Below are 54,132 nucleotides of genomic sequence, written 5' to 3'. Positions count from 1 at the left end.
GTAAATAAGGACGTTGAGTTTCCAGGATTTGATGACATATAATTAGCCATTGATCATCATAACAAGAGGATTAGCATCCCACGACATTGTTAATGGTGTAATATATCTCACAATTAACAGTCACTTAACATGTAATCAAAACTATATGAGAAGAAGGAACGTACTTGAGAAGTTTGTGTTGCCCCAAAATCACTCAAATTACTTAATTTTAGAATTGGCACACAATTTTAGAAATGGCATGGTTGCCAGACCTAGACAAAGATCCTTGGTCACCACATCGACACCCAAATTACTTAATCTTAGAATTGGCACACATGTATAGGAATACTGAGCAACATTGAGAAAAGCTGAATATCAAATTTCAGATCCTTCAGTAGAGCAAGTTCTTTTTCGGGTTTCTATTTGGGTCGGTAGATCTTCCATTGGAATGGATATGCCCTTACCAGTAAGAAAACAAAAATAAGTCTGGCAATAGTTACCAGAAAATATCAGTTGCATTGTGTCATAACAGTGCCGTTCTACTACTGCTCTATTATGAGAAACAAGAAGTCACGATCATTAAGAATACATGCTGGATTAGACACAGTGATAATGGATAAGGCTTTTTGAATTATGCGTAGTGAAGAATGGACCCTCTCCAACTTACAAAATGTTGTCTATATATTAGTTTCTTTTCAGAAATATTCAAACAACTTCACCAACTTTATGGCAGCAGACAACAGAAAATTACTCACCAATAATGTAGGTATTAGAATAACAATCAAGTCCCCACAAGAGGAGATCTATATTCTATAGTAACTTCTCATTCATTGGCAGTTGCATCCTCGGATGGAGCACTTCCTCCATCTGCATAAGAAGAAAGAGATGGTTGAGTTTCCTTGGCTCCTTTGGAGAAAATCAGACAGAGAAAAGCGATTCTCTAACACTACTGGTAATAGCTTTGGGTTACAGAATGATGATCATTATCTCCAGAAAAAGAATTAAGGTGGACCACAGATGAGGCCATAGTTGGAGGGTGATGTCTAAAGCTTTAAAGATTTTGAAAGGAAATATTTCCACGTGATGACTGCTCACAAGAGGAATAAACTTATTGGAATGTTAATGATTGATAAACTCACAGATTAGAAAAAATTTCTTCTGTAGGTACACATGCACTATTATCCAAATCCCTACCTAGGAACTAGGGATTGCTTTAGCAAATATTGGAACCAACTAAACCAATAGGTTAAACAATTGTTGATAATGCCTCTAATGGAATGAAATCAAGTTGCACACGGCAATAATTATAGTTGAAAAGTTGCATATGAGACTTGAGCAGAAAACACCTATTGTCGGTTTAAAGAACTTAAAGTTCAAAATAACATTCTAGACATCTCTGCCTGGTGAGGTCCTTTTATATATTTCCTAGTTTATCACGGGGAGGGGGAGCAAGTCCAAGAAACAATCACACAACACAATTTCTCCTTTGTATAGTTGATCCATTTCACAACACAACACATTCATATACATCTATGGTGGCAATCCAACCCCTCCCTCAGAATTTTTGGTTTCATTTGTCCTTGTTTTTTTTTTCCATTGAACCTACATGTTGCAAAAGAGCACTAACAGTGGTTGCAACCTGCAAGCCATTGACAATTTATCATTTGTTCACCTATATCCCATTGCGAGCTCAAGAAAAACCTAAAACCAACTTCAATTGAACATTCACAGACCAATTATCTCAAAGTTATATTAATTTTCTCATGCTTCATAAATTTAATGGATCTTTAGACAGAACGAACTTAATTCTAATAATTTCCTTCTTTTAAACAGGCCACAAGATTCCAAAATAAATGAATACCTAACTTCTTCAGCTTTTGAAGTAGTTCTATCCTCACCAATTTTCTAAGTTAATAACCCTAACCGATTCACTACTCAATACTGTCCATCATCAAGAGCTGATAACACACAAGTAGTTGGTTACTTTTGGATGCAGATCCCCAAATTGGCAAAAATAATCTGGGAAAATGTCTGGCTTCTATCATCACTCGTTTTTTCAGGTTTACAATAATTTCTTCAGAGAATGCCAAGATAAGGCAAAAGAAATCACTCGATTCAAGACATGTTTTCAGCTAATTTGATCATTCCAGATGCAATGGTATGGTCCAATCGTTGAGATTTGAGACCAAAAATGACAATGATGAATTATTAAAGAGAGATTGCCCGATCAAGAGGCATCTGAAGGTCTTGATGGTGGTCAATGGAGATGAAGAAGAAGAAGGTGCACATGTTAACCCAATTACATGTGCCAAACTGCGGGCCGCGATAGGAGCCCTAGTTTAGACTGTCGCATAACGACAAACGGAGACACCTTAGAGAAGGTGTGAGGGCCATGAAAGGAGCCTATTTCAGAACGTTCCAGAAAGCGTGTGCTGAAGAAGCAAGATGACAATTGCCCACATAAATGGCAAAGGGGATGATTGTTGGAATATTGCCAATTATGTTGACATTGTCAAAGAAGGAGGCTTGTTGGTGGCAACCACTAACCTTGACTTTGGCAGCCACCTTTGTTGAAGAAGAGATGAGTTTGGCAGCCACCATTGATGATAAAGGAGCAAGAGGAGCTGCCATTGATGCCTATAAATAGGCACTAAGAAAGAGAGCAAAATGTGAGAGTAGTAAGACATGTAGAGAGAAGAAGAGAGAAAGAAAGAGAAGGGCTGCCACCAACAGCCTTGCTACCTTATGCAGCTGCTGCCCTATGTAGCAAAGAGAGATGGGAGTTGAGTGAATGTGATTCTCCTCCATGTGTTGTATTCTTTCTCTATCTCTAATAATATTAATATCTTCCGTGGATGTAGGTAATTTGTCGAACCACGTTAAATATTGTGTCTCAGTGTGCTTACCCCTCCTATGAGCAATTATTAGTACATCACCGGTCGTCGGATTCCGCCCAACACTATCATCACTCGTTTTTTCAGGTTTACAATAATTTCTTCAGAGAATGCCAAGATAAGGCAAAAGAAATCTAGCACAAGGGGAGTACAAAATAGAGCACTAAAGGAGGACAGACTGAATAGGAGAGAAAAAACAGTTCCTAAGAACTTAAATATCTAAAGTAGTGGTCAACAAAAACAAAGAGAAATTAATCTTCTTATAAGGAATAAACGAAAAATGTACTTCTAAGCAACCCAAACTTAATTTTTCTAACAGGTCTGGTACCTCAAGAGGCCAGGAAGGTGTTATTAGCTATTTAGCTCTACCATTTCATCAACTCGTACCCCTCATCATTGTAAGATAGTTTCCAGATTCATTTAACTCTAATTGTAGCTTATCTAGAAAACCCTTAGAGAAAACTCCCAACGACATCCGCCAGCTCTCAACCTTCATTAGTAATGCAGTCTAATTTATTTAATATCAAGCATTCACAAGTTTTCCTCTTTAACAAGGAAGGAGACACATAATGGGTCGACGATATCATTCACATATGTACGTACCTGTAATTTAGGCCGTAGGGCTTCTAGTGGTCCCTTTGGGCTTCTCAACACCTTGCTGTTATGATCATCAAATGATATTAGGTAAGCATCTCAATGCAACCAATTTTAAGTAAAATAACAGAAAAAACACGTGAAAAACAGAACCTTTCCTAGCGCCCAATCAGCAGAATCAAAGAATGCACGCTCATGGTCCTAAAATCCAAATCATAACTTAGAAAAAAAAAATAAAGCGATAATTTAATATTAACAGTAAGGATAATATAAGAAAAAAAAGATTAATTTTTTATGATACCTGGAACGTGACGTTTTTTTTTTTTTTTATAAAGCTTGTAAAGCGCATAACAATCCTGCACATTTGTGCATCCCTCAAGTTCTTTTTCATTCAAAGTATACTCCTGCATCTTCCAACCAGTTCGCTGTCCTCTTGGTGCACGGCCTCTACAGAAAACCAACGTCTTTTTAACTCCAACTTCTCGAGAATTGCACACAATATTGCTAACTCTCCCTGCAGGTTTCCAATACCCCTGTTTGGTTGCCCTTTTTAACCTTGCTCCAGTGGGATATCTCCTATCCCTTGGACCGAAGAAGTACCATCGCCGACTCTCCAATGCGGATAGCTCAGGTAACTCCTCAGGATCCCACTTGTAAACATCAACATCGGGAATAGTATCAAACTTAAAACTATTCTCACATATCTTCCTCTTCAAGAAGTATAGCACAAGCTCATCAGACAGGTGTAACCTAATTTCAATGGCCAAACCTTGTCAGCAACACCAAAAGAATGTTCACCAGACATTAATATGAATTCAAGACCTAGAATACTTCCAACATGATGCATTTTATTAAGTAGTGATTTCAGAAGAGCAAATCCAAATAATATGTACTTTCTTTAACTAGTGACATGTAGTAGTAGATCTAATCTTTTTTCAATATTTTATTTCTTTTCCTAACAGGAGAAATTATTTTTCTAACTTCGTTAACATTCAGTTCTTAAATTTCAGTATTCCCAGTTTCATTTACTTGAAGTGGTTGATAAGTCAACGTATAAAATAAAATTAATTATTACCTTTTCAATGATCCCGATACAGATGAAATCTCAACTTCACTGAGAATATTCATCCATCTTTGTACCTTCTCCTCGTTTTCTCTGAAATTTTCTTCATTCTTATCAAAGACAATTGTGTAACTCTCTGTTTGATCATCTATCTTTGATTGTTCGACATTATAAGAAACTGGAAACACAGTGTCCGCTCTCATCTCATCAATGAATCCGAAAATCTTGACAAGTTCTTCAAAGCACCAAGGTAAAGAAGCACAATCTCTTGCAAATATAATAATTGACAGCCCTGATTCTTCAATGGCCTCAAAGAGTCTGGATCTAATTGCCATTACTTTCTCTAGTTCCTTGTCATCTGGGACAATGACTCTCAGGGCTAGAGCTGTATTTAAATGGGTGAAATCATGTGTAGCGTCTGTGCCTCTGAAACTAAGGAAAAAATCTTCCATCCATTGACGGTAAGATGAAGAAACCGATAAAGAAGCTTTATATAAAGAAGATGCTTCTTTGCTTACAACAATAAAATGGGCAGAAGATTGAAATGATGGATAATATAACAAACAGACACCACAAGTCTTCACCTTTACTCCTGGCTGGAAAGAATGAAATGACAACTCAATGTTGCTAAAGGATTCATGCTTCCATTCTTTAAACTCTTTAAGGTAATCAAAAGATAGATAGAATAGCCAAATATGATCTGACAGAACTTGGATAGAGTTACAACTAATACACATCGGTGAAGGATAATTCTCTCTTCCATTGGCTTTGAAATGACAAAAAAGAGAAGGACTTTCACCATTTGCACTGAATGCAACACATGCAACAAACCCCATGCTCCAACTAGGCACTTGCACACTAATTAAAGATCCCTTACTTTGATGGTTAAACCAGCCTGGAATTTTATTTCCTGGAACAGCGATACCAAATCCAGGTCTTGGATTAGACAAACCCTGTACCATGAAAAACCAAAATGTTAGATGGAGAGGAGAGGGAGAGAGATACAGAGAGGTTGAGGTATGATTAAGAGAAGACCTGGAGGTATCTTTCAAGCATGGTCAACCCCAAGCTGTCTTGGCCGTTATGCTTGTACAATTCCCAGCAGTCAAGACATATGAACTCTGATCTTTTGGAACTGCTTAGCTTTATCGGATCTGGAATTTCTTTTAGGCGTATACAACCATTCAAATTTACTGTTTGAACTTTTGATGGAACCTCAGGCAATGATTCAAGCATCCTACAATCCTCCAAGACAAGTGTTTCAAGTCCAGAAAGCTGATTTATGCTCCTAGGAAGGCTAACAAAGTTATTCCGGCTCAGATCTAAAGACCTCAATGAAGATAAGCAACCAATATCTTCAGGAATTGTCCCTTCTCTTAGATTGCATGCGCATAAATCCAGTACTTTTAAAGAACACAAACCCGACAAAGAAGGCAACCTTTGATCCGTGAGACTCACAGCTATTCTTTTGCATCCATCAAAAGATAATACCTTAAGATTCTTTAAAAGAAAAATGGATTTTGGCGGTTGTCTTATTGAAGTTCCACTTACATCAAACTCCTCCAAACTTTCAACTTTCCTAAATTCTCTGGTATATTTTCAAGTTCAGAGCAGTCAAACAAATCAAGTTTTTTAAGGGATTTTCAAGCAACCTATGCTACTCGGAATGATTTTAAGGTTCTTACAGGTTTTCATGCTCAATACTTCTAAGCCAATCAAATGATGAATTGATGAAGATAGTTGTTCAATACCTGTCCCATCCAAACGAAGCACCATCAAATAGTTCATGTTTCCTACTATATCTGGAAACTTCTCAAGTTTTAAGCATCCATCAAGAATGCAAACTTTGAGTGATTCCATTTCAAGGTTGCATGGGAGAATCCTAATACTTTCGCAATCCATAAGATTCACATATTGAAGCTTCTTGTGATGAGCAAGTGATGGATGGACCTCAGACAAACTTTGACAACCTTCAAGAATCAGACTCTCGAGATTTGGAATTCCAGTAAGATCTGGAGTCTTGATCAGGTTTAGTGAGTTGCTGAGATTGATGATTTTCAAATTAACTGCACTCTGCAATCAGGCAGAGGAGAAGAAATATGGATACTACTATCATACATATATAGGAAAACAATAAAAAGAAATATAAAGGCTCTTAAATTAGTTGATCTCACCTTAGACTCATACCATAATTGCTCAATTCTACTGTTAGCCATGTGAAGTTCAACTAACTCATCCACCTGTAAACCAGCTGGCAATGATTTTGAAGGGTAAGAATGCCATTCGAGAAATCGTAACTTATTGGAAAGATCTTCAGGTCCTTCAGAAAGCTGCACGTTGTTGATTTTGAGCAATCTTAGTTTGCTCATTTTAGAGAAGGCTTCCATGTTCCATCGTGCCTCTCTTATTCCAGGCATGTCCAAGAAAATGGCTTCTATTTTTTCTTTTCCCTGTCAACCAAAAAGGAATACAAGTAAAAAACAAATACAAAGTAAAGATGGAGCATAAATTAAAATAAAATTTATGAAATCTTATGGATAATGTTCTCTATCAACTACTCACTGTGTTGTCCATCAATGCAAGGCAGACATCCTCATATGTCCACAATCTACTACGCCTTCCAGGCTCTTCAAGGGATTCACAACGAACAATTTCCTTACCCGTTATCTGTAATAAATTATGCATCCAGACTTGATCCCGAGAGACACTTATGAGAGATCTCTCAATAAGAACTGGTATTCCGATACCTGCATGGAATCCACGGCTTTCAAGTATCCTTGTTATTCGATCAATTTTAAACCCCTTCAGGAAACATGCAATGTCTAAAAATATTTTCTTATCTGATTCATGGAGGCCATCAAAACTAATGCGAAGCACATCAATGATTTTTCCATCAGGAATCTCATTCATTCTATTAATTGCACCTCTCCATTCAGGAATACTTCTTGCATACAAAAACGAACCTATAACTTCAAGAGCCAGTGGAAGGCCATTAGCATAACCCACAACTTGCTTTGATAATTCCACGAAATCTTCAGCAGGCTGGTCATTTTTGAAAGCTTTCTGGCTAAATAACATAAGAGCATCATCATCATTCAATTTTTCAGCCTCATAAATTTTAGTATCATCATTTCTAGTTAACACATTTGTATCTCTGCTTGTTATGATAATTTTGCTCCCTGGACCAAACCATCCAGGCTCCTCAGCCAAGAATTCTAGTTGTTCTTTGTCATCTACATCATCAAGGATAAGAAGAATCTTTTTAAGTCGTAATCTCCGCTTTATCATCTCAATCCCTCTATAAGAATCCCATATATTAGCACGTTCCATTAAGATTTCAGAAAGAAGTTGTTCTTGCAAACGACGTCGGCCATCTTTCTCAGCAAAAACTTCTCTGACATTTGCTAAGAAGCAGCTGCCTTCAAATTGCCAACGAATCCTGTCATATAGTACCCTTGCAAGAGTCGTCTTACCTATGCCACCCATTCCACAAATCCCTATGAAGATTGCTTCGCCAGTTTCTTCACCTATATAACCATTTAATACCTCTAGACAAGAATCTATTCCAACTAATTTTTTGCTAATTGTTGGCAGAGTGACGCTTAATTTGTAGAATATATATTCAACAATTATTTTAATTGATTCCGACTCATTCCTGCATATGATGGTGGAAAACATTAATCATGTTGTGTGCGAATCAAATCAGATAATGATAATGAAAAAAAAAATATTAGCTCGAAAATGTATGGCTGTTAGCTGAAAATTAATACATCAATCTTTGAGAAAGATAGGGCTCTGACAATAGTAGCTTCAAGAACATAGACGAAAAGGAAAGAATAAACTGAAAACGGAATCTAGAATCACACAGTTACTAAAGAAGCATGCTTTCATGAACAAAAGCTAGGAAATAAAATATCCATTAAGTTTGGTTTTAACAGACCAAAATGTAAATAGAGTTCTATCATATATATAATTTTTTTACCACTAAGTTATTTTTATAATTATTTTTAACAAAAATTTCAACTATCTTGCATAGTAAACTTTTTAAAAAACAACTTAATTTTTGAGTTTTTTCCCTTACTAGCATAGCTCAATTTTTTTTTTTTTTTTTCGGATTAACATAGTTGAAGTGGTTGCATAAATCTAATCCATGCACCTTGAGATTCACATATATGAAATATAAAATTGAGGGACAAAATGAATATATGGAGAAAAAAAAAAGAAAGACTTTTTTTTTTTAACATGTGAGACTTGCATGTCTCAAGTTGAGACAATGATACCTATGCAATTGAGAGATATATAGAGCCTAATTTCAATCAATCAAATATTAAAATCTAAAAATAAAAAAAAAATTATGCAATTAAAAAAAGCAACTAGATTTAACAAAGAATAAAAAATAAAAGACCTGAGACAACCCTGATTAATTTAAAATTATTAAAAAATTCTATAGAAAGTAAATAAAAAAAAAATTAATAGAGCTCAATCTCTAATTAAATTAAATGCTGAAAGATGAAACTAAAAAAAAAAAAAAACATGAGCTTAAAAAAAAATTTAACTCAAACGAATCTCCTAAACCTAGGTTAATGCCCAAATTCTCAACTCGTTAAATCCTAAATTTAGACTCAACCAAGAAGCTCATATCAATATTAAAGTATGAAATCAAAAATATATATATATCAATTTTAAAAAACTTCTAAAGGTAAAAAAACATGACAACAAAAAATGGAGGATAAAATACAAAAAAAATAAATAAAAATAATCTTAAATAAAATAAATAGTAATCAAAAGAATGAGATTCAAATCAAATATATTAAAAAATTAAAAGAGTATGAAATTGAAAACAATTTTTAATTCTATAAAATAATTCAAATGAAAAAATATCAAATGAAAAAACATATACCAAACTAAAAAACAATGAAGGGTTGATGTAAAATTTTAAAAGGTTGGGTGTGGAATTCGAGAGAGAGAAAAGAAAAAAGTTATTTGGTGCCAAACCAAAGGCCTGATCGGACTAACCAACCAAAGTTAGCTTCAGTCATTATATATTGAACAGAAGCAAAGGCCTCAGTAACGGTTGGACGATAGTAAAAAGTCATAGCAAATCCCGTAGCTACTTGTACTAAAAAACAAGTAAGCGTAATTCCTCCTAAACAATAAAATATGTTGACATGAGGAGGAACGTATTTACTAGTTATATCATCTGCAATCGTCTGAATCTCAAGACGGTCACCTCTGATATGCCACCTGGAGAGGCAAGGCATGCCGTGGCGAAATAGAAAATAACAATGAAGGTTTTTTTTAGGAGTTGTAAGCCATTGCACATGCCGCTTAAATAAGGCAGGACGGCTTCCTCGCTTACGTGTTTTACAGATGCTCCAGCCATTTTTGTTTCTTATATATATATATATATATATATATATATATATATATATATATATATATATATATAAACACACACACACATACTAAATTGTCTATAAGACCACATTATTATTACAAAAAAGAAAAAAAAATGAATAATAAAAGTATGAATAAGCCCTTGAAGGCAATGTAAGGAATTTTTTTAATTTAAAGGCTATGGTCATTTTTATTGTTCTGTGAAAAGTAAATTTTTTTTTAAAAAGCTCATATACCAATTTTTTTTTCTTTTAAAAGCTACTATATAATTACACCGTACACATTTTTAAAAAAAATATCAAATTGCTCCTATCAATTCTATAATGACCATAAAAAGACTCTATTATTCCTAATAGCTAGTTTTTTTTTTTGAATGAAAAAATAATAAATTTATTATCCATGGTAAATCAAGATATTTTTACTGTACTTTTCCCATGAACTTTAAATTTTTGTTAATACAATTGATATAGATATCCACTATTATTCTAAAATAGAATCAGAAAAAGTATTCTGATCATACTAAAAATATCTTTGTAATATTTATATTTTTATAAAGATGACCCAATAAATTCAATTAAATAATAGAAATTTCTCTGACCGAATAAGCTAATTTTACATTAATTTTCTCTTTCTTAACAGAAGGACAACTGTCAAATTTTAATTCCAAATTAAAAAGAAAAACATAAAAATTAAAATATTCACAAAAAAATTAAAAACATTATAAATAAATTTCTCTTTTATTTATAAATAGTTGGAATTTTTTTAATTCATGATGGAAAATCTTTTTATTTTATTTTGAAAAGCTAAAACCAATATATTAAAAAACTTTAGTCAATTTTTCATTTCTTATGATGAATTTGTTGTCATTTCTTCACAATTTTATTTTTTAAGCCAACTTTTTATTTGTTCATGCTAGATTTGTTTTTCAACTTTTTTTTTTTACATTTTCATTTTTTCTATCTAATATTTTTTTTCAAAATATAAAGAAAAACCCAAGAAAAGAAAGAAATTTTATGTAAAGATTAGAAATGCTTGATCACATAAGATCAATATTTCATAAAAATTGAATAAAACAATCATGCATATGAAAAAATATACATTTTACTACCAAGTGTTTCATCAACAAATCCATAATTTTACCATTCATTGAATTTTATTTCCCATCTTTTGATTAACAAAACTCAAAGAACACTAAAGCATTTGCTAATTAATTGATTTGCGATAAAAATATATATATTAAATTGAAAAATAATTTTTCTAGTGTGAACAAAACATTAAAAAAAAATAAGAAAAAAAAACGATTTTCATCGGTAAATAAATAAAAATTAGCAAGAAATTAAAGAATTTTTTAAATTTGTATTCAAATTTTATTTTAAAAAAATCGTTACCATTGAAATTTGGAAGGCGCTCCTCTTTTATTTTAAGGTCGTTAAATAGCTATTTTAATGGATCAAAAATATATACTAATAAGTATTTATTCAATAATTAATTTTGATATACTTGTTTTATTGTGATTATTTTGATATTTAATCACACAGTTCAATTGAAAAAATTTAAAAAAAAAAAAAAAAAAAACTATGTTCATCATTGAAACAATACGAGGCGGATTTGAGAATAAGAACATGTAGATATATGATTTTACCTATTCCGTACGTCCCAGCCTGATAGATTGGCCACCGTAGAGAGACAATCTTTCCAGTTCTGGACCTTCTCCAAGTTTTCCTTGAAATTTTGTTCATGCTCACCGAAGGCTTTCTCATATTGCCCTTTCTGCTCGGCTACCTCTGATGGATCTACATCATAAAAAACTGGCAGAACAGTGTGCCCCATCTCTTTCATGCACTGAACAATCTTGACAAGTTCACCCAAGCACCATGGTGAAGAAGCGTAATCTCTTGAAAATATAATGACAGAAAACCTTGATTCTTCGATGGCCTTCCAGAGAGCAGGTTCGATGGTCTTTCCTCTCTCGAGCTCCCTATCATCCATGTATACATCGATGCCTCTCTGTTTCAGATTAGAACATAGATGACTAGTAAAGTTGTTCCGGGTGTCTTTGCCTCTAAAACTAAGGAACACATCATACATATATAGTGGAGGAGAAGAAGATGAAGATGAGGTTATTCCTTGCACGATGGTGGAAGCCATGAAAATCCCTATAGCGATAAACTAGTACCGATTCCTTCTGGCCTCAACTAGCTCGCTTGGTTCAGCAATTGCTTTCCACGCTATTTTGTGTAAGGCGCCCTGCTCCTGTGCTCAAACATGAAACAGAAGGTAAGATCAAGAAATTTGGCAATTAAATCTACCAATTAGCAATTTCAAGCAGGAACATGTACAGTTCTACTTAGAAATCAGAAAACACCAAATTTCTACCAAGTATTACACGAATCCAGACGAAACCAACCGAGTGGTAAGTGTTGACTAAAGAGGCACAAGATCTAGTCAAGCCCAATATTTCTTTCTACTTATGGTATCTTAGTAACCAACTTCCAAAGCCCTTTTCTTTCTTTTCTTTTTTCCAATGACTTCGAATTTCCTCCGGTTTCTTTAGATCAAGAACTCTTACTGGTAAGTTTCCTGGATTTCTTACGGATCCCTTGCTCACACTGTAATTAAGAAGATGGACTTCCAGCGGAGAAAAAGTCAAAAGAAATGAAAGGGATATCGAACGCCCATGGGGCAGCAGAGGCACCTTCCTGTCAAGAGCAGGGGTTGTGCCGCACACATCACAATTGAGTTGTGTGGTTCATATTTTTTTAATGAATTTTCAAGTCAAGCTTGTGTAAAATTATATTTTAGATTCAATAAAAAGTAAATAAGGACATTTTAGATACAATAAAAAGATTTTATAATATTTATATTTATAAAATAACCAAATTGAAATTTATATATAAAAAAACTAAAAACGATTTCAACTGATCGGTTTCGATTCGGTTCAATTATTTTAAGTTAAAAACAGAAATCCAACCGACCGGTTTCAGTTCGGTTCAGTTTAATTCTGTTTCGGTTTCAGTTTTGTTATTTTATATTAAAAACTGAAAATTATATTGTTTTTGGGTTTTTGTGGACTTCTTAATGGGTTTTTTTTCTGTTTAGTTCAGTTTGGTTTTTTTATTTTAAGCTTATGAAACCGAACCGATTTTTAAAAAAAATATTCTAATTGATTTTTTTTTATGATTTGGTTTTTTTTTGTTATTTTTTTTCGGTTTTCTTGATTTAATCAGTTTATCGATTTGTTCATCTTTAGTAGCAATATCCCATATGAAACCTTTGATTATGAGGTATTTAGGAACATAGTAACAATTGTTTTTCGAAGTGTTTTTTTTACTTAAAAATACACTAAAAAATAATTTTTAAATTATTTTTTAAAAATTATTTTGGATATTAAAATATCAAAACAATAAAAATAAAAATAAAAATCAAATTTCCAAACCGGTCTAGAACTTCTTTTCCAACCAGCTTACTCTGCCATATCCAATAATGAATCGAACCTCTTTTTGCTTTTAAAAATTCCGTTGTGTGGAAATAAATCTCTTTAAATACTCTGCTACACAAACCATTAGGATTATTCTTGAGATCCCAACACTACTTTTATAGAAGGACCTTATTGAAAGACTCAAATATTTCTTTAAAACTCATGCCCACCCACAAGCTTTGATTTTAAGAGATATTTCAACTTCTTCGGTGCACCTTTCAATTTTCCATAGATTTATAAATTTTCAATAAAAAAACTGGTAAGGAGTTTGATACACGAGATCATGTAATTTGGTATTGCTGCCACCACACCTTTCAATAACACTTCTCTTCCTACTTGTGGTGTCAATTTTTGCTTCTAGGATTGGAGTTTTTCCACATTTCTATCAATACAAAAACCCCAATTCTTGATCTCCCTCACGTTGTCGGAATTCTTAAGCAATGAACCAGCCCCTCTGTCACCGTTGCAACATCAAACCACCACAGCAGCCACCACCCATGCCAGCAGCCCCAACAACCACTCTACAATCACCTTATTTCCTCTCATTAACAACTCAACAAGCTTGTTGTCGATAAGTGTTTTTTTTCCTCTCTGCACCCTAAAAAATTATATATTGATCTTTTTTGTTTTTAGTATTTGTGCTTTGATCCTTCTTCTTTTAATTTTTTTATTTTTGTCATTGACTCTTTAATATAAGTTTTATTTCCTTTCAATTTAGCCCTTCAATTCCAATTTGTAATATATTGTACTTTCCAATTTAGTATTTATTCTTTTTATTTCTAATTGTTTTAATTGACCCTTTTTTGACAATTTTTTTTTTCAATTTCAACCTTCAATCCAAGTTTTTTTTTATATTTTCATCCTCAATTTTTATTTTTGTTTCCTTTTGTCCTTTGCCTTTTTGTATAAGTTTTTTTTTTTTCAATTTATTTCTACGATTTTAATTTTTCATATACTCTTTTTTTTATTTGGTCCTTATTTTTTATTTTTTATTTTTTATTTTTTTTCCTCAACTCTTTTATAAAATTTTTATTGGTTTTTAATATTACCCATTCAATCCAAGTTTATGGTGTGTTATTATTTTTCAATTTTATCCTCATTATTTTATATTTTTCTTTTTATTTGAATTATTTTTCTTTTTAGTTAACCCTCCAATAGCAAAACATTTAGTTGCACTATAATTTATTTTTTATTTTGATTTTCATCCTTATTTTTTTAATTACTATTTTTTTTCATTTTAAATCCTTTTGTGTAGTTAATTTTCCCCCAGTTATGTTCTTCATTGTTTGTTGACTCGGTTTACTTTTTTTTTTCTAATTTCGTGCTCCAATTGTTTTTTTTATAAGGTATCATGATCTTTTTCAAAAAGAAACTGCCTGATTAATATCATTTCATTTTTTTTTTATCGTCTAATGAAAATAAAACAACTTATTAATCCCAGTACGTTACTGTTATAACTTGAATCCTTAATTTCTCTTATTTTTTTAAAACACACTTGCATCACCTAAACATTGTTTTAGGCGAAATAACATCGGCCTGTAACTCAATGCGGGCCCATGTCTGGTGAATGTTTTTAAAACTCAAAGGTCATGTTTTCTAAATTGCTTTAAGTATGCTATAAAGAACATCCATCCTTCATCATTGTGAGCCAAACTATAACTCCATTCTTAAATACAAATAATGAAAGTTATGGCTAAAAGTTAGACAATAACTTTGTTTTAAATATTTATATAATTTTTTCACATTAAATAACAAATATAGTAAAATAGAAAGGGGTTGGGAACTGTGGTTTTATTGTAGCACAAAACACATTTCACTGTATATTACAACATTAAAATTATGATTACCCCCCTCATTCAAATAACAAGTGGCCTTACTTAGAAAGGTGTTAGGGTCTTTTTGTTTTATATGAACAATGAAAATACAAAAATGCTTTTGTGACCAAAAAAAAAATTATATGCCTTTAATCAAGGGGTGTTATCAGTTTTTATTTCTTAGGTTACAGATAGATTATTAAAATATCGTTTAAGTCAACAAAGTCAAAGCTTTCAATCAAAAATTATTTATGTCTTTTCAAGCTGGTTATTTTGCTAATTTTTTTTTTTTTATCAAGGGTATTATTGTATTATCAAAATAAATAATATTAATTTTTAAAAAGTTGCTCGGCCGTGAGAGGTACCGCGCAATTCAGACGACATGTGCGACAGCTCTCAATGGTTAAACATGTCTAACCACCATGAAGTTAGATGCGTTGCCACGTCCTTTTTCAAACAATAGAGTGGGCGTCATCAATAGTTGGGTGGTTTTAGCTGGTGGACCTTTATTTTTTTTCTTCTTCTTTTCTCTCATTTCCCTAAAAATTTGCATGTTGGTTTTTTTTTGTTTTCGGTATTTGTGTTTTGCTCCTCCTTCTTTTGATGATTTCTTTTTCTTGTCCTTGACTCTTTAATAAAAGTTTTATTTTCTTTCAATTTAGTCTTTCAATTCCAATTTTTAATATATTATGCTTTTCAGTTTGGTTCTTATTTTTTTATTTCTAATTTTTTAGTTGACCCTTTTATGACATTGTTTTTTTTTTTTTAATTTCATTATTCAATCCAAGTTTACTTTGTTTTATTGTTTTTAATTTGGCTCTTATTTTTTATTTTGTTTCCTTTTTGTCTTTGCCCTTTTGTATAAGTGTTATTTCTTTTTTATTTTGATTTTTCATACGTTTCTTTTTTTGTCATTTGGTCCTTAGTCTTGATGTAATTGATAGCCCAATAAGGATAACAACAAGCACATAAAGATAAAGAATTGGCCAAAATAAGATTAAAACAAGAAGAAACCTAAAATCTTATTTTTATTTTTGAAATAATGAATTGATAACTTTTATCTCTCTAGGATATTTACAAGTCTTTATATAGGCGTGAAATTGACCTTATCAAGGTAGGAAAAATTATTATCCTAAAACAAAAAAGAAAAGATACCTAAGAATCCAGAAATAACATAAAATCCAGAAAAATAAATGAAAAATAACAAAACTGAATCAAACAGTATAATCAAGGCATAATTTGGGGCCTTCCAGGGCTTTTTCTAGTTGTCACAGGCTAAGCAACTTATAGAACTGAGCCTTAGGAATTATTTAGAGAAATTTTAGTTCAGTTCATCAGTCAAATAAAACATTATGGCCTTCTATTGTCATTATGTTGGTTTGGTGCAATCTAGCGTTCTCTCACACCTAACCTTATCCCATTGGTACATAAAAATATCTATTAGACTATTCATATGGTCTATTTGTGATATAGATCTTTATCTAGCTATACAAAATTGCTCATAACCCTCATTTTCTATTACCTCAGCCACATCACTTTTTCTATAAGTCATCAATGTTGCATCGAATGCCAAGTTAGGTGGTATCACCAACATTTTCTTCAAATAATAAATGTAGACACGTATTATGTTTTTGCTTCATTTTCAAATAAAACTTGCCTTTGTACACCAATCAAGAACATGGGATTTTGTTTCATTCCTTCATTATTCAATTAAGCAATTAATACATAAAATATCAATATTCAGTCTGGTGTGCTAAAATAACTTATATTAGTTTCTTAGAGCACTTTCTAGATACACATTCAATCTTGTCAGTGCACCCGGCCGTGCTACATTATGGATAGAATTCCCAGAAAATTGAATGATTCTAAGGGCATCTCTACAGGATAAGCCTAAAGGAAAAGACAAAAAAAAAAAAATCAGCTTTCATCCCTCATTTTTATAGATCCAAGAGGAGAGCTATATTGGAGAGCCAAAATAACATTTTTATGTTGGAGAACTATTCTTATATATCAGTCAAAAAAGCCAAAAGTTTGTTCAATAAATCTTTATGCAAAAGAGAAGTTTTGATTGGAGTTGTATTAGTTCATTAAAATTAAATAATAGTTGTATTAATATCAAATATATTAAAATACAATTAGTTTTTTTTAAATGATTTTTTTTTATTGGAGTGCATATATATATATATATATATATATATGAGTTTGTCTTAGAGAAAGGAGTGTCATGAAAGTCGTTTTGCCATTCAAATATGTTTAAAAAAGTAGAATGTAAACTATGAATTTTGGTTTAATTCAATTTAATTTATGATAATTACTACCTCTTCTTTCAAAGTACTATTTATTTGAATAATTTTTTTTTAAAATTTTTTTTTATTTCAACTTTTGTTGTTTAACATTATGTTTATTGAGAATTGAGTTTTATAATTTTTTTTAAATTATTTTTTATTAGGTTGTCCAAGTTTCATTACCTGGATCGTGAGTTTGATGGTTTAACTCGGTTTCCTTGATTTTTTTTTTTTTTTTTTTGCATTTTCCTGATTGAATTCTTTTCTCAATTTTATTTTTCAACATTGAATTGATTAAGAATTAGACTTCATAATTTATTTTAATTTTCTTTCTATGAGATTATTCATGTTTCATTACTCGGGTTATTGGTATAACAAGTTAACCTCGGTTCACTTGAGTTATTTTTTGTGTTTTTTTAATCGTTTTTTGTTTCAATTTTATCTTTCAACACTATGTTGATATTTGATATTTGAGATTCATAATTTCTTTTTTTTTTCTTTTTTTAATTGAATTTGTTTTCGATTGCATCCTTCAACATTGAATTTATTAGAAATTAAGCTTTATAATTTGTTTTGATTTTTTTCTATAGGGTTATCATGATCCAATGACCTGACATGTAAAATGAAAGGTTAACCCGGGTTGTTCAGAATCAATCAAGTATGTTGTCATCTCAAAATTTATAAAAACATCTCATCTTAAATATTTATCTTGAGTCAAACTATGTTTTTACAAGTCATTCGAGTTGCCCTTAAACCCACCAAGGTGACCGAGTCATATTAGATCAATCCCCATATTGTTTAAAAGTTTTTTTTTAACTGAAGAAAATATTAGAAATGCTTAGACATATTTTTTATATAAAAAAATCAATCTGACCTCCAGTGTAGTGTTGGTCAATAATCTAGTATATAATATTTGTTCTGTCATACTTTATTGTGGATTTACTAAACAATTTTTGTTTTTATTTTAGCTCCAAACTTTTATTTTTGCATAATTGCATCCTTTTAGGTTAAATAAAGGATAATTAAATCAAATTTATTGACTAAAGATAAAATTGAAAGACAAGTGATAAAATTAGAAAATGCATCAAAATGGGTGAGGTTTCAAAGTTATCATAAAAAGTTCACTTTAGTCTTCAAACTTCACATGTTATGCCTTATCCGATCCCTCCATATTTTTTCAAATTAATTTGGTACAAAAGTTTTATTTTTTATTTTTTAGTCCCTGTTTTAAGAAAGGAGAGAGAAGATCACCGAATTCCGGGTGTAGAGAGAAAAATATTAGTGGCACTGATTTTGATCATTAAAACGATCGATCTTTGAGTCAACTAATTCCATTTGATGATGAGAGTTAAACTTAGGTATTTTTTCTACCTTGAAAATGACTAAAATATATATCTAAACTCGAGAAGATTTTTGGTTTCAAATTGATTTTGAGTTTTAAGATAGTTTTTCTGAAGTCATAGATGGATTTATCAAGGTGTCTGGGACGTTTTTTAGGTGTTTTAGATTAAAAAAAAGTTGAAAATGTGTTTTTAGGTTAAAAAACCCTTCAGCACTTTTTCAACCACTACAATAGCTGAAATCTGGGCAAATTCCTAAAAAAACTTATCTAAGCTCGGGAAGATTTTTTATTTCAGGACAACTTTTGGATCCATTGATGGATTTAGTAAGGTGCCTATAGTGTTTTTCAAGTTTTTTAAAAAAAAAAATAGTTTGAAAAATATATTTTCTAGTCAAAACCCTTCAACCCCGAATTTTCAACTACCATAGTGGACAGAATTTAGTCAAAGTCAATTGACATGTCGTTTAACTTATTTTTTTTCAAAAAAAAATACATTGGGATTGATGACATGTCGTTCGTCTCATTTATATTTTTTTAAAAAAAGGGCTCACATGCAGGCCTAATCACAAGCCCTACTAAATAGGTCAAGCCGAGTGACACCATGCTTTTTTATTTTTATTTTTTTTTAATTTTGGCTTTTTCAGAAACAAAAACAATCATTTTTTATATGTATTTTTTAAAATAATTTTTTATTTATATTTAAAGTAATGCCTATTTTTTTAAGTTTTTATTTAGCCTTTTATAAATGGTGGTTGTATTTTTAAGTATTTTGTAATTTTTAGATGGGGGTTGTTTTTTTAAGTATTTTGTATGTAATGTTTTTTAAGATATTTTTTCTAATTCATCTATAATTTTTTTTTTTATGTTTTATGTAATTGAAATTTATTTTTTAAAATAAAAAATATTTATTTTTGCATAGTATTTCTAATAATGACAACCTTGTGAAATATTTTTTTTCCCTTTGATTTATTCAATCAATTTTATGTACGTGTCTTTTTTTTTACTATTATTGCATTAAATAAATAATAATTTTAATAAATAGAGTCATTGGACACAATCGGGTAAATGGACATGTTTGGTGAGTTAACTTAGGTAGACTCATTTGTTTTTTTATGTCTTTTTTCTAATTATTTTTTTAAAATTTCATCTCTCAATATTAGATTAATTAGAAATTGAGTTTCATAATTTTTTTTGATTTTATTTCTATATGCTTATTTTGATGTCATGACCTGTGTTTGTTAGGTTAATCGAGTTGACTCCACTTGTATTTTTTTACCTGTGTTTGTTAGGTTAATCGAGTTGACTCCACTTGTATTTTTTTTGTCCTTTATTTTATTTGATTTTTTATCAATTTCATGAGTTAACATTGAATTGGTTGAGAATTGAGCTTCATAAAAATTTTTTCTTATTTGTTTTGTATAAGGTTATCATGATCTCATGATCCAGGTCATAGTTCTGGCGTGTTAACCTGAGTTGACTCGGGTTATTTTTGTGTTATTTTTTTTATTTAATTTTTAAAAAAAAAAATCATTCTTCAACATTGATTAATTGTGAATTGAGCTTTATAATTGTTTTTTATTTTCTTTCTATAAGGTTATGTCAGTATCATCACCTGAGTTTGTCGGGTTAACTCAGGTTGACTCTGTTTTTTTTAATTGATTTTTTTTTCAATTTCATCTTTAAATATTTTTTATTTGCTTTCTATGAGGTTATCACCGTTTCATGATCTAGGTCACGGTTTTGATAGGTTAACTTGGGTTGACATGGGTTGATCTAATATATTGTCGTCTCCATATTTAAAATAAAATGTTGTCTTGAAATTTTATTAAGTCAGATTATATTTTTCCTAACTGTTCAGATAATCTTTGAACCTATCAAGTCAACTAAGATTGAATAGTTTAAAGGCCCAACCATAATGTAATCATAATTAACTCCCTAATCATAAATGATTGCTTAAGCTTAACAACCTAGGTAGAATTGGATTTGGAGGTCTCTTAATAAATAATGAAGGGAGATGGTTGATGGGTTTTACGAGTTATGGAGGTTTTGGTTCTAATCTACTTCCAGAATTATTAGAAATTAAATATGATTTATTGGTGGCATAGGATAGAGGTTTCAAAAAAAGTCATATGCAACTCTGATTGTACAAATATTATTCGGTTCATTCATAATGATTTTAACAAGTATTATTTATTCAGAGTTGTTATTTTTTATATACATGAAATTGAAAAGTTCGTTTGCTTTATATTTTGCGTGAAGCTAATTCATGTACTGACTATATGGCTAAGCTTCCAATTAAAAGTACCTCTGATTTATGTATTTGAGAGAACTTTTCTTTGGAAGTTTATCATTTATTGTTAGCTGATTCTGGGTTATATTTACCTTAGAGAATCTTAGTTTTTCTTTTTTCTTTAACTGTACCCGAAAAAAAAAAAAGCTTAACAGTTAACAACCGCATGGCGCTGTTAATACAACAGAGAAACGTTGCTTCCTGCCATGACTTCAATTCATGATTAGCTTCACTTTTTTTTTCTTTTTTTACAGAAAAGCCAATAAAGTACTTTTGTTCAAGTATTTCAATTACAGTAAATGAATAAATTCTTACCAACATTATCATAACTTGTAGAAACCAGGAAAAAAAAAAAAGATATCAAGACTATCCAAGACAATATTTCCGAGGATGTTACATAAAGATAATCCACCTCAGTCACTTTGATATTCATCCTTTGGCAATTTAGATCAAATAAAAATAAAATTCAAATCTGGGCCCCTAACGAAGAATCAACCCGTAGGCAACTTGGAGCGACACATAGGGCACGAAGCACTCCTCAACAACCACTTGACAATGCAATGAGAATGATACACATGAGAGCAAGTAGTGGCAGCAGCTTCGGATCCAACAGAGAAATCTTGTAAGCAAATTGGACAACACAAGGCATCATTCGAAGCCATATTGTCCTCAATCTTAACTTTCTTGAGGCACGGAATTGGTGGTTTGCAAGCTTGTAAGACATGATTAAAAGGGTTCTCCACAAAATCCCACGAGATCTCCTTATCTTCATCAACATGAATTCCAGTCATGACATTGAAGTGGATTTCATACCATGGTTCAAGAGCAACGACGCACACAAATATATGGTCAGCTTCACAGGGCAATGAAGAAGCACTGCGAGATATGGATTCAATAAGTTGAGCTCTTGCTGTCGAAGGTAACCTGATGCCTATGCTCCAAAGCAAGTTCCTGTATGTGCATTCTTTCAAAGGATCCAACAAGAGTTCCCCTCGTTTTACCCGGAATGATTGTCTGGATTTGACAGGCGACCCATCTTGTGATACTTTGACGACGATGAATTCTATTGTGATTCCCTTGGCATCGAATTCAAATGGATCGACACAAGGTGCTGCTAAGAGCTTCATGGTTTTATGCTTGTGATATTGCTCGAGTTGTTGTTTAGTAGAGGAGGTAGTGAGAGAGACTTTTAGGTTAATGTTGTATTTATATAGACAGGATTAATTGAAGGCGGTTTATGGAATCCGTGTCTGTTTTGGATTCGGATTTGCAGAAGCAAGCTGTCCTAAATAGCCGTTGGTATATTAGCAACCGTTTTAACCGTTCTCTAGGGTCTGGTTTTCCTACATGTATATATTATCTTGCCGGGTTTCTTATTTAAACAAGAAAAGAAATAAAAAATAATTTATTTGAATCTCAAATGTCACCCCAATCAGTGAGAGTGTAATTAGATTGATTTTTGCTCTTTTTTATTTTCTAAATCTACCCCTTTAATTTAGAATTTAACCTCCCAAAACCCTAAACTTGTCAAGTCTAATTAACTAAAACTATTCAGTTCTACACGATTCCTTTTGATATAAGAAGGGGTTTCAAGATTTCTGATGTAAATAAGGACGTTGAGTTTCCAGGATTTGATGACATATAATTAGCCATTGATCATCATAACATTATTGATCATCATAACATTGTTGATGGCGTAATATATCTCAAATGTAAAGCTTGTTTGGCAGCGTGGTTACGATTGCTTTTCAAATAACTTTTCGTTTCAAAATACATATCAATGATACTTTTGTATTTTTTAAAAATCATTTTTGAAATTAACATATCAAAATGATTTGAAAATACTAAAAATATATTAATTTGAAGTTAATAAAAAAATAAAAAAAAATTCAATTTTTTTTAAAAACACTTTTAAAACGCAGAAATAAACAGTCCTAATCAAAACTATACGAGAAGAAGGAACGTACTTGAGAAGTTTGTGTTACCCCAAAATCACTCAAATTACTTAATTTTAGAATTGGCACACAATTTTGGTTGCCAGACCTGGACAAAGATCCTTGGTCACCACATCGACACCCAAATTACTTAATCTTAGAGTTGGCACACGGGTATAGGAATACCGAGCAACTTTGAGAAAAGCTGAATATCAAATTTCAGATCCTTCAGTAGAGCAAGTTCTTTTTCGGGTTTCTATTTGGGTCGGTAGATCTTCCATTGGAATGGATATGCCCTTACCAGTAAGAAAACAAAAATAAGTCAGGCAATAGTTACCAGAAAATATCAGCTGCATTGTGTCATAACAGTGCCGTTCAAGTCTGGTAATATTAAATAATGGTGCCTTTCAGTCCCCCATAATGTTCTACGACTGCTCTATTATGAGAAACAATCAAGTCACGATCATTAAGAATACATGCTGGATTAGACAAAGTGAGAATGGATAAGGCTTTTTGAATTATGCGTAGTGAAGAATGGACCCTCTCCAACTTACAAAATGTTGTCTATATATTAGTTTCTTTTCAGAAATATGCAAACAACTTCACCAACTTTATGGCAGCAGATAACAGAAAATTACTCACCAATAATGGAGGTATTAGAATAACAATCAAGTCCCCACAAGAGAAGATCTATATTCTATAGTAACTTCTCATTCATTGGCAGTTGCATCCTCGGATGGAGCACTTCCTCCGTCTGCATAAGAAGAAAGAGATGGTTGAGTTTCCTTGGCTCCTTCGGAGAAAATCAGACAGAGAAAAGCGATTCTCTAACACTACTGGTAATAGCTTTGGGTTACAGAATGATGATCATTCATACCTTCCCCATCTGCCGGGGCATAAGGAGACTTCCGGTATCGTGTTTGCTGTTGTGTGGGCTGGAAAAAAGAAAGAAAAATTACAAAAATAAGCACCCAGTAAAAAGATAGGCTAGCATTTCAACAATAACACAACCCCCAGAAGAAAAATGTACATATTTCTCATGCATGAATAAAAACTAAAGTGTGGAAAACCAAAAACCATTCAGGGTGTCTGCCGATGTGTCTTTTGTTGAATGGAATTAGGCAAAAAATAACAGGGAGGAAATCACAAGAATAGCAGGAGCCCCTCATTCATGCTTCTTTCAAATTCACTTGCATTGCATCTACATCATGCCTTGAAGGCAACATCTCTATTTATGGTTGCGTTGCCTTTCACTTTAAATTAAGGATTATAAAAACAACACAATCGTTCAAAGTCATTGAAGAACCTTTGCTTGGAGCAATAAGGAGAAGACTTCAGAGCTGTTCATCCAAATAAATTAGGATAAATCAATCTTCTATCAGTGCAACTGTTTCCTCAGCAAAATAGGAGAATGGTGAATCAATGAATGTCCTGTTAGAAGGCCGGGTAACTATCAATTTCATAAGAGAAGAGAGATGGGATCGTAGGCTAGATCACATCCCTTCCAGTTGATTGCTTTTGTACCTGTACTTGGATTCCGTCCTGAATCACTAAATAGTGAGGGCTCAGAACTTCTATTCTTCATCTTAGAATCAGGTAGAATGCCATGCCCTCCAAAAATGATAGGAGTAGAGAAACTTTGATTTTATAGAGGAAACATCCTCCAACGGAAGTATATAATGCGCTACCTCATCCAACTACTAACCGTTTCCTAGTGATTTTAGATGGTGGCGATCTTAAAGGGGCACAAACCCCTTTTCCACTTTGAGGATATGTGGTTGAAAGTAGATTGTTTCTTTGATCAGGCATTGATTCTGGAGCATCATTTTATCAGGTGATCTTACTTTTAGTTTTTCCTTACTAAGAAGTAACTAGGTTTGGGGTAAGATCTTACGGGGAAGTAATAGATAAGTGCTCTGAATTCTAATAGTGCAAAGCAGAAAGATCAGTAGAAACATTGTCTCCAGAAATAGAATTAAGGAGGACCACAGATGAGGCATAGTTGGAGGGTGATGTCTAAAGCTTTAAAGATTTTGAAAGGAAATATTTCCACGTGATGACTGCTCACAAGAGGAATAAACTTATTGGAATGTTAATGATTGATAAACTCACAGATGAGAAACAATTTCTTCTGTAGGTACACATGCACTATTATCCAAATCCCTACCTAGGAACTACAGAAGGGATTGCTTTAGCAAATATTGGAACCAACTAAACCAATAGGTTAAACAATTGTTGATAATGCCTCGAATGGAATGAAATCAAGTTGCACACAGCACTAATTATAGTTGAAAAGTTGCATATGAGACTTGAGCAGAAAACACCTACTGTCGGTTTAAAGAACTTAAAGTTCAAAATAACATTCTAGACATTGGCTCCAAATAAAAGCTTGTATTTTCCCAGTAATCTCTGCCTGGTGAGGTCCTTTTTTATATTTCCTAGTTTATCACGGGGAGGGGGAGCAAGTCCAAGAAACAATCACACAACACAATTTCTCCTTTGTATAGTTGATCCATTTCACCTCATTCCACATTCATATGCATATATGGTGGCAATACAAGCCCTCCCTCAGAATTTTTGGTTTCATTTGTCCTTGTTTTTTTTTTTCATTGAGCCTACATCTTGCAGAAGAGCACTAGCAGTGGTTGCAAGTCATTGACAATTTATCATTTGTTCACCTATATCCCATTGCGAGCTCAAGAAAAACCTAAAACCAACTTCAATTGAACATTCACAGACCAATTATCTCAAAGTTATATTAATTTTCTCATCCTCCAATTTAATGGATCTTTAGACAGAACGAACTTAATTCTAATAATTTCCTTCTTTTAAACAGGCCACAAGATTCCAAAATAAATGAATACCTAACTTCTTCAGCTTTTGAAGTAGTTCTATCCTCACCAATTTTCTAAGTTAATAACCCTAACCGATTCACTTCTCAATACTGTCCATCATCAAGAGCTGATAACACACAAGTAGTTGGTTACTTTTGATGCAGATCCCCAAATTGGCAAAAAAAATCTGGGAAAATGTCTGGCTTCTATCATCACTCGTTTTTTCAGGTTTACAATAATTTCTTCAGAGAATGCCAAGATAAGGCAAAAGAAATCTAGCACAAGGGGAGTACAAAACAGAGGACTAAAGGAGGACAGACTGAATAGGAGGAAAAAAACAATTCCTAAGAACTTAAATATCTAAAGTAGTGGTCAACAAAAACAAAGAGAAATTAATCTTCTTATAAGGGATAAGCGAAAAATGTACTTCTAAGCAACCCAAACTTAATTTTTCTAACAGGTCTGGTACCTCAAGAGGCCAGGAAGGTGTTATTAGCTCTACCATTTCATCAACTCTTACCCCTCATCATTGTAAGATAGTTTCCAGATTCATTTAACTCTAATTGTAGCTTATCTAGAAAACCCTTAGAGAAAACTCCCAACGACATCCACCAGCTCTCAACCTTCATTAGTAATCAAAAATCACTTATGCAGTCTAATTTATTTAATATCACTCACCCACTGTCGAACATAAGCATGGGTAAAGTAAGCACATCAAGTATTCACAAGTTTTCCTCTTTAACAAGGAAGGAGACAAAGAATGGGTCGACGATATCATTCACATATGTACCTGTAATTTAGGTCGTAGGGCTTCTAGTGGTCCTTTGGGCTTCTCAGCACCTTGCTGTTATGATCATCAAATGATATTAGGTAAGCATCTCAATGCAACCAGTTTTAAGTAAAATAACAGAAAAAACACATGAAAAACAGTACCTTTCCAAGCGCCCAATCAGCAGAATCAAAGAATGCACGCTCATGGTCCTAAAATCCAAATCATAACTTAGAAAAAAAATCATGATAGACAAAATATCTATAAAGAATCCAGACTCAGTAACAAGGCATCACCTTAGAAATAAGAGGTGGTTTCTTAGGCATTATTCCTCCATATTTCTTCTTTACAGCTTCCTCCTACATATAAGAATGAACAAATAAATAAATGAAAAATCCACAAATAGAAAGTTTTTTAATCATGCAGATATATGTCTACAATAAACCATGCATATGATCAACTAGAAGGCAGAAAAGAAAGACAGACCTCCTGTTTAGATGAAGGCATGCAGATTTTATCCTCGGAAAGATTTCCGTTGACCTGATCTTGCATGTTACCATCCTCCATACCTGAACCTACCACAACAGTATAACAGTTGTCATCATAAACAGACATTTTCCTCACATTAATCAGGTATCACAAATGCTCCGTTCATGCATACAAACTTTAACCAAATCCAGAGAGAACAAATCTTAGCAAGCTTGAGAACTCCTTAACATTGTTAAGTTAACAAGATGCTTGCTACTACTATACTAATCAAACACAGCACTTCCGAATCAAACCTTTTGTTATGCATTCCAAACATTCCTTCAAAACCACAAAATAAAATCAAGAAAGACTCATCTAACCATTCCAAACTCCTATGCTCACACGTGTCAAATTCAACAATAATTCCAGAAAACCACTGCTAAATCACATTCATATAATCGAATTTTCTGTAATTACTTTGCTGCTCTTGCATAAACAAAAGGAGAAAATCGTAAAATAATCGACAATATTTAATGAATTAATTGATTCAAGAACCTTTTAAGCAATTACAAAAACTGATTAACCACAACATCAAACGCATAATAATTTGAACAACAGAATAATTGAATGAAGAAACAAATATAGAAAAAAAATTATCACTCTCTATTAAATACTCTATTTAACGCAGAATTTTTATAAAGGGCCGAAAAGAAGAGAGATATATATTATCAAATAACACAACAAAATACAAGACTAGAGATTTTAGTATTACCGATTATTAGCTTCGTGCTCCGATTTCAAATGTAGAGAGGGGGAAAGAGAGACGATTCACAGAGGGATAGTATTGTGATCGTTGGGATCCGGAGCCCGATCTGGATTAGGTGAAGTATATTTTGCACCATGTAGATTCCACCATTGTTTCGTTCTAGTCCGGTTAGTTTATCATTTGCAATTATGTCCCTGATTATTTTTTTCAAAGTAGCACAATAAGAATAAAAATTGGAAAAAATAACACAATTAAAAATTTAATTAAAAAAATAGCATAGTTTAGGAGAGTTGTATGACTTATAATTCACATATCTTTTAGAGAATAGTCATTCATACTTGATTAGTGGTCAATGTTAGAAATACTATCTTTATTAAATTTCAAGTGTGTTTGAATATTTTTTATTCTAAAATACAATAAAATAATATTTTTTAAACTTTTGAGTGTGTTTGGATTAGGCTTATCTCATCATAGTTCATTGTATCCTCTAATCAAACCTTAAATACGTTGAAATTTCAAGAAGTGAGAAAAACCTACTCTGACTGGAAGAGTTCTCCAAGGAAGCTTCAATGGCACTAATTACTGGTAAAATGAGTCTCCTAAAAGGATAGAAATGGAAGGAGAAGTAAATTGATACAACCAATATCATCATGTCTATGACAAATACATGGCAACATCATAATAATAAACACATGGCGGCATCATAATAGAATGAACAATTTCTGATAAACGCTGAATTTTCAACTTCTTTAGCATAATTGTCCCTTGAAATTCTTGGACATCAAATCACAAGAAAGGTGGTTATCCTAACAAGTAACACCAAAGACTACTGGGGGCAATTGATGGGCTAATACCTACACTACCCTTTACAAGGTCAAAAGTATGGAAGATAACCCTATAATAAATCCCATTAATTATCCTAAGACTAAAGCAATCGTGTTTTTTCTTCAAGTATGGAAAATATATTTAAAAAATATTATTTTTTAGATCAATATATTAAAATAATATAAAAATATACATAAAATTATTAAAATTAAAAAAAATTAAAAAAAATTAAAATATAGTGAAATTGCTATGTCAAACAATACTTAAATATTCCATAAAAACATCTTGTTAGAACAAACAAAAAAGATATAGATATATATAAAAGGTGTGGGGAAACTATTGTAGCTTTCCCAAGCCTTTTATATATAATGTATCACTATGCACACAGTACGCAGTAAAATACTTGATTTTTTTTTTCATTTTTGTTTTCCTATTTTTTTTTTTTATGTCTATGGGTTTTTTTTTCTTTTTTCTTTATTTTTATTTTTCTTTTAATGAATTTTTTTTTGTTTAATTTAATTTGTTAATGTGAAATTTTTTTTTTATTTAGTTATCATACTTTCATGAGACGGATCTCGGGTTTGACGAGTTAACCTGAATTTTATTTTGTTTTTTTTCTTTTTAATCAATTTTTTTCGTTTAGTTTAGTTTGTTAATTTTTTTTCATTTGACCCATAGATTTTTTTTTCCTATTCAGTTATCAAACTTTCATTACACGAATCCCAGGTTTGACGGGTTAACTCAATTGATTCAGATTTTTTTACTTTTTCCTCATTAGTAACAGGCTTATGTCTTTTGTTTGTTTTTTTTTTAATTAATTTTTTTCATTTAGTTTAGGTTGTTAATGTTCAATTTTTTTTTATTTAGTTATCAGACTTTCATGACATGGATCCCGGGTTTAATTGTAACCTGGTTTGATGGGTTAACCCAGTTAATTTTGGGTTAACCTCTCAATTTTTTTTTTTATTTAGTTATCAAACTTTCATTACACGAATCCAAGGTTTGACAGGTTAACCCAATTAATTTAGATTTGTTTTCTTTTTCTTCATTAGTTTTTTTCTTTTTATAGGTTTTTTTAATTAATTTATTTAATTATCACACTTTTATGACATGACCTTGCAGCCAGATCCGCATCCAAGGCTATTGGGTTTGGTATTGGAGCTAGACCCACTGAGTCATGCAAGTTTAATATTATTATTATTATTATTATTTTAAATATTACTTTTGGGTAAGGCGTTATAGCCAAACCCAATATTCTTGAATATAGATTTGCAGAAAAACTTAACACTTTTAGATCTTAGATTTTTTTTTTTTTTGTATTTTTTATACAAAAAAAAAAAAAATTATCCCACTAGTCCTCCTCTACTTCTTGTCCAACAACGTAACATACATGGCATTTATAGTTTCTTTCCTCCCACAATCTTGCTAATTTAAGCATGGAGGGTCTCCAATGTTATATAGGAAACTTTTTTTGCTTGAGAAAGATCCTAGGATTTCTTGAAGCTTATTCCAAGCTTCGTCACCTTCATGGTTGTGGCTGATTCAACATTTCCTGACTAAAGAAGAAGAGTTTTTTCATGTTCAGGAATATCGGAAAAACAACATAACTGCTACCTAATTTTTGAATTCCAGCATTTGCATGCATTCAGTGACATTAGTGAATTTGTTTTGTGAGTTTGCTTTATTGCGATCAAGATGCCCAAGATGATTACCAGATCAAGGGCCGAGGAAAGCATCAAGACAAACATTGTCAAGAAATATGTCCAGTGTTATGGTTATGGAAACTCTGGGACTGAGATAATCACCACCAAAAGCCTGACGATCCAGTTGAAGTGTGTTGTTTGTGGTTTTGTGTCACATGTTGATATGAAGCTCACCACTTTCACTGTGAAGAATCCTTCTGAAACAAAAAAAACGATTGAAGGATAAAAAGGCAATGAGGAAGGCTGAGAAGGAAGGTGAAGATGCTGACGAGGAGCAGAAGAAACTGAAGAAAAAAGGTAAAAAAAATAAAATAAAGGATATTCTAAAAGGATGACCATGCAAAAGCTAGCTCTACAAAAAAGAATGCAAACATTTCTGATGAGGAATGTTTGTCGCCAACTCATGGCTATTTTGACAAGAAGGAAGAGGTTGACAATGAAGATTGAAGATGATGATGACGTTCAGAGGCAAACCGACACATCTCTCAGGGCAGATCGCCACCACATTCAAAAGCAGGTGAGTGTTGCGATGTCTACAGGTGAGATGGAGAAGAAAGCAAAGGCATCCAGCAAAGAAAATGCCATTCCAAAAAGCGCTTCACCATTTCGAGAGGAGAAACCAATAACCGAGAATAGGAATTCAAGTACTCATGAAACTCTTGTCAATGAGATGAAGGTAAACCTGGAGTGTTTTCTCGGTCTACTTACTGGGTCAGCTTAGGAAACAATCTTAAAAGAAAAGTTATTAGGCATGAAACTTATAAAATCTCACATTAATTTTATTACTTGGAATGGATGAGATAAAAATTAAATTTATAATGACTTGGTTAACAAACCAAAATTTTATTACTATATCAAATAAATATCTTAATTCAAACACTTTAAACTATTAAATAAGATTTAAAATATGATTTTTATTATCGTTAAAGAAATATTTTAACTTAAATATTTTAAATTATCAAATAAAATTTTAAAATATAATTTATATTATTATTTAAGAAATATAAATCAATGTAGAATGGTGTTTAGAAAAGATTTTGCAAAAGAGGCTGTCAAGAAGAAGAATTATCTGGCTGCTGTTGCTCAGAATGAGGGATCACAGTTACTCCTGCTCCGAGCAATATAGGAATTCTGTGGGAAGCAAGCTCGAGTGCATTGAAGGAAGTGGCTCTTGTCCTAAAAGCACTATAGCTCCTTTTTTTTTTTAATTTTTAAAGCATTTTTAAAAAAAATAAATTTTTTTATTTTTTATTTTTAAATTAATATTTTTTTTAGTGTTTTTAAATTATTTTAATATACTGATATAAAAAAAAAAATATTTTTTAATATATTTCAAAATAAAAAACACTATAAAAACAATTTCTTAATATATCCGGACATACAAGTTAGAAAGGATTCTCAGATATGGAAGAAAGGTGAGCCCTTCGTCTGATTGTCTCCAAGGATACCGAGTCCGAGTTCTAGGAAGAATGATGTGCTTTTCTCTCGTTTATTTTGCAAGTCCCGAGTATGACTCTGTCATGGTGGTTGCGTGATGAATGAAAGAGTCATTGATTCGCTCTTCTGGGAGGTAGGTCCATGGAGAGTTACTCTTTATCCTGCAGTCTAGATTGATCATAGAGTCTTCTGTACTTTGGTGGGGTGTCCTGTTGCCTTGTCTTGCCGCACTTAATGCCTATATCTTGCAATAAAGATTTATGGTGAATCTGTCATAACCTTCATTGCATTCATGGTTATCTTAATGCTTCCTGTGCTTCTCGATCTTGTTGATTTTGAAAATTTTATTTGAGATTAGAGGTCCCTTTCCTTTCAGTTGATGAACAGAACATTCAACATGAGCTGCTGCTGCGTGCAGTCTTTTTGCACATGCACAGGGGTTTCCTTTTCCTCAGAGTCCCCTGCAATTGTCTCATTTACTAAATTTTATTAAATTTAACTATGAGCATGCAAGTAACCATTAACTGGTAATTGATATTTTCGTACGTTTTTTTTTTTAATGATAAAACGTTTTAAGCATAAAGTGTTTAATACCTTCAAGCTATCTATACTAGATAGTTAACTAATGCTATGAATTTGACTGGATTTCATTTCAAGATGCCCCTGGATCTGGGTTTCATCCAAATTCAATTTTATTTTATTTGATGCTAAATGGGAAGCAATGCTGCATATATTGTAAATTTCACTGTGACCCTTTTTATGTGAAGATGGCTGCAAGAAGCACTGAAAGTAAGTCTGCAACTTATTTTCTAAATCTGATTCGGCGATGGGGAGAGGAGGATCCTAGATAGGATAGTGCATACTGCATTGAAAGAATTTCTGAGAATTCACTATCAAAAAGAATTTCTGAAAATTCCCATGTGACTAGGAAGTCAAGCGAAGTAATCTCCCATTTCTCTTACTAAATTATATCTCATTTAAAATATATTTTGCTGGGGTTTATCTTAAAAATTGAGTTACTATATACGAAATGAAAATTTATTTAATTAAGTAAAAAAAAAATTAAAGTTTCCCTGAACAGCACAACGATTCATAACTAGTGATGGAAAGGATACAATACTTGACAAGTTCATAAAGTAATTATCAGTAGCAACAGCCGAGCAGATGAACCAGCAGTTCTCTGATAGCAGTTTATTCTCCTGACCAGAACAAGCAAACACCTATGAATTGGAAAATGATTTGTAACAGATAGCACTGCAAAATCACAAAACATGAATACCGTGGGAAATCACAAAAGGGTAAAAAACATGGAGGCAAAATTCTACCACGAAAAGGAAAATCATTAGATAAAAAATAGAACATTTTAGTTTCAGAAAGTCAGTTTTACTTGAGAATCCTTCTGTAACTTAAAGGCATCATCACGTCATTGTCATAGCTTTTCTGCCTTTTTCACAATTGTGATCGCTATCATGTGCAGAAAACCAAAGGCGATGCTATCCAATTAGCCCTAAAAAGATGGCAGTTTCCTTCTCCAAGTGTATGGTTAGAGTTTGAATTCCCTCACCAATGAAGACTAAAGAAAGTCAGCATTTTGTGGGGAGAATTCAAAGTTCTTTCAATAGGATTATTAGGAGATATTGTGAAGAAACCAAACAATGACAAGAAAAGCTATGCAATATTAAATTGCGGCATGATTAGACCAGTTTCTGCTTCACAATCCATCAAAAGTAAATTGCAATGCATCCTATGGGGATTGGGGGTTGGGCAGAGAGATGCTTCTAAACTTGGAGATGTTAAAAGTGGGAAAAATATAATTTTTCAGTTTAGATCGATTTCCTATTTTTATGTGGAAAATTTGACTATCACCAAAACAACCCCATCAACCAAATAAATAATTGAAGTAAAATACAACCTTAAACTGCGTATTGACATTTCTTTTTCTTCAGATGGCTGTCGCCGTGGGCTTGAAACAATCAATATTGCACAAACCAACAGATCTTATCATGCCCCCAAATCTGCCACCAGAAGAATTCAACCATCAGTGAAGAAAAAGCAGAACCGCATGCGCATGCCACCATGTTGGTCACAAAGGATAAAAGAACAAAAGAAAAGCATGCTATGAATGGGGAACAGGAACTCCTAGCTAGCTTACCGATCAATGCTATTCCTCGCTTTCTCATTCTGGTATGGACCATTGCTCTCTCTTAGAGGGCAATCCACGCTTTTTCTTGATTTCTCTCTCCTATCAGTGCTGAATCTTGATTTCTCTCTGTGGTCTATGCTTAACCTAGGCTTTTCTTTTTGCTCAGCACTTAGCCTCCACCTCTCTCTCTGATCTATGCTTGATATAGAAGCCTCTCCAAAATCTGTGCTCTTTCGATGATCCTCTGTTTGATCCACAATGGGCCCAGAAACATTTCTCAGACGAGATGATTTCTCAATGGCTGAAATGAACTTCTTGAGATGCTTGATGTATTGCGGGAAAAGCTCCAAGTCACAATGATTCCCTCCCTTCACCCATAACGGTTCATACTTCTCTTTACAACACTCCCAAAGCTGCTTACCGTGGGACCAATCCACGACATCATCAGCAGTTCCCTGCAAGAGACAGAAATCACAAAGGAATGCAATCAACAGAGAGTAAACTTGAAAAAAAACTTGGACAGAATGTTGCATGCCAGTAACCATGACACTTTTATACAGTAGAACCTTCAGTTTCATTATCCAAAGAAAGAGACAAGTTCTGTGCATTATGGTGGACAAGTTATGCATAATTGTGTATCATGGTGGATGACATAAGTCAACTATCAAACTAACATGCACATTTATCTTATAAGACAACCACTTAAACTGTACACCAAAATACTATAGCAGAGCCTGTGCTGGTCTTAAAGTACCTTTGTTCATGCACCAAAATAATATAATGCAGAGCCTGTGCTGGTCTTAAAGTACCTTTGTTCATACACCATATGAGTTTAAAGTATATTCTGTGTCGACTTTTCTTTTTTTTATCCTCACCTGCATTATATTCACTACACAAACAGCAGCATCTCCTAGTTCCATTCAATCGATTATCCTCAATTTTTTGGGCCTTTCAAAAGAGTTTGTCACCTTCATCAATCTTCTTGGCATTCAACAGATACTTTTCTTACTGCATTTCCACATCGTTTTTTTGTTTTTTTTCATCCTTTATTTCGGTATTCATTGTCCTTTCTTTAAGCAAATTATTCTCCTTTGGTGTCACCACATTCTCCAGAGGATGGAATATGGAGTGTACTATCTGATAGAAACGTTATGTTTCTATTCTGAAAACTGTAATTTTAAGAAATAAACATGTTTAGACAACTGGTGATTAGTCTTTAAAATTTAAGATGGTTAGAGGTGATATTAAGACCTAGATTTACTCACAGATTATGATGACATTCTTCTAAACTCAATATCTCTTGCAGCTTCTTTCGTTCTCTCGTAAGTTATTGATTTTTTGCCAAGAAAACTCAAACATTTTAATGGATGGTGAGTCTTGCTTTGATTGAAATAAATCCTACCTGACCCTATTCTTAAACAATATAGCCAGCTCCATGGATCTTTTGCTCAAAACTTTCCAAAGTGTAATCCAGAATAAGCAAATGTGAGATTTTTTGGTGTAAACATGAAGTTATTACAAACAATTTCACTTCATGATTGCATTTCTAGGCTATTCACTTAATATAATTTCTGTCTTTTGTGCACAAACCATGCATCTGGTACTTCCCAGCCAGTGTGGCCTCATGGGAAAGGACGATGGAGTGAAGAAGCATTATAGCAGCAAGCCAAAACATCAGAAACATATCACAGAATTTAGCCATCATTTTCAATGCAAAGAAATACTCACATGAATAACCAGTACAGGACAATTGACCGAAGGTATTTTATCGATGTTCTGTGACATAAAAAAGCAAGCAACCATTAAAATGCAGTTAACTTGTGAATAGAGAAAATACTCAAGACATCAAAGCTCTGCAGATGAGCATTCAGTGGTGAAAAATACCTTGTATATGTCGAACCAATAAGTTCTCTTCACTGGATACATTACACGAAGACCAGAAGCAATAGGGCTGTGAAGAACCACAGCCCTTAACTTCGGTAACTGTGTTGCCAAATCTAAAGTGGGTCCACTCCCGACTGACTGTCCATATAAGATAACATCTTCTTCTTTCACCCCATATTTCTCCTCGAGGCACCTATATGCAGCTTCTATGTCAGCATATGTATTCTGCTCAGTTGGCTGTCCAAAAAGAACAGTGACACAACAAACAGTTCAGATGTCTTCAAAAGAGCGCCAGACTAAAAATATTCCAAAAAAAAAAAACCAAGACCCCATTTAGCTTCAAGAAACCTTAACAACTAAATCCAACTGTCATTTTGGCAGTCCAACAATTGTCAATCAACTAGGAGGATACAATAATTTGGTTTACTATTATATTTTATATGACTTGTTCAACTTCTCAAACCAAAATTCAAAAAAAAAAAAAAATAAACCCATAAAATTCTCCAATTTCATTACCTTCCATTTCATCTCTTTCCATCAGCTGCCAAACAATGCAAAAAAACAAATCTCCCAAGAAAAAGGAGGATTTTTTATTTTCTACCCAACATTTTCTCAAAAACCAAACAAGTCAATACCAACAAGAAAAAATCAAATTCCAAAATTTCATTTCCTCCCCTTTTCCCGGAGACCAAACCAATCCCACCAAAAACAAGAACAAATTTTCTCTTCTCCCTATATTCTCTCAGCAACCAAACGCAACAACACCAACCAAAGCAGTTTTTTTTCTTAAAAAAAAGAAAAGAAAAATCTAATCAAAACACTGTACCTTCCCAGTTGACTGCCCATACCCGCTATAATCATACCTGCATAAATACTCAAAAAAAAAAAATCAACGCTCGCATTTCTTTTTTAAAAAAAAAATAAATGGTATCAGCTTTGACCAAGTGAACTGACCCCATCAAGTTAACACGGAGATGCAAACTGAGCTCACAAAACAAATCATACATCTGTCCTAGATCAGCTGCATTTCCATGCGAGTATAGCACCGTCAACGACGCCGAAGGATTCTTAAAATACACCGCCACCACCCGATTCCCTCTCTTCGTCTCCAACTTCAACACATCAACTTTTTTCCTATTAGTATTATTACTGTTGTTGTTACTACGTACAGATACCCCCATCACCATCCTTAACTTCTTCCCACAATCCTCCGCCTCCTCCTCCTCCTCCTCCAACTCATACGACGGCGGACTCGGCGGAAAAAACGCGAACTTCGCCGCCATCGTCGATGTCACCGCCCCCATTAAGATAACAAAGTAGAACTAGTAACCAGAGTACTGCTACTTAGATTCAGTTACAATCCAACAGCGGAAAAAATCAAATCTGATTTGACAAGTTAAGTTAGGGGGTGCTTGGCTGGGGAGATAGTGAAAGGAGAGCAAAGGAAAGGAAAAAGGGTTTGTTTTTTGGGGGAGGGAAAGGGGAGGAAATTCCGGCGAGGAAAAAGGAAGGGAAGCACGTGTGATTATAGAAACGGGGGAGATGGAGAGGAAGATGGAGTTTGTGTGCCTGTGACAGTGATGGTGATGTTAAATTTGGACAAACACACGTGTCCTTGTGGGGAGAGGTGAGGGGATGATGTGTTTCTCGGGGGACTTTTGCCAGCAGCTTTAATTAAGTGGCCTTATGGTTTGGTCCGTCAACATTATAATGTTTTTGTGATGGGATTTTTTAGGTTGTTCTCTTTATTCTCGTAAGCATTATATTTTCGAAGCATGGTACGGCGTCTTAGCTTTCTTTTTTTCTTTTTTCTTTTTTCTTTTTTCTTTTTTTTTTTTGTGTGTGCTTTATTGCCAATTGCCACATATGGTGCGTCATTCAGCCTTTCAAATGATACTATTTGAATGAGTGAAGAGTAAGTGCGTATTTATTATAAAAAATATTTTTAAAATTCAAAAACAAATATGTTCTAAATCATGGGTTTGTGATTAAGGGTAGCTATTACACCATTGTTTTATAAGATTTTAAATTTTTAAAATAAATTAATATTTTTAAATTATTATAATATATTGATATAAAAAAATATATTATTTTAATAAAAATATCTTTATTCTAGACATATGACTTTTTTACTTAAGAAACAAAAATTACACCATTGAATTGTTAGGCTAATTTATGAGTCATTTAATTAAATCATATTGATTATTTTTTTATAAAAACAATATTACTTTTCATGTTGACTTGAATAGTTTTAGTATAGCGAGTTTGTTTGGCAATGTGATTACAGTTATTTTTTAAATAATTTTTCATGTCAAAATGTATATTAATAATGTTTTTTATTTTTTAAAAATTATTTTTGATATTAGCACATCAAAATGATTTAAAAACACTAAAAATATATTAATTTGAAGTTAATAAAAAATTAAAAAAAAATTAATTTTTTTTAAAAATACTTTTAAAACATACAAATAAACAATAATTTAGAGGTTCATCCGCCAAGTTAATGGAGTTTGCAGAGATTACTATTTTTTTCAGGTACAGATTAAAACCGCTTGGGTCACAAATTTCTCAGTCTTCGTTTAACAATTATGGAGGGGCATGATATTAGGAATAGATTGGCCTAATATTCTTCTTTTTTTTTTTTTTTTTTTCTGAACGGGTCTTGCATAAACTTCGAAAATTTGATCAAATTATGAGAGCAGACTAATATTGAGAAATTGTCATTTAACCACATAGATTTCCTGGTTTTTCCTTTGTTATGGATGTTAATTACTTATAGATCCTATTTATCTAAATTAAGACCATGTTTGTTTTTTATCTTTCAAAAAATATTTTTGAAAAATTTTTGAAATTTTTTATTTTTTATCTAAATTAATATTTAAATATTTAGGTCTTGTTTGGGAATGTAGTTGTGGTTATTTTTAAAAGTACTTTTTATTCTGAAATACATCAAAATAATATTTTTATTTTTATTTTTATAAAATTATTTTTGAAATCAACGTATCAAAACAATCCAAAATATAAAAAAAATTATTTTTTAGCAAAAAAAATTGATATTATTTTGAAAAAATTATTTAAGTGTTTTGAAAAAATTTAAAATGTTTTTATTTTTTAATTTTAAATTAATATTTTTAGATATTTTTAAATCATTTTGATATATTAATATAAAAAATTATTTTAAAAATTATTTTAATATATTTATGAATAAAAACTAATTTAAAAAATAATCAAAATCATAGTTGACCGGTGCAAGTTAAATAATGTTTAAATATTTAGAGACAAGCTTCTTCTTCTTCTTTTTTTTCTTTTCTTTTATTTCTTCAATGATAAAATGCAGGAAATGAATTCCTTTTGAAAAGTGAATTCCAGGAAAGTATTTTCCGATGTTTGGTAGTGTTATGGAAAATGAACCTGGAAAACACTTTCCAGTGTTTGGTTATGTCATGGAAAATGAGTTGGAAAATAACTTATTAATATTTTATTTTTCTCAAGTTTATTAAAATAATGAAGAACAAATCTTACAAATTAAAAAGTTGAATGAGAATGAAATTGAAAAAAAATATATAATTTCATAAATTATCTCAAATAAAACAAATAATAATCAAAATAATAGGGATCAAATCTAAAAAAATTAAAAAAAAAAAGAAAAATGAAGAAATTAAAATAATAATAATCAACATTTCATAAATTATTTCAAATAAAATAAGTAACAATCAAAAGAATGAGGATCAAATTTGATAAATAAAAAATTTCAATAAAAAAATGATAAGAAAAAAGCAAATAGCAATTATAAAAATAAGGACCAAAGTTAATATAAAAATAAAATTTTAAGAGATGAAAATTGAAAAAATAAATATTCAAAACAAAATATATATAGCAATCAAAAGTTTGAGGATCAAATTTGATATAATCAGCAAATAATGACATTTCTAAATTTTTCACAACTTCCGGAAAGTGTTTTCCCCTCAAATTTTTCAGGAAAACATTTTCCTGAAAACCAAGCCAAATTTTTCTTTTACTGGAAAGTGTTTTCCATTGACCAACTTTCCTACTGGCAAAGAAACACAAGAAAGTTTGGAAAGTGCTTTCCCGGAAACCACTTTCCGGAAAACAAACACAGTTAAAAGGAAAACACTTTCCTGAAAACCAAGTTAATTTTTTTTTTTTTTGAACTAAAATTAACTGGAAAGTGTTTTCCGTTGACCGGAAAGTGTTTTCCGCTGACTGGAAATTGTTTTTCCGTTGACCAACTTTCCTAATAACAAACAAACACAGAAAGTTTGGAAAATGGATTTTCCAGAAACTACTTTCCCGAAAACAAACAAGCCGTAAATTAAATCTTCTTTTCTGTACGATTTTATATATATATATATATAAAAAAACACATCTCTTACAAAAGATTTAATAAGCTCTTTCGAGTGCTGGCTTTAAGATTTTAAACTTAAAAAGTTAAAAATAAAAACATGTTTTTTTAATCACCAAATCAAACTCTTAGAGTATATAAATTAATTCCTAGCTGGATTCAAATTAAGGGTACATGTTGTCTCATCTTTGTCCATCATCACCACAATTATTCAACTTTGAGAACTAAAAGATGGATGATTAGATAAGCTCCTTGTTGAGTCAATCATGAGTTGAAACTCCCAAATTAAGGGTCCATGCTGTCTCATCCTCCTCCATCATCACTACAATTATTCAATTTTGACAACCAAAAGGTGTATATATGGAGCCAACCTTGAAGAGCTGCTTTTACGGGACATTATGTTCCCGGTAATATTTTGGGTTGCATTATAAGGTTTTTTTGTTTAATTTATTTTATCTTATCTTATTGAATTATGCAAAACATATATATATTAGTTTATGAAAATAAATCAATCATAATAATCAACCAATTAATACTGTAGACATAAGAAATAAAAGATGAAAGATATTATCTCCTTGACAACTGGTAAGATTATCAAAAAATTAATTTAACCCAATAATATAAGCTATTATATGAGGTTATAAGATATTGATTTATATTATTCTCTAACGTACCTTTCTCAAGTGAAAGCCTTTTGAACTTGAAATTTACATATATTTATTTTATCTTGTATTTAATTTTTATCAAATAAATATAAATAGTAAAATTTAAACTCATAATTACTTGACCATTAAACCACATAAATAATATTAAAAAATTAATTTCAATTCAATAATTTATATTATTATTTAATAAAAATATTATATTATTATTTAATAAAAATATTATAAACTCTTCATGGCATTACAGTACGACAGAGACGGATGCTGTTTTTCCTGTCTTTATGTAAAACAGGACAAGGGATACTCTACCTGCACGCCCAGATCCTATGATTATGAATCTCTAAGCAGAAGCACAAGTACAACCTGTTTTTTTGAAAGCTCCCGCCTACTGTACAATCAAATTGCAATGACAAACCGACAATCTTGAAACTGTTCTTACAGACAGGCTGTTGAGTTTCCAGAATCCAAGGTCTGCTCCATGCTCCATGATGCTTCTGCTCACAGGTAGTTCATCAACCAAGTTTAATCCGCGTCAAGGAATGACATCAATGCTTTATAGGAAGGACCACAGATTCTGGACAAGGAGTTTATCTACTGAGATTAACCCGTTTTCTTTTTTGATTTCTTTAATTTTCAATTATTAGTGAGAATTGTTTTCCTTCTTGGAAAAAATATGGGAACTTGATGCTCAATACTCTTTCGTTTTTTCCTTCTAATTCTGGGATTCAAGGAGCTCAAGGACCAATTAACTATTAACTAATTACCTTTATTTACTAAAAAAATGGCATGCTTCGTGGATTTTCAATGTTTGTTAACTTATAATAAAAGTAGCAATGATTTTTTATCCTTTTATAATTTGGTATTTTTGAGGTTTGTTTTATTGTTTTTTTTTAACAGTTTTTAAGTTGGCTTGTTCGGATTATTTATTTGTTTTTAATAATGGATTGTTTTTTCTCGATTTTATATTTTAATGTTGATTGAAATCTTGATTTTATATTTATGTATTTTATTTTTATAGGGCTATTCATTATCTCATGATTAAGATCACATGTTTTTGCAGGTTAACCATATTAACTTGGGTTTTTTTGGGTCATTTTTTTAATTGAGTTTTTTTTTTTTTAATTTTTTATTCAATATTGGTTGATTGAAATTTTAACTTCATAATTGTTTTTTTATTTTTTTTATTTAAAGTTATCACTGATCTCATGATTCGGGATTTGATAAGTTAACTTGGATTGACTCAAAATATTTTTTTGTTTTTTAATTGATTATTGGACAAGTTATTTTTTTTGTTTTTGTAATTGATTATTTTTTTTCTCAACTTCATCATTTGATATTGAGTTGATTGAGAATTTGGTTTTATATTCCTTTTTATTTTATTTTTATGAGGCTATAATGGTTTATGATCAAGATCACGATGTTTTGTGAATTAGCTAGAGTTGGTTTTTTAATCAATTTCATCCTTCTTAGATTGATCAAGATTTTAATTTCATATATATATTTTTTATTTTTTTCTTTGGATTTATTTCCCAGTTTCATAATTCAAGTTTGGCAAGTTAACTTAAATTGACTCAGGATATTTTTTTAATTGATTTTTTTTTCAATTAAATCATTCAACACTAGGTTGATTGATAATTATGCCTTATATTTTTTTCATTTGCTTTCTATGAAATTATCACAGTCTTGTAACTCAGGTTAGGGGTTAACTTAGTTGTCTCGGGTTTTTTTTCTCTTATTTATTTTATTTTCAACTTCATCCTTTTAATATTAGGTTGATTGAGAATTAGACTTTATAATTTATTTCAGTTTATTTTCTATGAAGTTATTTCGGCCTCATAACTCGAGTAACGAGTTTGGTCACTCGAATCATTTGGCTTTTCATGTTTGATTTTTTTCCCTCAATTTTATCCTTCAATATTAAGCTGATTGAGAATTAAACTTTATAATTTGTTTTAATTTTTTTTTCTATGCGATTATCTCAATTCCATGACTAAGAATTGACAGGTTAATCTAGATTGATTTGACTCATTTTTTCAATTGAATTTTGTTATCAATTTCATCCTTCAATATTGATTTGATTGAAAATTAGGCTTAATAAAAAAATTATTTGCTTTCTACAGATTTTTTAGGATCTCATGACTTGAAATGTAGATTTGGTAGGTTAACCCAAGTTGATCCGAATAAGTCAAAGTAGATCCAAGATGTTTTTGTCTCAATATTTTTGTTTTAAAAAGATATCATTTTAAATTTTTTTAATCAAACTATATTTTTTTTATCAGTCACTGTTCTAGTTGTTTTTAGACATGCAAAGTTAAATATGTCACATTGGATCAACCTTTATATAATTTAATATTTTTTTACTAGAAAACTTGCTAACAACACCGAATATTTTTTTTATGTGCAATAAAAATCTGATTTGATTTGTAGTGTAGCACGATTAATTATCTATTATTAACTATTAACTTCTCTACTAAAAGAACCAACTTATTTAAATTGATTATGTTACATCGACAACTGTTACATAATTTAATTTTAAACATGAACTAAGTAGTCACATCGATAACTTTTTTCAACCAATTTTATCATATATATTTTTCTTAATTTTATTTTTATTTTTTTTATCAATTGATCGAGTTACTTTTAAATTGATAAAGTTGATTAAAAACATATCAAAATAATTTTTACATTATTTAATTTTAAATTTATACTAAAGGAAGAAGTTTGGTTATAAAGTGCAATCGTAAAATAATTAAAGGGAGGGGGGTTGTTTAAAAGTAGCAACATTATCTGGGCCCTTGTTCAACAACTTGAAGGCTTCAAACCCTAGAAAATGAAGAAAATAATCATGGAATCTATCATTATCTAACAAATACACAATTATCAAAAGTAAAAATTGTCTATTCTCACCACTATCTCTCACTACAAAAGCTTTCTTCTTGCTCATGCAAAAGAATAAAAGAGTGCAGATCAAAGTAGATATTAGAAAAGATTCAAGCCCGTTTGAATACCTACATAAATAGAGAGTTGGCAATCATAGCTTCTCTAATCCTTGTAAGAATTCTCGCAAATAAAGTTGTACGGATAAATATCTTTTTTATTTAATTACCATTCCATCCCTCTACTAGTCCAAATTGCTCAATAGCCTCCTTCTTTCTTTATACATTTTTCCTTAAAAAGATTTTTTGGGGACCGACAGAGCATAAAAGACAAATTCAGTAGTTAACTCTCTAAAAGAAATGCAGTAGTTTCGCTACCCGCGCGCGTTGGGTAAGGATTTGAGGATTTTTTTAAAAAAACAACAGCTGTAATTTCATAACGTATCAAATTGGCCGGTCTTAATTTGATTTGAGTAAAAACATTTGTAAGACAATGATACTCAAACTATGGATTTTTGTTTTTGGAGAAAAAAAATTTAAACAACATTTAACTCAACTTCTCATCTAGGTTGAGCTTTAGAATTATCATGATTTAACACAAAATAATTTAATAAATTTAAATACATTTTGAACAATTGATAAAAATACAATTTAATTTTTTTAAAAATAAATTCAAGTTTATAATTTTTTTAATATTAAAATAATTATATATTAAATTAACTTTCAACCATATGTTTTTTCTATTCATTTGCCTTCTTCTCTCTCTAATTGAGTTTTTTATTAAGCTCGGGTGGAATGAAATTTATGATTAAATTAATAATAATAAAAAATGTTTGGTTTGTGTAATTGATACACTAAAGTACAAGGAAGGCTACAATATTAGAGAGGTGCACGTGACTTATCTAGTGAAGGCTTCTTTTCAAAGTGGCGTGTGGCGGTAATGGATCTCAGTACAATTTCAAAAATCAATTTTTTTTTTTCTCTATTCTCCACTTGGTTTCCAAGCCTAAATTATTTTCTTCTTCCTAGGGTTGTTTTTTTTTCCTAATTTTCAATTGTAATACTTTTAGTTTTAATATTTTTAAAAACAAAAAAATCAAAACATTTTCTTTACAAAATGAAGCTACAACTCGATAACAAAATGCTTGTTTTGAAAACCCCACATCAAGCTTATCTAAACAAACAACAAAGACCAATCTTGAATAAAAACAGCATGAAATGATTAAATAAAAAAAAATCATGACCGGAAAAATTACAGCATGGGAATCCACAGTACATTTATTAAGGGTAGCATAGTCGTTGAAATAGTAAAATGCTCAGCTTTTTTACATATTGTTTTTCTCAGCCTGGATCTCCTCCAAAATAATTCCACTGACTTGGTTAGGGTATGAGCCTTGATACGGAAATGACTGCATGTTTTCTCTACAGGAACTGTTATTGACAATAGTCTGCCATCCAAGAAACAATGATTTCTATCTCTGTGCTCTGCGGGAATCATTAATATAAAGGTGATTAGAGTTAAGAGAATAATATAAATTATATATTAAAATATAATTAAATTATTTAAATTATTGAATTGAAAGAATATTATAATATAGAGATTTAATAACTAAATAGTTATGAGTTTAAATTTTATTCATTCTTATTTATTTGATAAAATATCAAGTAAAAATAATATTAGCTTGTATACAAGTTTTAAATCTAAATTTTTTTTTAAAAAAAATATATTATAAAATAATATAAATTATATATTAAAACTTTAAATTATTAGATTAAAATGATTTCCTTCCGCAATTTCACATAAAGCTTTTTAGATACTTGTGTTTTGGGATCTCATCGTGATTTCTTGAATGTGCTTTCCTTTGGCTGTAAGAACGTCCAGGCTTGTTAGGTTTCATCTGTAACTTTTACCCCTTGTTTTCATGCACAGGTAACTGCTAAACCCGTCAGGTGTCAACTGTATAAATCCAGAGTAAGTAAAACCCAGACTCTTACAAGAGAGGTCGTCAACCTTCCCACAGCATTTCACTGTCTAAAACTACCCCTGAATCCGGGGTGGAGATTCTTACACACCTTTTCATTACAAGGGCAAACCTCTTGCATGCTCCTCAACAGTGCATTTCAGCACTGTTAAGGTGTGCTGTTATAAATTAATGGGTGGCCCTGAATGTTCTTTAATTGTTTAGAATGAATTGACAAGGAAGTAAAGGTACCTTTGTGATAATGTTTTCCTTCCTTTCGCTAAAAATTAACATGTTTTTTGATTCCAGAAGACATTGTTTTTTATTTACTTCGCATGCAAACATCCATCTCGCAACGGAAAATACCACAATTCTAAACGAAAACTATTTCGTTTAAGGCATCTGTGAGAAAACATGGAGGGAGACTGATTGAACCACGGCAACTTCTTGGCTGGTTTTCACTTTCCCTCTCCTTTTCTTCGGCCATTGAGCAATAAGTAGGTCAAAAGTTATACTTCATGTTTAAATTAACTTGAAGGCTTTTCAAGCTAAAGACTTGGACTTGAAGGTCAGATCTTTGGTACACCCTCCCAGATCCAGTAAACCTCCTGCAAATACCAGCTATATGCACCCCTTTATTTATATCCACCAACAACCAGTACAAAAATTAGTGGAGCCTTGAATAGAAGATGAACAGCTTGTAGTGGAGCCCAACCAATCCATTAGCACCAATACATTTTGGTATTTTTTTAAAGATCGTCTCATTTTTAAACTGTGAAAGCTTGTCACTTCATGATCACAGTCAGAACAGGAGTCAAAGCAAGATGATGATCAGTTCAAATTGGAAGAAATTAAATACAAAAAGGAGGTGATCTTTGTTGAATAATTATTCGTTCTTTTTTTTTTTTTTTCAAAAAACAAGCTAACAACAATACTACCATAATTATTTGTGAATCATCACTCTTGTCTATCATTTTCTTTCTTTTATGTTTTAGAATATAACTGGAAGGTTTTTTGCACTCAAAATTATATCTATTTTCTAATCCAATAATATATATATAAGGGTTTTGTATTTTTTCATATAGTATAGTCTATTTTATGAGTGTCACGTTATTCGAGTAAGAGATATCAAAGGATTCATTGGCTTTTTATGAAAAAAAAGAAAAAAGAAGAATCATTTGAGTTTCACATGATTACTAATTAATTTTGTTGATTAAAACTGAAGGCAAGAATTTGATTGAGAATTCATGAAACATTAAGGATCTAATTGAGATAGAAAAAAAAATAGGCTGGGGATTTAACCAGAGCTACCCTTAAAGATTGGTGACTTTTTCTAGGTTTGCCCAAAATTATATTATTATTTTTAAATTTTAAACCTTTTCTTCTTCTTTCAAACAGTGGCAATAAATTAAACACCATCCTGAGAGAGTATTTGAGTTTGGGTTCTTTCTCTTCTTTCTCTGCCAGAATTTTACTTGTTTCGGTTCTGTCGAGGTGTTCCTCACCAAGCAAAATAGTATCATATATATTGCATCTAAAGGTAACCCATTTCTAATCCACCAACCAAGCTTCATTTTTATGTTCTCACATTGATGTTAGCTCTGTATTTACTTTGAAATCATTTGATTTTGTTCAGGTTCTGGATCTGACTGTAAATTAGGTTTTTTTTTTTTAATCTGAAATAGAATGCAATCTGTAGTCAATGATTGTTGAATTTCTGTTGTTTGGATTAATGAGTTTTGTTTCTTGATGCCTGAAGTCATCATTTGGTGTTTAAAGTTTTGGTGTTTTTTTTTGCTTCATGTACAATGAATTAGAGCTTACATTTGGAGTTTGGAGTAGAACTGCTATTGTACAATCAAGGTTTTGGGTTTTTTGAGTTTGAGAATTTCTGCCATGGTTGGTAGTCCTGGAGACTCATCTGAATCTGGGTCTATTGTATCTAATTCTCACTCTTTGAGAAATGGGGGTTTGCATGATGACGATGGTTGTCCTAGGCAAGTTTCACCAATTAGAATTGGTGGGTCGAGGAATACAAGTCCTATCGGTTGTGTTGGATCAAGGAATACTAGCCCTTCTCGGCAAAAGGTGGTTAAGACCAAGCCACGCGGTTTAGATGAGGAAACGGTAGCTACATTTGGTAAGGTTGTTCACCCAGATGTTCAAATGGAGGATAACATATGGGCAATGTTGCCTGAGGATCTGTTGAACGAGATTTTATTAAGGGTTCCTCCATTTATGATCTTTCGTCTTCGTTCAGTTTGTAAAAGGTGGAATTCAATTCTCCAAGATAGTTGTTTTCTTAAATTTCACTCACAAGTGCCCTCTCACGGGCCTTGTCTTTTGACATTTTGGAAGAACTTGCAGACCCCACAATGTTCAGTTTTCAGCTTGCCCCTGAAAGCTTGGTATAGAATTCCGTTTACATTTTTGCCACAGTGGGCATTTTGGTTGGTTGGTTCTTCAGGAGGCCTTGTTTGTTTTTCTGGACTTGATGGACTAACTTTCAAAACGTTAGTTTGTAATCCGCTCACGCAAACTTGGAGAACATTACCAGGCATGCATTATAATCAGCAAAGGCAGTTGATAATGGTTGTGGATAGAATAGACCGCTCATTTAAAGTGATAGCCACTGGTGATATTTTTGGGGACAGATCATTGCCTACTGAAGTGTATGATTCAAAACTTGACAGATGGTCGCTTCACCAGATAATGCCTGCAGTCAACCTTTGCTCCTCAAAGATGGCATATTGTGACTCTAGATTGTACCTGGAAACCCTTTCACCACTTGGTTTGATGATGTATAGGCTTGACCCTGGTTACTGGGAACACATTCCAGCAAGATTTCCCAGGTCCTTGCTGGATGGATATCTGGTAGCCGGCACTCAGAAGCGTCTGTTTCTGGTAGGAAGGATTGGCCTTTATAGTACTCTTCAGAGTATGAGGATTTGGGAATTGGATCATGCAAAGATTACATGGGTGGAGATTAGCAGGATGCCGCCAAAGTATTTTCGAGCTCTGTTGAGGTTATCAGCTGAAAGATTCGAGTGTGTTGGTCAGGACAACTTGATTTGCTTTACATCGTGGAATCAAGGAAAAGGTCTTCTATATGATGTGGATAAGAAGGTCTGGTCTTGGATTGCTGGATGTGCTCTTCAATCATACAACAGCCAGGTCTGTTTCTATGAGCCAAGATTTGATGCGTCCATCTATTGAGCTGGAAACTTGCTTGCTCTCAATGCCCTGCTCTCTCGTCAGAACATTCAATAACTAGGCGTTGTTCTATTGGCTGATTGTGACTGACGAGTTTAGTTCCTCTGGCTTTGCATACTAAATTGTAATTATTCGTTGACCTAGGAATCATTTCACATCACTGAGTTTTCTTATCAGCTAACGATTGTATGACCTGGAATCAAGATTCTATGATGCCTTTGGCTTGAGCAGTGTCGACCTAGGAATCATTTCATATCACTGAGTTTTCTTGTCTGCTAACGATTGTATGACTTGGAATCAAGATTCTGTAATGCCTTTGGCTTGAGCAGTGCTGCACTCAAGTCGTTTGGATAGGTACTCAATGGATAATGATATCTTGGGGAAAATTTTTAAGATTCTCTTTCTTTTCCAGCTTTTGTGCATTTCTGAAATATTAAATCACATGAAAATTACCCATCTTGAATGATTATGATTTCCTTGCTCATTAGTTGTGGTGCTTTTTTCTTTATATGCTTGTTGACATCATTTTGTGTATTGTAGTTGCGTTACTCATTTGGTTTCTGACTTCTCAGTGTTCTCTCACAAATTGATTAGCTATTATTTAAGCATATAATTCTTGGCTAGAACCATCTCATGTTTTTCAAGATTACCATTCCTGAAGGAGAGCCTTCTCTTCTGGGTGGGCAACATTTCTTGCACCCTGACACGTGCTGATAATTTCTAGAAAAAAACGTCAGGCATTATTATTGCAACGGCTACATGTTAATGATGATGCTTTTGTAGTTACGCTAGTGGATCAACTCCCCTCTTCATCACAATCCTTACATGGAAGGATGTCTTTTTAGTTCTGTTCCTTGATCTTCTCCCCGCTTCTTTTATTCTGACCATTTGCATCAGCCAAGAATGGTCATATAGTTTTGATTTCTGCAAAATCGGAAAGTCCTCCAACTCTTGATACCATCTCGTAAATTCTCCGCTTTTGATGGTTCTGCTGCACCAACCTGTACGTGTTCCATCTGCAAATATTATTTTCCAGGTTCAAAACTTTGTTTTCATAATCTGGCTGTGCGTTGTGTACAAATTGCACATGAAGGAAGAGGGAGATGCTTGATAATTAGGCGAGAGGGAATCATCGCAGACACCTGTTTGTTCTTCACTTTGGTAGTGTTTGGTTACTGTTTTGAAAGTATAGAAATTAGTTAGATTTATTTTATGTTCATGACTTTCAATCATACATGTTTTTGTCTTTTCTATATCTGTACATTCTATTCCAAAACATTAACAAAACACAACCTTGGTTATATGTTCCTTCAAGATGTGCCGGTTGAACAAGTTAACAATTATATAGAGACGCCATCCCTTTTAAGCCACTCTAATAAATGGCTCATAATGTGCAGCTGCTCAGTCAAACTTCTCTCTGTTACAAAAATTCTGCTATTCCGACTTTAATTACAACCCGTGAACACAAAAGTCTTACGTATGAGATTGGATTAGGATCTTGCTTTCTTAATCAAATCGAGAGTGTCCCAATTAGAGAACTACAAGACCTTTTCCACTGCAAATATTGCTGCCAAGGGAATCAGCTGGGTGATCCTGTTCCATGCTGCCTTTTGTTTCTGCATGTATGGCTGTAGACCAGCCTCATCTTCAATCAAATCAAGGAACTGTTGATTGGTTTTTGAATTTCCTTCCTCAATCTTCTTCTTCTTCTTTCAAATTGGGCGTTTCCTTTGACTTCTTTTCCGGTCCCTTTAGTTTTTGATATTGTAGTTATATTCCAAATATTTATTTTGTTTCTTTTTAGTCTAAGTGCTTGATAAAGAAAAGAGTAGTTGATAAAAGAGCAGAGAGATAAAAGGTCGGTAGTCACATTCTAAATGACAAAAAAAACAGATCTTGATGTCAATGATGAGAATTAAGATTGTTTCCGGCCAGGTATTAAAATATTATTTGGATTCTAGTTGATTTTTTTTTTTTTTTAGCCAATTTAATCTTGATTTAAAAATATAAATGAGCTTATTAAGATATCTAGGATATTTTTTTAGATTTTCAAGTAAAAAAAATTAAAAAATGAGTTTTTTTAGCTTTTAGAAATTGAAAACCCGACTTTCTAGCTATTTAAGGTGGTCAAAGTTCAATCAATTGACGACACATCGTTTTCTCAATATAAATGATGCGCAGAGAAAAAAAAATTTGGATAAACAACCTAATCTAGCCAAAAATAAATAAATTAGGTTAGTTATGTGAATTTGATCTTGAATGCTTGCATTTGCTAGGCTTGTTTTTTTTAGGCTAGAAGCTAGCCCACCAAGCCAAGGTTTATTGGCTCTTTTTATGAGCCCTTATTTTTTTTTTTAAATTTCATTTAAATAAAATAACTATAATTATTTTAGGATACCTTTTCATTAAATACCATTTAATTTTGAATTTATTTTCAAATTAGATTATAATATTTTTATTATATTAGTAAGTATTCCTTTTATACAATCATTAACGATCTTTTTTAAATTTTAAGAAAAAATAACAATAATTAAATAAATAGAATTATATTTAATGATAGATACAAACCAATTTGATATTTATTTTTGAATAAGATTTGAGTCCTTTTTTTATAAGGTTATCAGCTATTTTGATGATTATTCTATGTAAACTTGTTATGCAGATATTTTTATGTTTTTGGTCATGAATATTCTATGAAAATAAATTTCAAGTAATTTTAGTTATTGCTAATAATTTTTTCAAATTTCTATTAATTTTTATTATATAATTATTTCCATGAATATATATATAATTGCACGATTAATTAAAAAATAGATCTTGAAAAGTTTTCCTTTGACAAGGTGTGAGTAGTGCAATGTCAAAAATAACAAAACATATTTTTTTATTAAAACTTGTTTTGATAGTTTTTATAAGCTCTTATTTAAAAAACAATTCTTTTGACAAAGAAATGTTAAAAAAAGGGGTGCCTGTTAATAAGAAATGTAAAAAGGAGTTTTATTTAGCCATTAAACTAATTTCTTAAGACTATGATCTTTATAAATGGCCAGATTTATTTATTATAGAAAATACTAAATGGCATTGTGGCCTGACACCAACTCTTTTTGGGATGCTATTGACCTAAGGGGTTTAATTAAATTATAATTTAAATATTCTTGTATTCTTAAAGAAACTAACAATTAGTAGTCGTTTAGAAAGTCTCAGATTTAATTTTGCATTTTTATGTTGGAACTTAATATTTTCAGTATTTTTTTTAAATTATAAAAAAGATTTCTTAAACCCAAAAACCTTTTGAGGATAGTTAAGTATATTGGTGTCAATTAAGCTAAAAGTTCACAGGGATCCTTTCTCTAATTACGCTGTAGTAAATCCCTAGCAAACCACCTCAGCCATTAATTAATTAATTGGAAAGTAGCAAATTCATTTGTTAAGAAACTGATAGTCAAGCTGGTCAAGTAATTAACTTATAAATTGTGAAATTAGATGACTCAGTTATACGTTTCTTAATAATATAAAATGGTTCTGCTACAATTAACTCGAAAAAGAAAGAGAAAATGTCGAGGCAGGGAGAAATTTCCTAATGTTTCTGAAGAAAGCAGTGCAAAAACCAAGGCTATCTGCGAGGAATCTTTCTTGGGTTCTCAAAGACTTTGCCTTAACTTTTGTACTATATATCTGAAATTAATAAGCATGAATTCGTTACTTAATGATTATCTTGAAAATACATGTGAACTTGTCCTCAAGAGGCAAGCAGATGTTCGTTTCTTCGAAAATTGAGCATTGAACAGCAGCACAAGAACAGGCCCTGCAGCTCCACCTTTCCACATGAACTTAGATTCTCCAAGCCTTAAAAGCTCCAATATTTCCGTACACCATCGGGCATTTATATATATCCAATGCCATGCCATTATCATTTACATTTTGGTTTTAACGTATCAGAACCATACACATGATCTTCTTAGACAGCACGAACTGCTACAAGTACCATCAAGTTTTGAGCTTTTAGACATTGATTAATGGAGCCTTACTGTGGACATGTGTCCCAATCTCCTTTGCGGTAATAATATTTGATGAGTTTTTTACTCAACATTTTGATGACTTGAAATAATCCGAACATTGTTATATCCAGCTATATACTAAGTTCAAGGTGCTATAGAATTGGCAAGCTTTTAAATCTATTATAATTGAGTTCACCATATCGTTAACTAATATGCTGAATCTATAAAATATTAGATGTAATATATTTGAGTTTAGTCATATACTAACTTTAAAATAATGTTGATCTAGCATGTTGATACACTCAATATACTTAGGTTCAGTTATATGTTCAACCGAAGACACCGTGAATCTAGTAATATGCTGAATCTATAAAATATTAGATTTAACTATATAAAAAATCTAAAATAATATTGGTCTAGCATGTTGTTATACTCAATATATTTATGTTCAGTACCATGTTAAGTCTAAAATACTATGAATCTAGTACGTTGCCAGATTCAATATACTTGAATTCAACTATATGTTAAGCCCATATCAATATGGTTATGATAGGTTGTCAGACCCAATGTGCTTGAGTTCAATCATGTGTTGAACCTAAGATATCGTGAGTCTGACACATTGTCAGGCCCAATATATTTTAGTTTAGCTAAGCATCGAGTCCAAGTCAACGTGGGTTTGATAAGTTGTCAGATCCAATATGCTTGGGTTTAGCCATGAGCTAAACCCAAGACATCATGGGATTACCAGGTTGTTAGATCCAGTATGCTTGGGTTTGGTCATATGATAAACTTCTAGACTCATCGTCCCTAGGCTTAAGTACATGCCAAACCCAATTGATATGGGTACTATCTTAAGACCTATTAACATAAATTATTGATAGAAATGCTCATCTTTCTATATTTATAGGTTTATAAAAGATCTCCAAATGACCTACCACATTTTCATTTCATTAATAATTTGTAAGAAATACTTGTTCATCATTCATAATGTATACAAGATTTTTATTCCATATTAATATCATCATGACCAAATAACTTTCTAGTCTTTTCACTCTATCCAAACAAAATGTTCAAGAATTATAAATATCCTATAAACCATTCAGGTAAAATGTTCACTTTTTTTCCTTTTCTACTCTTCCAACATTTATACCTTAACTCTTAAA

General features: G+C 31.9%; 4 protein-coding genes and 1 pseudogene across 8 annotated transcripts; 2 read left to right on the top strand and 3 right to left on the bottom strand.

The window, feature by feature from the left end:
• Window positions 1–642: 642 nt before the first annotated feature.
• Window positions 643–28,071, bottom strand: LOC118042758 (uncharacterized). 2 transcript variants are annotated; one of them, XM_073405832.1, is made up of 7 exons: window positions 27,914–28,071; window positions 27,160–27,248; window positions 26,970–27,032; window positions 26,838–26,885; window positions 26,695–26,748; window positions 23,948–24,005; window positions 643–846 (listed from the first exon to the last, which is right to left on the bottom strand). In XM_073405832.1, the coding sequence occupies exons 2-7, from the start codon at window positions 27,238–27,240 to the stop codon at window positions 803–805; spliced, it is 348 nt and encodes a 115-aa protein (XP_073261933.1). In that variant the 5' UTR covers window positions 27,241–27,248; window positions 27,914–28,071; the 3' UTR covers window positions 643–802. The 2 variants fall into 2 exon arrangements, with proteins under 2 accessions (XP_073261933.1, XP_034906366.1); XM_035050475.2 differs by lacking the exon at window positions 643–846 and adding an exon at window positions 23,555–23,824.
• On the bottom strand, window positions 1,626–12,444 carry LOC118042753 (TMV resistance protein N-like). Its single transcript, XM_073405824.1, is given in 12 exon segments — window positions 1,626–1,937; window positions 3,477–3,531; window positions 3,621–3,668; window positions 3,769–4,217; window positions 4,543–5,483; window positions 5,566–6,104; window positions 6,107–6,173; window positions 6,175–6,603; window positions 6,705–6,980; window positions 7,093–8,185; window positions 11,570–12,180; window positions 12,304–12,444. Coding segments are annotated over 9 exon segments (4,308 nt in total). The 5' UTR covers window positions 12,076–12,180; window positions 12,304–12,444; the 3' UTR covers window positions 1,626–1,937; window positions 3,477–3,531; window positions 3,621–3,660.
• Window positions 28,072–30,427: 2,356 nt separating the features above from the next.
• On the top strand, window positions 30,428–31,156 carry LOC118042747 (eukaryotic translation initiation factor 5-like; annotated as a pseudogene).
• A 1,487-nt stretch (window positions 31,157–32,643) lies between these two features.
• LOC118042735 (uncharacterized) lies at window positions 32,644–37,579 on the bottom strand. Of its 3 annotated transcripts, none has more exons than XM_035050461.2 (7): window positions 36,854–37,579; window positions 36,726–36,762; window positions 35,900–36,136; window positions 35,744–35,791; window positions 34,025–34,470; window positions 33,785–33,887; window positions 32,644–33,092 (listed from the first exon to the last, which is right to left on the bottom strand). In XM_035050461.2, exons 1-6 carry the CDS (start codon window positions 37,201–37,203, stop codon window positions 33,815–33,817), a joined length of 1,191 nt encoding a protein of 396 aa, XP_034906352.1. In that variant the 5' UTR covers window positions 37,204–37,579; the 3' UTR covers window positions 32,644–33,092; window positions 33,785–33,814. The 3 variants fall into 3 exon arrangements, with proteins under 3 accessions (XP_034906352.1, XP_034906350.1, XP_034906353.1); XM_035050459.2 differs by having other exon boundaries at window positions 32,645–33,126; window positions 36,854–37,578; XM_035050462.2 differs by having other exon boundaries at window positions 32,650–33,071; window positions 36,854–37,578.
• A 9,340-nt stretch (window positions 37,580–46,919) lies between these two features.
• Window positions 46,920–49,450, top strand: LOC118042734 (F-box/kelch-repeat protein At5g15710). Of its 2 annotated transcripts, none has more exons than XM_073405660.1 (2): window positions 46,920–47,301; window positions 47,398–49,450. In XM_073405660.1, the coding sequence occupies exon 2, from the start codon at window positions 47,658–47,660 to the stop codon at window positions 48,975–48,977; it is 1,320 nt and encodes a 439-aa protein (XP_073261761.1). In that variant the 5' UTR covers window positions 46,920–47,301; window positions 47,398–47,657; the 3' UTR covers window positions 48,978–49,450. The 2 variants fall into 2 exon arrangements, with proteins under 2 accessions (XP_073261761.1, XP_034906349.1); XM_035050458.2 differs by having other exon boundaries at window positions 46,921–47,301; window positions 47,579–49,450.
• Window positions 49,451–54,132: the final 4,682 nt, after the last annotated feature.

Source organism: Populus alba, chromosome 17 (genome assembly GCF_005239225.2).
Source record: "Populus alba chromosome 17, ASM523922v2, whole genome shotgun sequence".
NCBI classification, from domain to species: domain Eukaryota; kingdom Viridiplantae; phylum Streptophyta; class Magnoliopsida; order Malpighiales; family Salicaceae; genus Populus; species Populus alba.
Note: the sequence above shows the minus strand (reverse complement) of the source record. Positions and strands in the feature narration are given on the sequence as shown.

Coding starts and splice junctions, on each gene's coding strand:
- LOC118042758 (XM_073405832.1), bottom strand. CDS start 27,240: ATGGAGGATGGTAACATGCAAGATCAGGTCAACGGAAATCTTTCCGAG. Junction 26,886..26,969: donor AACCACCTCTTATTTCTAAG/GTGATGCCTTGT, acceptor TTTGGATTTTAG/GACCATGAGCGTGCATTCTT. Junction 26,749..26,837: donor CTGATTGGGCGCTTGGAAAG/GTACTGTTTTTC, acceptor TGATCATAACAG/CAAGGTGCTGAGAAGCCCAA.
- LOC118042735 (XM_035050461.2), bottom strand. CDS start 37,203: ATGGGGGCGGTGACATCGACGATGGCGGCGAAGTTCGCGTTTTTTCCG. Junction 35,792..35,899: donor ATTGGTTCGACATATACAAG/GTATTTTTCACC, acceptor TTTATGTCACAG/AACATCGATAAAATACCTTC. Junction 34,471..35,743: donor GTCCTGTACTGGTTATTCAT/GTGAGTATTTCT, acceptor TGTCTCTTGCAG/GGAACTGCTGATGATGTCGT.
- LOC118042734 (XM_073405660.1), top strand. CDS start 47,658: ATGGTTGGTAGTCCTGGAGACTCATCTGAATCTGGGTCTATTGTATCT.